Source organism: Daphnia carinata, chromosome 2, assembly GCF_022539665.2.
Source record: "Daphnia carinata strain CSIRO-1 chromosome 2, CSIRO_AGI_Dcar_HiC_V3, whole genome shotgun sequence".
NCBI lineage: Eukaryota > Metazoa > Arthropoda > Branchiopoda > Diplostraca > Daphniidae > Daphnia > Daphnia carinata.
Window position 1 is genome coordinate 2,271,608 of NC_081332.1, and position 67,039 is coordinate 2,338,646.

At 38.0% G+C, this 67,039-nt stretch overlaps 11 protein-coding genes across 15 annotated transcripts in view; 8 read left to right on the top strand and 3 right to left on the bottom strand.

Moving 5' to 3' along the window:
• Positions 1-2,324: 2,324 nt before the first annotated feature.
• On the top strand, positions 2,325-7,524 carry LOC130685938 (kinesin-like protein KIF7). The gene is made up of 18 exons (XM_057509233.2): positions 2,325-2,492; positions 2,589-2,775; positions 2,840-2,985; positions 3,039-3,161; positions 3,225-3,396; positions 3,470-3,714; positions 3,796-4,148; positions 4,214-4,497; positions 4,561-4,649; positions 4,726-5,059; positions 5,157-5,326; positions 5,393-5,688; positions 5,751-5,956; positions 6,013-6,263; positions 6,338-6,511; positions 6,571-6,699; positions 6,763-6,900; positions 6,979-7,524. The coding sequence occupies exons 1-18, from the start codon at positions 2,433-2,435 to the stop codon at positions 7,519-7,521; spliced, it is 3,900 nt and encodes a 1,299-aa protein (XP_057365216.1). The 5' UTR covers positions 2,325-2,432; the 3' UTR covers positions 7,522-7,524.
• A 4,504-nt stretch (positions 7,525-12,028) lies between these two features.
• On the top strand, positions 12,029-15,797 carry LOC130685929 (leukocyte elastase inhibitor-like). Of its 2 annotated transcripts, XM_057509219.2 has the most exons (5): positions 12,029-12,271; positions 13,775-14,601; positions 14,758-14,962; positions 15,059-15,225; positions 15,472-15,797. In XM_057509219.2, the coding sequence occupies exons 2-5, from the start codon at positions 13,775-13,777 to the stop codon at positions 15,656-15,658; spliced, it is 1,386 nt and encodes a 461-aa protein (XP_057365202.1). In that variant the 5' UTR covers positions 12,029-12,271; the 3' UTR covers positions 15,659-15,797. The 2 variants fall into 2 exon arrangements, with proteins under 2 accessions (XP_057365202.1, XP_059350077.1); XM_059494094.1 differs by lacking the exon at positions 12,029-12,271 and having other exon boundaries at positions 13,750-14,601.
• A 739-nt stretch (positions 15,798-16,536) lies between these two features.
• Positions 16,537-17,774, bottom strand: LOC130685936 (dynein light chain Tctex-type 1-like). Its single transcript, XM_057509231.2, has 4 exons — positions 17,609-17,774; positions 17,486-17,511; positions 16,886-17,025; positions 16,537-16,761 (listed from the first exon to the last, which is right to left on the bottom strand). Exons 1-4 carry the CDS (start codon positions 17,636-17,638, stop codon positions 16,613-16,615), a joined length of 345 nt encoding a protein of 114 aa, XP_057365214.1. The 5' UTR covers positions 17,639-17,774; the 3' UTR covers positions 16,537-16,612.
• Positions 17,775-17,806: 32 nt separating this feature from the next.
• Positions 17,807-33,848, top strand: LOC130685924 (E3 ubiquitin-protein ligase listerin-like). 2 transcript variants are annotated; one of them, XM_057509209.2, is made up of 12 exons: positions 17,807-17,991; positions 18,068-18,872; positions 18,947-18,981; positions 19,054-19,458; positions 19,524-20,158; positions 20,226-20,473; positions 20,539-21,266; positions 21,325-22,355; positions 22,416-22,946; positions 23,021-23,260; positions 23,336-23,360; positions 23,434-23,781. In XM_057509209.2, the coding sequence occupies exons 1-12, from the start codon at positions 17,944-17,946 to the stop codon at positions 23,659-23,661; spliced, it is 4,959 nt and encodes a 1,652-aa protein (XP_057365192.1). In that variant the 5' UTR covers positions 17,807-17,943; the 3' UTR covers positions 23,662-23,781. The 2 variants fall into 2 exon arrangements, with proteins under 2 accessions (XP_057365192.1, XP_059350076.1); XM_059494093.1 differs by lacking the exons at positions 23,021-23,260; positions 23,336-23,360; positions 23,434-23,781 and adding an exon at positions 33,833-33,848.
• Positions 24,272-26,440, top strand: LOC130685932 (trophoblast glycoprotein-like). The gene is made up of 5 exons (XM_057509225.2): positions 24,272-24,655; positions 24,716-25,287; positions 25,348-25,439; positions 25,506-25,590; positions 25,689-26,440. Exons 1-5 carry the CDS (start codon positions 24,427-24,429, stop codon positions 25,875-25,877), a joined length of 1,167 nt encoding a protein of 388 aa, XP_057365208.1. The 5' UTR covers positions 24,272-24,426; the 3' UTR covers positions 25,878-26,440.
• LOC130685935 (RWD domain-containing protein 4-like) lies at positions 26,643-27,765 on the bottom strand. Its single transcript, XM_057509230.2, has 4 exons — positions 27,558-27,765; positions 27,221-27,330; positions 26,958-27,144; positions 26,643-26,897 (listed from the first exon to the last, which is right to left on the bottom strand). The coding sequence occupies exons 1-4, from the start codon at positions 27,657-27,659 to the stop codon at positions 26,730-26,732; spliced, it is 567 nt and encodes a 188-aa protein (XP_057365213.1). The 5' UTR covers positions 27,660-27,765; the 3' UTR covers positions 26,643-26,729.
• On the top strand, positions 27,948-33,286 carry LOC130685927 (uncharacterized protein DDB_G0271670-like). Of its 3 annotated transcripts, XR_008999736.2 has the most exons (7): positions 27,948-28,091; positions 28,324-28,579; positions 28,967-29,086; positions 29,842-31,197; positions 31,638-31,674; positions 32,074-32,104; positions 32,178-32,250. XR_008999736.2 is itself a non-coding variant. In XM_057509212.2 (6 exons), the coding sequence occupies exons 2-6, from the start codon at positions 28,341-28,343 to the stop codon at positions 32,532-32,534; spliced, it is 2,103 nt and encodes a 700-aa protein (XP_057365195.1). In that variant the 5' UTR covers positions 27,948-28,091; positions 28,324-28,340; the 3' UTR covers positions 32,535-33,286. The 3 variants fall into 3 exon arrangements, 2 of the variants coding, with proteins under 2 accessions (XP_057365195.1, XP_057365196.1); XM_057509212.2 differs by lacking the exon at positions 31,638-31,674 and having other exon boundaries at positions 32,178-33,286; XM_057509213.1 differs by lacking the exons at positions 27,948-28,091; positions 28,324-28,579; positions 28,967-29,086; positions 31,638-31,674 and adding an exon at positions 29,204-29,730 and having other exon boundaries at positions 32,178-33,286.
• Positions 33,824-34,502, top strand: LOC130685937 (small integral membrane protein 14-like). Its single transcript, XM_057509232.2, has 3 exons — positions 33,824-33,996; positions 34,130-34,324; positions 34,389-34,502. Exons 1-3 carry the CDS (start codon positions 33,919-33,921, stop codon positions 34,431-34,433), a joined length of 318 nt encoding a protein of 105 aa, XP_057365215.1. The 5' UTR covers positions 33,824-33,918; the 3' UTR covers positions 34,434-34,502.
• A 1,641-nt stretch (positions 34,503-36,143) lies between these two features.
• LOC130685934 (dynein axonemal assembly factor 1-like) lies at positions 36,144-38,651 on the bottom strand. Its single transcript, XM_057509229.2, has 7 exons — positions 38,556-38,651; positions 38,393-38,484; positions 37,498-37,719; positions 36,608-36,852; positions 36,478-36,542; positions 36,331-36,416; positions 36,144-36,262 (listed from the first exon to the last, which is right to left on the bottom strand). Exons 1-7 carry the CDS (start codon positions 38,612-38,614, stop codon positions 36,153-36,155), a joined length of 879 nt encoding a protein of 292 aa, XP_057365212.1. The 5' UTR covers positions 38,615-38,651; the 3' UTR covers positions 36,144-36,152.
• A 30-nt stretch (positions 38,652-38,681) lies between these two features.
• LOC130685925 (N-terminal kinase-like protein) lies at positions 38,682-42,594 on the top strand. The gene is made up of 16 exons (XM_057509210.1): positions 38,682-38,929; positions 38,998-39,141; positions 39,201-39,335; positions 39,391-39,475; positions 39,556-39,694; positions 39,769-39,859; positions 39,943-40,178; positions 40,245-40,323; positions 40,384-40,605; positions 40,688-40,780; positions 40,854-40,989; positions 41,066-41,257; positions 41,344-41,603; positions 41,677-41,826; positions 42,028-42,106; positions 42,194-42,594. Exons 1-16 carry the CDS (start codon positions 38,816-38,818, stop codon positions 42,322-42,324), a joined length of 2,286 nt encoding a protein of 761 aa, XP_057365193.1. The 5' UTR covers positions 38,682-38,815; the 3' UTR covers positions 42,325-42,594.
• An 18,653-nt stretch (positions 42,595-61,247) lies between these two features.
• Positions 61,248-67,039, top strand: part of LOC130686176 (POU domain, class 2, transcription factor 1-like) — a 23,238-nt gene continuing 17,446 nt past the window's right edge. The window contains exons 1-2 of the mRNA XM_057509468.2: positions 61,248-61,399; positions 64,072-64,205. Of these exons, the coding sequence (XP_057365451.1) occupies positions 64,179-64,205 (27 nt within the window). The 5' untranslated portion in view covers positions 61,248-61,399; positions 64,072-64,178. The remainder of the gene's footprint in view (positions 61,400-64,071; positions 64,206-67,039) is intronic.

A 67,039-nucleotide genomic window follows, 5' to 3' on the forward strand; every position in this document is an offset into this window, starting at 1 on the left:
AAATTTTCATTATTGTTTCCTTTTTCTTTTTCTGGGCATCGCTTCACGCAAAAGCAGTGAATCGAACGCCCTCTGTTTTTGAACCTGATCGTTTCAACGGCTGTGAAGAGGACTGTGGCATTTTCATTTGTGATAAATTTTTTAAAACCTAAATGAAAACAAATATTACCTTATCGAACTTTGTGCGTTATTAGCTATATCACAATTATTTTGTAATAGGATATGTTTCCAAAATCAGATTTGTTTAGAAATATGGGGAAAAGGGGTGACTTCGTATATGTTAGCCAAGGTTCCCCCAGGTCCTCCGTAAATAACAAGCCGAAATTTGAACGAAAAATAGGCAAGCTAATTCTGAGTTCCAAGAATCTTCCAAAATGGACTCCTTGTGTGAGCAATTTTCTCGTCTTTCGCTGCAAGATGATTCGTGTTTTGAAATGGATACCTTGTGTCAACATTTTTCGCGTCTGTCGCTGCAAGATGATTCACCGTGTGGAATGGATACCTTGGGCAAACAGTTTTCGCACCTTTGGCCGCAAGATGTTTCACCTTTTGAAAGGGATTCCTTTGGCCAGCTGCGAAGAGGCATTAAGCGAAAACAATCGGAAGAGCCATCACTAAGGGACTGTAGACCGAAAAAGAGATGGAGACGTAGACACATAGCCAGATCAAACTTTAATCCGGGCCACGTCCATGCTGGCGAAATGAAATATGTTTGTCTACAGCTTTCACGATTACCTATACAAGAAGTCTGCCGTAAACGCAAACGTACGGACGGTTCCTCGTTGAATGGTTATAGGCCAAAGAAGAAAGCAAAGCGGAGAAATTTACCTCTCTCCACCATTCGCCTGAGCAGCGGCGCTTCTGGTACAAGTGGAAGAGATCGAACGGTGTTTCCTGCTATTCCAGAATCCCGCCCAGCTGAAACGAAACGCAAAAGGTCTGCCTCCGACAACGACGAATGCTCCGAGCCTGGTTCGAGCAAAAGAGTTTGCCAGAAGATTCTGATCGCAAGACGGCATTACAGAGTCCATGAACAACCTGAGCCTGCAAGAAGGACTTCTTTCTTCGACCGTTTCGAACCGAAAGTAGGGAGCACACCCGCCTTCCAGCATCATGCCAAACCGTCTCTCTTCCACCACCTACGAAAAAGACCCTCTGAACACTTTGCTCGAAAACGGCCTAACCAATGGAACCACTGGAAAAAGCCATACCATCTTGCTCCAGCATCCGGTTCCCAGTCGGCTCGTGGCAACACGGGATCGAAATACAGATGGTCCCGCAACGATGGGAGTACCTACAGTTCCTCCCAAGATCATGCCCAACCGTCAGTCTTCCACCGTGTGCAAGAAGAACCCTATCAAGACTTTGGTCGAGAACAGCCTAACCGATGGAACCACTGGAACAAGCCCTACCATCATGCTCCAGCATCCGGTTCCCAGTCGGCTCGTGGCAACACGGGATCGAAATACAGATGGTCCCGCAACGATGGGAGTACCTACAGTTCCTCCCAAGATCATGCCAAACCGTCAGTCTTCCACCGACTGCAAGAAAGACCCTACCAAGACTTTGTTCGAGAACAGCCTAACCGATGGAACCACTGGAAGAAGCCCTACCATCATGCTCCAGCTGCCGGTTCCCAGTCGGCTAGTAGCAACACGTCGTCGAAATACAGGTGGTCCCGCAACGATGGAAGTACCTACAGGAGATATTAACACGACAAACCGAGTACCTTGCAATCCCATGTAGGCTAAGTATCAAGAGCGGTGAGATGGTCACTGAAACATGTGGTCAGCTCACTACTCTGAACGGGTTGCCAATATGGGTTATTTGTTAAGTAGCTGGACAAGGAAAGGAGTCCCCTAGTGGAAATCTTGTTGTTAATAGAGGCTGAGTATCAAGAGCGGTGAGATGGTCACTGAAATATGTGGTTAACTCACTACTCTGAACGGATTGCTTCTATGGTCTCTATGGCCTATAAATAGCAAGTTTTCTTTTATCTTGTGCATGATTTGTTTTTTGGCACGTAAAACTTAAAACTTGTTTTTTTCCGGACATAAATTGGTATAATTCTGTTTATACACAAAATTTTAAAACGCTATCCAATTTGTTGTGTACAATTATTTCATGACATTTTCAGAGTATAATTACGTCTGCGTTTAAAGGCTATAATGCTTGTCGCAAGGCGTATAAGAATATCGAGACTCACGCATATATATGAGGAATATATTTATTATGGTAATCGCATAGAAAAGTATAGAGATAAAAAACAATACGACACCCGGCAACGCCGGCTTAGCCTGCAGAAAGGACCCAAACACAAGAAAAAAAAAAAAGAAAAAAAAACAGTAAAAAGGTGGTATGACCATTAATCTAAATAACAAACTGTTATCCAGCAACATATTTCCGAAAGTGACTGTTTCACGAATGTCGTGATGCTGTTCAGCGCCGGTCAAGACAGGGACTTACAAGCCCGTGTTCAACTCATAACGCGGGTAAACAAGAATGTCACCAAGGATTTTCAGCAAAAAATAAAAAAAAAATAATTAATTATTTTTGTCCAAAATTGTTTCACAATGCCTGTACATTAGGTTCGTTCGTTACAACCAACCGACCATGTTTTACCAACGCCTTACTTTCAAATGGACCCAACTCAGGGGACCATTATTTTAGGAAACAACCGGTTCTTTCATTTAGATAACATACTACCGTTTGACTGTCCACAACAGGCAATTTTCAAGGGCTATGTTGAACCAGTTGTTAATGCCTGCTTTGATGGTTTTTCATTATACTAAACTATCCTGCAAGCAACTTTTTGCTAATTGGCATTCATTTAAAACAGGTTTTAATATAACCGTTATTGCTTATGGCCAAACTGGCTCAGGAAAAACATTTACAGTATTTGGTCCTGGATTACTTTACACAATGAATGAATCTGATTTTGGAATGGTCCCACGAACTGTTCGTCATCTCTTCTACAAAGCTAAGGTAAAGTACAGTGTCATTTCATGTAAGTTTTATTTTTAACATTTTTGTTTTAGGAGTTCCCAGGCAGACAAATTTCTATACAAGCAAGTTATTTAGAAATTTATGATGAAGAAATTCATGATCTCTTGAGTGTAGAACCATTTCATGGAGAAATCACAGTCCAAGAAGATCAAAATGTATAGTGAGAAATTGTTTCAGTACCAAAATTGTTATAGCTATGTTCTATTCAAATTATTTAGGGGGAAACTATAATAACTGGTGCCACGCGCATGGAATGTCATACCATTGATGATGTCTTTAGCTGCTTAGAAACAGGTTTGGCTTTAAGACACACTGGACCAATGCTAAATCAACTTTCGAGTAAATCACATGGAATTTTTACTCTCTACATGCAGCAGGCATGGATACAAGGTTTTTTTTTTCTATTTTCTCCTTAAAAATTTTAATATTACATTTCCTCTCGTTGTTAATATTCGGACATTAGATGGATGCTTGTATGAAGTATGTTCTAAACTTCATTTTGTTGATTTGGCCGGCTCGGAGAGGCTTGGCCTAGGCGTTACGAGCAACCACGGGAACAGTGACGTACAACTCAGTGAATTCCAGGAGCCGTTCTCGATTAACTCTGGCCTTCTTGCACTAAGTAATGTCACTGCTGCATTGGGTGATCCTAGAAGAAAAGCTAGCCATGTGCCTTATTGGGATTCAAAGTTAACATACATTCTGAAAGTATGCCAATTTTTTTTTTCTTTTTCAGAACTTCATTTTTATGCGAATTTTTTTTTTTCGAACTCTTCGTGTCCATTTTAGGATTCATTGGGAGGAAACGCCTTTACGCTGATGATTGTGTGCCTTTCCCCTTCAGCCTCCCATTTAGAAGAAACGGTAAACACGTTGAAGTTTGCAACTAGAGCAGCCAACATTTGCAATCGTCCAGTGGCGAATGTTCGTCTCACTCCTATAGCCAATATACCAATGTCGATGATGGGCATAAACTATCGACAAAATTCTAGCGATATGCCAGATTTTGTCACACCCCGTATGACTCCAAAATTCCAGCAGCAAAATGGAACCCCTTTTAGCTATCAAACGAATGTTATCAATGATGTGAACGAAAGCCGGTCAGCGTTGCATGAACAAGAAGACGAAGACGAGCTTTTCAGGTAGGATATATTCAGATTTATTTAAAGCAAAATCATCAGAGTGTAAATTCTCCGATTTCAATTAGGTTACGGTTTGCAGCGAGCCAGTGGCAGTTACTGGTGGCAAATGCCGAAACTCTTTTAAACGAGTTGGCTGTCTCTGGTTTATTAGGAGATGATACAAAAAACAAAATTGAATCTTGGCTTTGTCTTAAAGAAGAATATGCAAATTGTATTGATCCCGACCTATTGGCGATTAAACCACGAACCAGAGCTCAAATAGATTACAGTGGTAGTCAGTCAGCGGATTTGCCCATAGCACCAAGTGCATTTCAAACGAGTGGGGAATCCAAAACGCTGCACGTCATTGGTAACTGAAACTCAATTTTTTGTTACACGTTTTATACATCGCTAACCACTTGTATCTCTGCAGAAGAGGTATCAGAACCTACTCCAACCCGTGAGCTATCGTCCGAACTTAGCGATAGGCATGAGCATCTATCCATTGAATCATCATCCGATGTAAGAATAACCTGTGGCACGTCTTAACCTTTTGCATAGCAGTTCCTATATAATTAAATTACTATTTTGAAATTAGGGTTCCCACTTTGCAGAGCAACTCGATATGCTGAGACAGCAATTTCGAGAAACGACTGATCGTTTAATATGTAGTATCGAGTCAATGTATGATAATGCAGCGTCTTTGGAATGGGGACCAACAAATCCAGTTGATGTTACTCCGCACTCGGAGCTTGGCCGTGATCAATCAAATAGCAATTACAAAAGTGCAAATTCAAGCCCCAAGGCTGCGAGAACTGGCAGAAGAGTTAGTATTTTCGGCCCTTCAAATGTAGTGGATCAGCAGCCATTAATAGGAGAATCTCGTGCATCAACACCGGAATCATTCGGTGGCACATCACCTACTCGTCCGAGTGAGTATATCCAACCTCATTGGATAATTTTTTAACTTTCAAAGCGGTCATTCATGCACCGCCTATCTTTATTGATCGACTAAAAGAAAATTCTCAGTTGAAGGAAGTCTGAAAGCCGAAATTGAGACTACGAACGATGACTGCCGAGAAATGCGGAATTCTGCGGAAATTTCTGAAAAGCGCCAGCTTCTAACCTGGAAAACAAACAAACAGCTTAAAAAAGCACACCAAACTCTCGAGGAGCTAAAACGAACAGTTTCGTTGAAGGTTTGTCCAACACGCAATTTTTATTAAAATTCATTTTCCATATTTTTTTTTATCTTAATGCCTTAGGAGGAATACTTAGCTAGTCGTCAAGACGGCAGAGAGAATGAACAAGTAAAAACTCAGCTCGATAAAAGTCAAACAACGTTAAAGCAAGGTACTTGTGATCAGCCGTCCGATTTGGAGGTTGCCTATCGTCAGAGAAAACAGTCAGAAACGAATAGCGACGGTAGCATAGAGGAGAGCGATAATGTGACGGATGGTGAACGAAGAATCGGTCAGCAACGAGCAGAGATTATTCGCTTTGAGCACTGCTTAAAAAATATGGCAGAGTTATTAGATCTCACTGCTCGAGCCCCACGAAAGTAATACCAACTCATTTTAAATCAGAGGTTTAACAAAATTTTTATTTGGTTTTTGCTTACAGAGTTGGTGAGCTGGAACGCAGTTTATCCATAATGAAGGACCAGCAATCTGTTCTGAAAGAGCAGCTTCGGCACGAGAATGAGAAAAAAAGGGAATTGAAGCAAGAAATAGAGAAAGATCAAATGCGCATAGTAGAACTTGAACGTCAGCTCCAAGAACAACGAGTTAGTTCGGAAATGCGTTTCTTAGAATTATGTGGTGACAAAGGTAAAATTTGAAACTACAACGTCTGAGTTTATTTATTTGAATTTTATTTTTTTAAGACGGCAGCCCAGGCGAATCTGAACTAGAACATAAGTGGCGCTGGCTAGTGGCAGAAGAGGAACGTCTGGTTGAATTGCGGACGGCCATTACGTGGCGCTCCGAAGAACTGGAGGAAAAAGAAAATAGCCTTGAAAAGAGGGAAATTGCGCTCGACAGATCGAAAAATCATAACGAAATCGATAAAATGAACACGCTTACAAGCGCGGATATGGGAACGAAGCGAAAAAAGGATACGGAATCGTGCGATAAAGTATGGCTTTCTATCAATTGTTATTAAGCCCAATGTTATCCTTTTTTTCACGGTTATTCTTTTGGTAAACTTAGACTGTTCAAACGTCAACCAGTTCGTTCAAGTGTAAATTGTACGACGTTCATTCAACGTGCGGAAGCGATAACGTGACAGACAAAGAGGCCATAAGAAAAGAAATTCGCAAAATGAGGCACACCCGCGATTCCCTGGTTCAACAGCGACAAGAACTCGATGAGAGGCAACATAGGGTAGATTCCATTACTATTTTCGTTAAATTTTATTTGTTTATTTTATTTTACTGTTGTAGGGACGTGATTTAGATGCCAGCGAAGAACGTCGCCTATTAGAGTTGGATGAGGCAATCGAAGCTGTGGATGCAGCAATCGAGTACAAGAATGAAGTCATCTGCAGTCGACATTACGAATTAAAGAGTTCAGTAAGTCTTGAGTTTATCCTTTTTAAATCAGCCAGCATCTGAAACGAGATCTATTTTTTACAGACGGAAGATGGCCTCTTGTGTAGGCTTATGAGTTTAACTCACACAGAAACACGTTCTCTCTTGTGCAAGTACTTTCAAAAAGTGATCGACTTACGGGAAGGCTCCAAAAAAATGGAACAGCAATTCGCAGAGTTGGAGGTATGCTACAACATTTATTCACTCATTTTTATTCATTTACATTTCATTATGTCTCAATTTTATGGCTTCGCAATTCAGGCTCAATTTGAAGACCAAAGTCGCTATGTCCGGAAATTGTCTGCAGCTCTGAAACACACCCAGTTGGAGATGGAGAGGCGTCAGCCGTCCTCACATCAGCGCAATTACGAGCACAAAGCCCACACGGTTCAGAGGCAACTCGACCATGATTCCAGTGCTGGTCGGGGCGATGGCGACAGAAACTTCAGTCAAGTCGATGAAGATTCCGAGTATCAAAACAGCCGCGATTTGCGAAAGCAACTTCGTGATCTGCTAAGCGTCACGCCCAGACATCGAACAGGAGGCAACCATAACGCTGTCTCGGGTGTTGTGCCGGTCGCTTCTGAGCTGGCACCAAGTGTGTGCAGCAGTCGTACTCCTAGTCTACTAGGTCTCCAGGCTGTTCAAGCGTTGCATCAGAAAATTACTGGGTTACACCGTATGCGAGGTCGCCAGACTAGGCCGGAAACGACCACTACTGTTACGCGAGAGAAGAACAAACTAATTATCAAACAGCAGACGGTGCAACCCGAAACTAGAGATACAAAACGACGACATCGGTGATTTTTTGTCGTCTTTAATTTTTTGATTTCTAACCCGTGGCAGACCTTTTTGTTTTTATTGATTCGACAGAAAACAGATGCGAGTTTTCAACTTTTACAAATGTGCATATTTTTAAAGAATAGACTCTTTAAGTCCATTCAAACAGGTGAAAATCAACCATCATCGTAAATGTGCGTTCACGCTTTCGATGTGGTGAGCTTGATGGCAATGGCTGTCACCGAGACGTTATGGGCCTTTATTTTTAAAGGTTCATTGTTCTCGGTGCCCGGAGTTTGATCAGCGCAGGTGCTTACACTGGTACACTCCCTTTTGAAAAGAGCCGTACAAATGCATCTGATGATAGAACCAACGTTAGTTCGACATTGACCAATCACGCTGCTTCTTTAGCTAATAAATCTGCAGCTGGCCACCTCTACCCGTGCGTTTAAGCACACCTGGCTTTTTGTCTTAATCTATTGGCACGTATCTCGCAAGCAGGCCCCATCAATTTCACTCTACAATTGGCACGACATACATGGGTGGGTCGGGGAAAGAAAAAGGTGACCAGTCGCGTGTTCGCTTCTCCAAACACGAGCTGATGCACGAAAAACAAAAGAACGTCTTCTTTTACATCTTTATTTTTGGGTGGTACACACTGTGACCAGAATCTTCGATAGCTCCCAGTGCCTTTTAAGGTTTCAATAAGAGACTTGCAACGGGATTGAAAATACACAATGTGTTGTTGTTTTTGCACGTCCACCTCGACCGCAAACAATTGCAAAATATCGGTTGACTGATTTTTTTAAGGGATGGTTGTGCCCATTACCTTATTAGAGTGGCCACGCGAAGAAGGCGCAGTCCCAACCGGCTGTGATGGATGCAATGCGCTAGCGTTGGAGATCCGCTTCGCAAATAGCCGAAGAATGATGACCCAATCAAGCTGATGTATCACAACGTTAGCGGCAATAGAGCTATCTTCGCTTTGCTTGTTCAAAAAAATGCAAAAAAACGGTTGAACCGTTGTAGCGTTTTGTATCAACCACCTGATGTTTTTGTTTGTACGCTTTTATTTACCAGAAGAAGGAATAGCAAAACATATGAAAAACAGCGCACAAGGTAGAAGCGACAAGGAAGAGAGTGAAGAAATTGCGGCCCTAGCTGACGCAACCGTCAACCCAAGCAAAAGCTGAATGTGTTCCAAACGGTTGGGAAGGCAAAGGGATGGTCGACTAGATCCGGGTTTTATATTCAAATCGGCTTCTTTTTTTTTTTTTTTTTTTTTTTTTTTTTGGGACGTCTTTTTGCGTCCTCTCGGCTGTCGTTGACGTCAAAGATAATGACTTAACAGAATTCGCCGCAACTGAAATAAGAAAGAATAACAGGAGGCAATGGATGTCATGCGGCTTCGTTAGAAACGATAAGAACTGAATCACATTCTAACGGAAGCAAAAAATGCAGAGTGACAGAAAGAAAAGTATTGGCAACCGCTCGGCTGTGCTTCTTTTTCGATTGTTCAGGTAAATGACCGATCTCGCCATTACGGTCCCTCATAGAATAAACGCTCAAAACCCACTTTAACTTCCACTGGAATCGCTTCGGCTATCTGATCTCGTGAGTAGCGGTTTCCCTTTGACTTTTGGCTTTCACCATTCTCATTCTTTCTTTCTTTTTTTCTACGCTTAATTTTTACGTTCATTCTTCTTTTAAAATCTTTTTTTTTTTTTTTTTTGAAGCTTTATTTCGTTCGCCGTCTGCTGGCATTTGGCAAGAGAAAGAGATGAACATCGATATTAATCGACGATAGCACTATATACATCCTTTTGCGAAAACGTATAGGCTACCACCGATAAGCACGGGCCTGCGCACACTCCAAGAAAGGGTAGCGTCAAGAGTTGAAATACACGCATTATGCAGATAAAAAAGGTAGCCTTCCTCGACATCCGGGTACGCTAACAGGGATGTTAAAGATATGTTAGTCAGTGCTTTTTTTTTTTTATTTATTTTTTTTTTTATTTAATTATCGCTTGAATAATCTAAGGACGAACCATTAACAAGACGCAGTTTGACGTTTTGTTTGTTTTTTTTTCATTTCTTTTTTTTTTTAAGTATGCTGTTGGAATGAAGAAAAATGAATCTAAATTATGTACGTTTTTCATGTGAATCTGATGCATGCAGGCACGCAATAACAATTGAAGGCATTGTTTGCTTTGTAAAAAAACAAAAAAAAAAGGAATCTGCTCGGCGAAAGATGAATTTCATATTTTCTAGTGGAAAATTTTTATTGTCCTGGTGAATATATACTCGAATGTAAAAAGGGTAATAAATCTACCGGCAACGGTAGACTTTGACGTTTTGCTCCGTTGACATTCCTATAAATGACTAGACCTTGGTTACCAACTACCGAGTGCATTAAGCCTTCCTGGTAAGCTTGTCGTAACACAAACTGTCAAGTTCTACATGCAAATAAGGGTGGGTTTTCTTTTTTCATCTGTTAGTTTTCAACGGAAATTTGTTATTTTATCTTCAAAATTACACCAATTTTCGTTTTCCAGGCTTGTTGTGTCATATTTTACTGTCGTCTGCACAGTTCGAAACAGAAACAAGAACGATACTGATTGCAATCTTCTTCTTTTTAATTTCAAAATTTGGATTTTGGATTTTTCACGACGTTGTTGGCTAACCGTATGCCATTCGTCGAAAATTAAAGTTTTTTCAATGGCTCGAAACTTTCTTGAAAATTTTGCGTCGGGGAGTCATTATTTCGTCCACTTAATTTACATTCGGCAACGTTTCGCTATCATTTTCCAAATAATCTAATTACGATGGAGAGCACCGGGTGGAACGAATCATCTCGTAATGATCCGTTTTTCTCGGAAAAAAGTGTGCTGTATCTATTTTCTTTCCTTTCTTCGTATTAGTGTTCTTATTTCTAATAAGATAGACCTTGAAAAAGAACGAAATCTGCCACAGCTGACTGAAAAGTCTGGCAATCCTTTTGAGAAAACCCTCGTATGCAATGCAGCATTTCGAGAGAATTCGTACGTTTCACGTGCAATGTTTTCTCTGTGTTTTTTTTTTCTCTCCATTCCGTGTTCAACCCTGATAACCGTAAATTGGCCCTGCTACATTGTGCTTCTCATCAGTCATGAAATTCATCGCTTCGAGTTATCAGGAAGGTGATTCTGGCGATCGGGATACTTTTCTCGAGTTTCCAGAAGAGCTTACTCATGAAAGCAATTCACAATGGTAATGGTAGTCATAGTTTTGAAACAGCAATCAGGTACCGTTCTGCGCTCAGACTGTTTTCTTTTTCTAGACTTTTAATATCTTTAGGGCTTTGTCGTCTTCCGGCCCTGAAGGGAAAGGGCGGTTTTTTAACATCATGTGGTTGTCGGTTCTCGGACATTGTTGGGTGAGCTTTCTTTAAGAGTTTTTTTTTCCTTTCGAAAATGGTAGCCAAAGTCTCAACCATATAAAAGATCGTAATAATTTCTGGTCTATAATTTTCGTTTCCCCCCCTTTCGTGTCTCACTTTCTTGAGACCTACACTCTATTTTTGACGAATGCAGCTTTTTGTTATTGAACAAGTTCAACATGTCGGTTTAGATATCAGTCGATCCGGGAAAGAGAGAAAAAGAAGCTCGATTTGAATTCATCCACGAAAATTGCCAGATACGTGATAACTAGGACACACACATAAAAAGGCACACAGGAATAGAGAGGCTGCCCTTCTTTTGTTTTTGTTACTGGAACAAAAACAACCGACTGAAAATGTGTGAGAACAAAAAAAAAAAAAAAAAAATCAAGACCTGAATACGAGTGTGTTTCAAGCAGAACGAAAGGGTGAGTAGGTACGGTGTATTTAGCAAGATATCCTACGACTTGGGTGGTGATGGCCATGGGGCGTTGGTGACCCAGCCGAAGAGGTGAAGTGCCTGGGGATGGAGGGAGATGCCTCACTGAAGAAACGTACTAAGCGACCGCGGTGGCACCACATGTAGGAGGTCCAACAGTGATTGGTGGTCACCGACCCACCACCTGGATGGACTCGAAACAGACGAAGATGGTGGGCGCAAGAGGGAAGGGGGGGGGGAGGAAAAAGGGAAGAGAGTTCGTGAGGCCCCAGCAAAACAGTAAGTAGCTTCCGAGCTGCCGGAGCTGGGCAGTATATAGCCTTAAAACTGTGCCAACGGCCATTGTACCTTACCTTTTTCTCGTCCGACTCCACTGTATGCACATCCTCACCACAATCGGTCGCGACCGATTCGTTTTTTTTTTTTTTTTATTATTATTATTATTTTTTTTATTTTTTTTATTACCATTCGGCTGCCGTGCTGCGGCTGCACACACACGCGCACACACGATACGTTTTCTTGTCCCATCAATCAACACTGGTGTCTGGATTTGTTTTCGTTTTTGCGTTGTTTTGGGGCGGGGCGGGGGGTTGGGGTGGAGGGGTTTTTCTGCTTTCTCCGCATTGGATGAATTTCGTGTGAATTTTCGGCGACAATGTGACTGCAATTTCTCGTCTCCTCAAAATTGGCTGATGACAGGAGTGCTGTTTTTTTGTTTTTGTTTTTGTACGGTTTTTGTGTAGGTTTGCGCGCAGAGACGCTCGACTGAAATCCGTCATTTAAAACCTTTCAACGAACGTGTCAAAAAGCGAAGAAAAGAACAGCTCGAGTTCATATACTTAGTGCCACCGTGTCGAGTGCAATAGTGTGTTTTGATTAGCGTGTCGCAATTCACGATATCCACTTCGGATGTGCCGGTAAGTCTCAATTTTTTTTCGTTCATTTTCCTACTATGAATTGAGAACGAGTTGTACAAATTCTCGACACGACATTTGATCATTTAAATTTATAATTCTCCATCAAAAGTTAAGGGAATTTGACACACACACACAAAAAGGGAACACATTTTGATATGATACCACAGAAACAATGTGTATTAACAATCGTATCGTACTACATTAATTTTTTTTAGTTCGCCTTTGTTTGCCATCGAGTTTTCACGAAACGTTTCACCTGTCGTCTGATTGATTATACTAATTGCGATTTTTTTTTTCTTTCCAAACGAGTTGGCTAATGAGTACGGAAAGGTAACAAAGGAGAAAAACAAGACGTGTTTATAAAAAGGCGAGCTGTTTAGCGGAACAGAAGCAGACAAGAAACTTGAATGATTCATTGACTTGCTGGCATCAAGATTTGAATGAAAAGGAAAAAGCGGCAAGCGATACCCTTAAGTCACTAGTCCCGGCAAGTTGGCGCAGACGGCGTGGCACCGTCACTCGTGGCTGGCAAGTTAAATAGTCAAGTCCTTATATAGTCAAATCGAGAGCTTTGTCTTGAGGTCAACCACACGACTGTCGATTCTTTCCATATATGCATCACGCAGTTGGACCACTCCTTTCGCTTAGACAGGCAATTATATAGAACTTACGTTTTATTTCGTTATTTTTGACATTTTTAGCCCAATCGAAATTGCTCTTTTTTTTTAAATGCTTGATTTGAAATCATTTAGATGTGTTAAGACTTTTAGATCCTTACGTTTATCTCAAACAAATTTCCGTGTCAAGTGGCGGAGCGCCTGCAATTGACCTACCATTTGCGTTCATTCTTAAAAGTAGGTCCATGTTTTTTTTTCAAGTCTTGCGACCTAACGGTGGCTGAAAAGACGTCTATAATGTTGTTTTCTTCCGAAAAGGGATGGGCTGACAGCACTTTTGTTATCAGATCCTTTTGCCCTGGCCATTCAGCGGAACGGAGCTTTTCAATTCACGGGATAACCGACACGTTTTTGTTTGTTTGTTTCAATATCAGGAACCCCCTTGTTTTTATAGTCGCTGTTCTGCTTTATGTCGGTCACTCCTTCGATAAAATAAGCTGATAAAAAAGTTCAATACCATTAAAACAAACAATCATTATATTAGATGGGAAAGTATACCTGAAGATCCGGTTTGGCAAGTATCAAGTAATCTTTGTTTTGTTTTTTTTCTTTTCCCCGAGTTTGTGTCAACTTGCATTTGAAACGGCTCACACGAACACAAAGTTTACAGTCGCAACCGGTTTGGTATTGTTTCATTTGCATGCGCAGCAGATATACGTTCGCTCGAGAGAGTGACAACGAGCTCTTAACATTGGCATATTTTTATAGTTAATCTGAGTCACACAAGGTTGCATTTCGCGTGTCACGACTTACAGCCAAACACAGTATACATCAAATTAAAAAAAAAAAAAACAAATTGCTTTTGTTTTGCTTTTTATCTTTGCAGATGGCAATCATGGAAGACTCGATGAAGTGGACGCCGTTATGCATACTCAAAGGACATTTAACTCGATACCTGCAGCAATGGAACTTACCGTGGCTGTCGATAGTGTTCGTGTTGCTTTTGATGATTGCCACCGCATGGGCCGGCCCTGTGATGCACCAGACGGCCAATTTGGATTCGGCTGCCAATGGCGGAAATGGAGTGGTAGATCTACAACGTTTCTCGCGTTCTCATTTTGCTTTCTCCTTGGACCTGTACTCGGCCCTGGCCAACCAGAACCCGGCCAATCACGAGGACGAGGCGGGCAATTTACTGTTTTCGCCTTACAGCGTATCGACAGCCCTTTCGATGATCTTTCTCGGTGCCGGATCGGGATCGACCACTTCGCTTCAGCTTCGTTCGGCCCTGCACTTGAACAATTTCAGCTTCAGCGATGTTCACGACTCTTACAAGACTGTCATCAACAAATTAACGGACCCATACTACGCCGACATACTGGTGACGATGAACGGCATCTTTCAACAGCAGGACACGTACATTTCGGAGAAATACAAGCGAGCCTTGGAAGAATTCTACAATGTTCGAATAGAACCGGTGGACTTCGTCCGGCATCCCCAGTTGGCTGTAGACAGCATTAATTCCTGGGCGAGGAATTTCACAAAGCAGACCATTGCGCATCCGCTTTATAAGCCGACAACACAACCGTCCATTAATCCACTGCTAGGAATTACTTTAGCTAACGGGCTGGCATTCCGCTCTCACTGGCTCTTTCGTTTCGATCCTGCTTCTACGTTTGACAAGGGACTCTTTTATACGACTTCGAAAAAAAGGTATTTCATTTTTTTTTTTTTGTTTTGCATAATTTAGAAAAATTTCCATGCAATGTCAAAAATAGTACAACAAAAATGTGCGCTTTTAAAATTCTTATTTTCAAATCATGAATAACTGTTCATTTTTTTTTAAATGTCGATTTTTTTTTTTTTAAGATTTGAAATCCCGATGATGGTCGGTCGTTTTAAGATACCAGTTGGTTACAGCGCCGATTTAGAGTGCCGGATAGCAGAACTGCCTTTCTCGTCTAGAAGAGTATCTTTCTTTATAATTCTACCGGATGATGTAGATCGAGGAATCACGAAACTTGAAGCTAACATGACGTCTGATAATATCAAAGCCCTGTTCTCTACATTAAAGGTAAAAGGGCCCTTTCTTTGTTTAAAATGACACGTGAACTAATTCTGAGAAAAAATCGAAAGAAATATTTTTGAATTTTAATGGTCTTTTTATTAGGACGAAACCGTCAACATCCGGCTTCCGAGGTTCCGTTTGGAGCAACAGGAAATGGAATTAACTAACATTTTGGCATCGCTTGGAATCACTGATGTATTTGACAACGAGGCAGCAGATTTAAGTGGCATTTCGAGCGAAAAGCTTCGCTTAAACCACGTGATTCACAAGTAAATCAGTACACTAAAATTCAATAGTATAATTATGCATCATTACATGTTAAAATTTGAATACCATTTGTAAATGATCAACAACTTTTCTGATCAATTTAAAATCTTATTCGAATTTTAAAGACTTTAGGATTTTTAACAAATGTATGTGGTATTTGATGCATTTTAATTTCTGAACTATAGTCTTATATGAGAGCACTACAATGCACACAATGTTTTACCTAACATTTTATTTGCAAAACACAGGACATTTTTGGAAGTGCAGGAAGATGGAATGGCCGAAGCGACAACGTCTGGGCTAAACCGGTTGGGGGCTTTTGGTGAGAAATACTTTGAAGTAGATCATCCATTCATCTTCTTTTTGTGGGATTATCACAGTGGTATCCTTTTATTTATTGGAAGAATCACAGCTCCTGAACCTTTGATTAACTAAACCTTTTTGAATAAGTTATGAGACAACAGTGACTTTTTTTTTGCATGCATCATCTTCCCTTATTTGCACACTTGTCTGTCTAGTAATCTGTAGACTGTCTGTGCATGTCTCTGTATATACATTTGTTGCAATGTTTGTTTTTATTCAGTTCTCTACTGCTGCCAGTCCGGCTACTCGTGACTGTAGACAGCAATCGAATTTTGTTGTTTGTCTGACAAGCAAGCAAATATGAGATTTCAATCTGAAAGTTGATGGAATACGCATTTCAACCTCGTGTTTACACTGTAAACAGTAAAACAAAACAAAACCTTGTGGTTTTCAAATGGGTGCGCCCTCGTTCAATACATATTTCAGCCACAAATGATTAAATCCCAACTCCGGTAAAAGTGCATCACTGGCAATTTGCAACAAACATGCCTTATGATTATAGGATGTTACGTTATTGCATTCACAGACTACTCGTTCATTTTGCACGTAAATAAACGAGTTAAGTTACGAAATAGTAACGGTGTACTGCAATGCAACCTAACAATAAAATGTTGGTTGATCAACATTCCAAAATGAAATCGTCAATGGTAAAACATGCATAGCTTATGCCAGCTCAAGAAATGTTAACCTTTCTTTTTTTTTGGCGGATTCAAGTTGCCAAACTGCACCCTAGCGAATCAGAGACGCTATTTTTTTTTATGACGAAGGTACGTAGTACTTCATGAATAACTGAAGACTACAGGAATTTTCATCACGATGATCGCATCGTATATATATATATTTAAAGACGCAAAGGCGGCACTCGACAATGTCGTATTAGCTACACATTTCCAGCAAACTGTTGGAAGTTGAAATTTAAAATATTTGTTTTTAATTTCCAAAATTTTGAATTCATGAAAGCAAAAATTATAGGACGTGTATGATCTTTCCTTTAAGCATATTATTATTATTTTTTTTATCTACGCACTAAATGGCCAAACCAAAGACAGATACGATGCAGTACATGGTTTTGTTTTCCCAGCGTACAGTGCAGCTTCCATCAGTTGAGTTGTCCCAGAAACACGAGCTGCTAGTGTGAACGCCAGCTCCATTCTTCTGTACGACCACGCATGTCACTAGAAAGCAAACCGAAGGATATGCGTGTAATTGTTTCACTCATTTGAAAAGGTCACTGGTTTTTTATAACCCAGTCAATGCTATGTCATAGATTTTCAGTTTGATTAGGTTGGAAAAGATTACCAATATATTTGAAGGGTTTTTGCAATTTGACCAAAGACTGCAAGCAAGCATCCATTATGGAAGATGACCATTGGTTGACTTTGTTATGTAAGTAGGTGTTCCCTCCAATGACAGATTCAATAGCTTCTTTGATTGCGGCACTAAATATGCAAAAGGAGAAAAAAAAATTTAGGATTAGTCAACTGGAATTTCCTTTTTTGTTATAGACACATCTACATTTCCCAAAAATTTTCTTGTATGGAAATATTCAGTTGTACATCCCAGAATGTAAAATTATGGGTGTAAATATGTCAGACTGTATGTTTTTCCCATTGGTTTTTCCCATTGTTCTTTTACCAGAAATTGCCTAATGACGTTCCTGAGGGGTATTGCTTAAACAGAAATAAGGTAATATGAAAAATGGCCCAGCATGATTGTTTTTTGCAGAAATTGTCTAATCACGCAAAGGAACCATGAAAAGAATATGACGTAAGACACTTCAACAACTGAATATTCCAAGAAAATATAACAATGTCTAGCACCAAAATATTGGAAACAGGTCTTGGTGTGTACACTGCAATAAGAAAATCATAAAGCAATGACATTAAATAACCTTCTCACCTGACATCATCAACGACGAACTGGCTCTGTACGAGATCGAATGACCAACGTGGAAACGGGAAAAACGAAATGGGTTAGAGATTTTTTTTTAAGTTTAAATAAAAATACTTCTGGGGAACCGACCTCTTCTTGCTGAGTGCTGGGATCTTCCATTTACGATTTAGTAATTGACTAACGCTTATTAACAAGAAAATATTAAACAGTTGAACACAACTGCAAACAGCTTGACGAGGAGACACTAAATTCTACAGAACCGAATTTACGTCAATGTCAGCACCATGCTTATTTTTTTTTACCTGTCAACGTTGCCATGACAAAATACTCGTCACTGGCAGTGTGGCAGACGAACCAACAAAAATCTGGACGTTGTGTTAAAACCTCGATTGAATTTAGTTTGTGTAAATGTGCATACGACTGCGCAAAATTGTCTAATTCTTTAGTTTATCTTTTCTGTAAACATGGGTGGAAAGGATAAAAAAGGACCTAGAACCAAAGGGAACACAAAGGTATACATTTACTGTTATTTCGCTTCGTAAGGCATATCAACACCGTGGAACGAAAAATATGTCTAATTTTTTTTAGCCCTCAAGCTCCGGAAGAAGTGCGGAGCTGTTAGGTAATGTCACTGAGTTCGTAGGATTCAGTGGCCTGCCTGAAGGTTCCTATGTCCCAGTTATTGGAGCAAATTCCTTGGTTGAGGATGCATCTGCAGATTCAAATATTCCAGCAGATTTCCGTCTAAGTCTGAGAAAAATGGGAAAGCGTGATTCTACAACAAAAATCAAAGCTCTTCAGGAGTTCAACGAACTGTGTGAGGAAAATTCCCTTGAAACTCTAAAAACTATTCTGCCATTCTGGCCCAGAATATTCTCACGTCTTGCAGTTGATGGAGATCGTAGAGTGAGGGAATATCTTCACAAATCTCATTTACAGTTGACAAGTCAACTGGGGAGAAATTTGGCCCCTTATTTGAAAGAAATGATGGGTGCCTGGTTCACTTCTCAAAGTGATACTTATGCCCCTGCAGCTTTTGTAGCTGCGCATTCTCTTAAAACTTGTTTCCCTGGAGATAAATTTTCTGATGCTATAGCATTTTGCCACAATGAAATAATGGATTATATTAAAGATTCAATTCTCAAGGAAAATGATTTTTCAGATGAGCAGAAAGAAAGGATAACAATCGGTGGTATTGCCGGCTATTCTCTTTTGCTTCAGCAAGTTAAATGTGATGTTCTGGAATCGGAAAAATATCTCCTCCGACACAGTGAAATGTGGAAAAACGCAAATCTGTACAAAATTGTAGAGCAAAATAAGAGTTTGCCCATTAAGCAAGCATGGTTTGGTCTCATTTACAGTGTGGTCCACTATTTACCGGAAGTAGCAAAAGGTATTTTTCATTATGATAAGGTTACAAGATCAGAATATGTTAATCTATTCGTGCTTTAACGTAAATATTTACAGAAAATTCCAAAAGGTTATTGCCTTCAATTTTTAAGGTAGGGTAAAGATTAACTTGAAATAAGTTTTAATCGCCTCCGTTTCATTGTGGTTGTAATACATTTTAATAGTTCTTGGATGATTCCGAATCAACATCCCAACCGGCATTGTGGGAAACAACTTTAAAAATACTGTTGACAGTAGAAAATGCATCAAGTTACGTCAACCTTTCCTCCCATGCGACCCCAAAATTTCTGAATCTTCTTCGAAATGCTTGTTCAGGAAATGCACGCAAAATTGGTCCTCTAATAGTACCATACGTGCGATTGTTAAGAGAACACAAAGAAAACCAAAGCCAAACAGAAGAATTCGATCGGCAAGTGATCGAGGCACTATTTCAAGGCCTCTTATGCCGCAGCATTTTTAACAGCAGTTTGGAAGCTTCCGCCCTATCGGAGTCGTTGTTTCAGTTGTTAGACTACATAGCCAAAGCCAGTGGTGATTCTCCTCACTTTAAAGAGCTTCTTCAAAGCACAGTAATTTCTTTGAGAAATTCTATTAACAATGTATAAGACTAAGATATATATTTTTTCATCGGTAGGTAATACCATCTCTTGATTTAATGGTTAAATCAAAATGCAGCGAACTGGTCGTATCCGCTGTGATACGTCAGGTGACGGTGACTCTTACTTGTTGGTTTAGAACGGATGAAAGCGTAGCCAATGTTTTCTGGGAACTCCTAGACAATTTTATCATGAGTTTAATTACTCAATCGTCGGATCCTGATGCCTCGCTATTCGAGAATGTTGCATTGATTATCTTGGTGTTGATGGACGCACATTCTAAACTTGACAATCGGACAAAGATGAATAGACGATGCATTCGCATCCGTTTTGCCGATACCACTACGGAAGACATGAGTAAAGGACAGGAGACATCACCGGCTCATGTACCAGAGATGCCTCTTCTCTTTCGAGAGAAAGTTGTGGCAATGAGCATTTTAGTCTGTAAAGATGCTTTGAAACGTCTTGAAGTATCCGATTGTGAGACATCCCTGCGTCTTTTCGCCTCTCTGATGCGCTGTGACGATATTTTGCGTGGGTTTTTGGCTGCCGAAAGTGCCAGCTCAATCGACAGCATGTTGTCTTCCATCCGGAGAATGTTGCAAAAATTACGAGATAAGAATACGTCCTTCTTGTTCTTCACAATATTGGATGTCATGGACAGTGAATTTAGGTTAGAATTTTTTAAATCTAATTTTGCATAATCTGCAACCATTAATATTTCGACTTTTTACATTCAGGTGTATTATTTTGGAAGACCTAGCCACCGACGAGCAAACGTATGAAGTCATGGTGTCCACAGCACTTGAAAGCTCAGAATTGTCTCGAAAGCAGGTGGTTTTAGAATGGCTTCGAAGCACAGATGTTGGTGATTTGCTCATTTCTACAGCTAAACGTGTCGGTGTATATTTCAACGAGGACGAAAACAACGATTTTGCATGGAGTTTACTCCGTGCAGCTCTCGCTGCCAGGCAACCCTCAAGCCAAGGTAGTACCATTGAAAATTTCAAAAAAAGAAGTTCCATTTGTATATATATTATCCATCTATTTTAGAACCATTGCTTCCAAAAGTACACATCGGTGGTATCATGGAAGCATTTATTCAAGCATTCTACGCCGAACACGCTGACGAAAATTTCATCGACACGTTTGTTCAAAAGCTTTCGAGTACGCTAAAGCCATCTAGTCAGTCGAACTTCTTCATTGATCCGTCCGGTGAATGGCTCGTCTCTCTGGTCACAGTATTGTGCTCTTCCGTGATCATCCAACCGACATCTGCCAACATCTTATTGGAGTTATGGGAAAAGGGAGCTAGTTACGCGATACACTCTCGATGCCAATCAGCTGTCGCCATAATTAAGAACAACTTAACCGCAATACCCGAGTTTAATGTGGCAGAACGCTTGGTTGACATTTTTCAACATGTTTTAGAGTTGGAATTAACGCAGGGTGATCATGAGGCATCCCACTTGTTGGCACGTCGCGTTCTGCTGTCAGATAGCGAGTGGATGAATTGGATGAAAGAGGCGAGTTGCTGTGATTTGATGACCAAAGAAATTATGAATGGCCGATATTGCCATTCTAATCCTATAACAAATAATTTCAAGACACTTCAGCTTAAGAACTGGTACGGTCTCCTGAACGCAGCATTTGTTGTCTCGTCTATTGTAGTTCGTAACCAACACATGTTTGAGCAAGATAGAAATGGTTTAATACCATATGTTTTCTATGCAACCGCCGTTGCTGATATCCTTTTGGAAATTAATAGAAAGCGCATGAAGGTAATGTCAGCAATAATTAGGCAGATTGTTTTTATAATTAATTTTTCTTCTTTTTTAGGATGACACATTAGGCGACATCGATAAAATAAGTGGCGCGTTGGAAAGCAATGCAAACAGTTTACTATCATCTTGTTCCGATCAAGAACGAACAGAGGTATTTAGAAAAACACTTCTAAATTCCCGCCAATACCGCTGGATTTGGTGCCTTGCTGCCAGGAAATTGCAATCTGTGTTGCAGCAAAGCTTAGAGGAAACCGAAATTACAGAAAACACCGTGATGATATTTTGCAACCCGAATGATGAAAATCTAAATAGGATCACCCAAACGCAGATCGCCAAACTTTCAGCCATTTCGTCTGATGATTGGGCTGAATCATTTCAACTCTTAGCCTCAATTCGTTTCCTTTTGGAGAAATTGGCGGCCAGTGCTAACGATGATACTTTGATTTCAGTTGCCGAATCGGTTAAAATTCTGCAATCGTGGCAGTTGAAACACGATGAAAGTTTTCTTTTCGGTCAAGATTTGAAAATGATTTCACGAACGGAATCGTCTGTCAAAGCAGTATGGTCAATCATCGAAGTCATTCGGCTTTTGTCCACCATTGTTGAATTTTACCCATACAAACTTGAGCATTCCTCGTGGGATTTCATCTTGTGCTCCATGACATCGTGGTGCACAACGTTCGAAGAGAGCTGGAGTGGTTTGTCCGCGCTCGGCCAACATACCAATCCAATATTGCTTTCGTTCACCGTCGCCCTCAGTCGTTTGATTCAGAACTGTGGTGCCCTCATCGCTGATGTCGATAAGAAAAAAGAAGAATCAATCTCAAGTTTACCACCTAATTTGGCTTCAGAATGGAACGACGTATTTTCTGATGCAGCGTACAACGCTATCCTGCCAATTTTTTTCATACAATCGAGATCCAACAATGTGTCACATCTTTCGTCTTTCTGTTTGATGGAAGCCATGGCCTTATCAGTTCGCCATGTGCCAGTGAAGCTTCTTCATCAACCTACTGAGATGCTGTCACCTCTTCTTTTAGCTAAACATTCGGCTATCCAATTTGCAGCCCATGGCTTAATTTCTAAGTACGTAATCATTTAAATCTTTTTATGAATAGCATTTTCCTAATGTGTTAACATTTATAGACTACTTCCCGAAATCATATCTGCTGAAGCAACCAAATGTAAAGAAGAATTAGACGGAGATCAAGAAAAAACTGAGCGATCTCCTCCTCCAGCGCTCTTGCTTCCTATAGAAAAAGCCAATCTGGAGGATCTTGACGAACTTCGTTGCGGAGATTTGCACACCGTTGAACCCTACAGCCAGGAATGCCAACAAATATTAGGTTACTTCTTGGGTTGGGACCTTATCCTTCGTCTGTGCGGAAGTTCTGATTCAGAATTGCGCTATCAATACGCATCCTATTTGACCAACTCCAAACTCATTTCGCGGCTAATGGACATCTTGTTTTGCATCATACCGCATGCCACCTTCCAACAACAAGCCAATCTGGATATGGAATTTCGACCTGACATTACGTTGACTGAAAAAATCATCCAGGATATCGCAATAATGATTTACTCTTCTGCACTGAGGCATCTTCCTGCCGTCGTTAGACGGTGGTGTAACAATGCAGATAAAAGAACGGCCAGCTTAGTTGAGAAATTCACATCTCGGTAATTTGTTCTACAGTCGATTTCTTTTTGTTGACGTCTGTCTAATGTTAATTTGTTTTTATTTTGACACAAAGGTGTGTTAGCCCGGTTCTGTGTTCATTAGATTTGCAGTTTTGCACGAAAACGTGGGATAACATGACAGTTCGTGTTCGGCCCACGGCTAGAGAAGTTATCGCCACTTACAAACTGAATGAAGAAGGCTCCATGGAACTGATAATGCAATTACCCGCCAACTATCCGTTGGGGAATATTGTGGTAGAGACTGGACGTAAAGTGGGAGTTACCGCAAACCAATGGCGGAGCTGGATATTACAGTAAACATTTTAATTTAATTGTCTTTGCTTTTTATTTGAAGAAACTTTTCTAATCTTTCTTTTCGTTTCCTTCAGATTGCAGACTTTTTTGATGCAACAGGTTTTTTACAGTTTATCTATTTTCAATTTAATTTAATTTCGTCATAACATTTTCTGGTGTTCTCCACTTCTAGAATGGATCGATATTGGATGGTCTCACCCTGTGGAAACGCAATGTTGATAAAAGATTTGAAGGCATTGAAGAGTGCTACATTTGTTATTACGTACTGCACGGTTCGAATTATCAGTTACCGAAGCTGAGCTGTCGCACATGCCGCAAGAAATTTCATGCAGATTGCCTTTACAAGTGGTTTAGCACGAGCAACAATTCAACGTGCCCGCTCTGTCGTAACTTGTTCTAAACATATTCTTTGTTTTGCTTCACTCGTTAAGCGTAAATAAGATGAGGTAATATGGGAACAAAAACTATAAAGCGGAAAAATGTATTCCTTGCAAAGTGAAAATACAAAGTTTTAAGGTTCGGGATTTAAAATGGAAGGAATACCAGATTGTTCGACTTCTATAAAATACATTACCATGGGAATGCAAGTGTTGTAAGTGAATTCCGTACCCTAAAATGGAACATCGTCTTATGCGAAATTTGGTCGGGTATAACGTTCGGACGCAAGGCACACTATCACTCATTAGAAGAAAAAAACAAAAGATACGGCAATTATCTTTGAAAGTAATTCATGGACCGTAAACATTTTGGATGGGATTTCCCAGAAAGAACGCTTTATTCTACTAATCGAAAAGTCCCGCACCAACTGATATCGTGCTTGGTATTAAAGCACCGCCTCTCATTCATTTATGTATAAGCATGATTACCAGTGAAAGGAGTCCGATAAATCTCAACGAAAACGTAACTCTTGTTATCAAATTCAAAGAAAGTTACACCACGTTTAAATTAAATTCGGGCCCGTAATATGTTAAGAATTTAGATAGTAGATGTCGTTGTAGTGCAGGAGACTTGGGTGTTTCCTTGTTATGTCAATTTAAGGCCATGCGAGCAAGTGGTATGGATGCGTAGAGAAATTAACATTCACGATATACATGTAACGTGAAAGAATCTCAAGCGAATCATTTTATCAGTTCCTCACTCCACATTAGAAAATTTGCTTTTGAAAATGAGTTCCAAGAAATTAGCCATGTATGTGTGTGTTGCCTGGATGATGGCGATCTTCGGATCTTCTTTCGCCACAACTTGCCCTCCAGATTTCGGAGGTCGCTGTATTTGCGGAAAAGCAAACTATAATGGCAGACAGAGATATTTGGTAAATTGTACCAACACTCAATTCAATGATGCTGCTATGCTTGAAAAGTTACCAGTCCAAACTGAGGTAGTAATTTTCACAGGTAAGCTTTGTTGTAGTGATTATGTTTTCTTTTGTTTAACTAACACCTTTTTATACCCAGGAAACAATGTCACTAGTATGCCTTGGAATGTATTTGGGAAAATGAATGACTACCCATATCTTGAAGTAATTGATATGACCAATAATAACATACAAGAAATCAAGGGAAAAACTTACCACCATGTCCGAAATGTGAAAACTCTGATTTTGAATCACAATCAGCTAAATATTACAGGAGACAAGACACACCCTAGAATCTTCTCAAATTTTGTGAATTTGGAATCTCTCCATTTGACTAATGCCTTTTCAGAGAGTGTTGATTCAAAGGAATATTTGGTTGCCTTGGAACAAATATTTGTTGGATCTAACCTGACAAAATTAGCTAAAGTGCATTTGGAGCAAAATGAAATCTGGTCGATAAAAAACCCAAACATCTTCTGCACTCTGCCATCATTGATGGACATTCAGCTTGGAGATAACAACATTTCCGACATCAGTTTCAATGTTGGCTGCATACATAACCTTAGATTTATTGATCTAAGAAATAATAAGATTCATAGCCTGTCCAACAATACACTTGCCATGTTTGAAGAGCTACCAGACCAAGGTCTAGGAGTCAAATTAGATTTGATGGTAAAAACCTTAAATTGCTCGTAAAAAATTCAAAATCTAAATGTTGTCTTTTGTTTTTAGGGCAACCCTTTCGTTTGCGATTGCCAAATAGCTGATCTTTTGAATTGGCTCCGGACTACTAAAGTTGATGTACTTGAAAAAGAGTCCTACATGTAAGGAAAACTAAATAATGTTTGTCAGTATTTGCCTTATTGTTATTGGTCCTTTTTGTCATTTAGATGCTATGATGGTCTTCCAGCTTCAAATGCTAATGAGCAATTGTATAATGTGCACCAAATTCAATGTGCTTTTGCCCCAAAACAGGTAAGCTCACTAGGCATCTATATTTTGCCTTAGAGTATTTCAAATAAACCGTTCTCCATGTGGTTGCACCGCTAACCGAATATATCTTCTGTTGGCAGGAATATCAAGGAACCACAGTTCTACTTGGAATACTTTTATTCTTGATGACTTCCTTGATCCTCATCATTGGTTATATGAACTTCACCAGTGTTCGTACTGGTACTATGGCTTTATGGGAAAAAGTGGTTCATAGGGGCCAGTATACCCACATTCTTAGCAAACCGGAGGAACAAGAAGTTCATGTGTAGTAAGCCATTCTTTGAAAACAGCATTCCGTTCATAATTTCCGTCCATTTTTTATATTCCTCCTATTGAAATCTTGATGCAATGACATTGGCGTTACTAGAAGCCACCCTTGCCATTGCCGTTAATTGTTGTAATGGCGGATTTTAAAAATTGCACAGCTATAGCTAGATATTTAGAGATGCCGACAACTACCGTCATACGCTACATAACTACTTTCTTATGCAATCATGTCTTATTTTCTGATTCAGCCTGTCCTCAATCTTAGCGTATGGTTCATGAAGACCGCCAATTTTAACGGTCGACGAATTACGTTCAAAGATAGTTGCCATATCTTTTTTTTTCTAACGAGTGATAGTGTGCCTTGCGTCCGAACGTTATACCCGACCAAATTTCGCATAAGATGATGTTCCATTTTAGGGTTCGGAATTCACTTACAACACTTGTATTCCCATGGTGGTGTATTTTATAAAAGTGTTCGAACAATCTGGTATTCCCTCCATTTTAAATCCCGAACCTTAGAACTTTGTATTTTCACTTTGCAAGAAATACATTTTTCCGCTTTATAGTTTTTGTTCCCTCATCTTATTTACGCTTGACGAGCGAAGCAAAATAAAGAGTATCTTTAACTTTCGCATACCAATTTCAAAGGCTTTTAAATATATCTGGTAGCCACGATATGGTTGCCAATCTGTTACAAATTAGATCAATTCTTTGCTTAGTGAATCAAAACTGTTCCCTTCCTAATAATATTTGTACTCACTCTTCCTAGCAATAAAACTTCACAATATACACTCCATGTTTCATTACATTTTACAAACAGTGTTTTTATTAGCAAACTTTGCCTCAAACAAATACTAACTAGCCTGTGCTCCTCCAGTTTGAGAAAGATGTTTTATCACATCTACCCAATCAAAACCTCTGATTTTTTCTCCTTTTCCATCCATTCTATCCCACTGCCGCCTTTTTTGAGCTTTTGTAAGTCCAGAACGGCGATCTTTATTATCTTTGGAAGAGGGCTCAACCTGTAAATAAAATTTTGGGTGTAATGGACGAAAAGCTCATATTTAAATTAAACAGTTTACCTTATCATCAATCTCTAAGTTAGCTACATGGCTTGTACATGTATCCAAGTTCAATGGCTGGTCAACTAATAATTCCTCCAAATTTTCCTTAACCCATTCAATAAGTGTGTAGGTCATGGCTGAACCAATATTAGCATCTGCTTCTTTCAATAGTTTGAAAATGATATTTTCTTTGACACTGGGTTGCCTAATATGTAAAAAATATGCAATTTAGCTCTGCAGTTGTTTTATCCTTTGGCATACTGTAAATTACTAAGTCTTACATATGTTTGTTGTAAAAAGCATCCAGGCTGATGATGGGTAAACTTTCTGGATAAGATTCAGGCCAGCTAATTTCTAACACAAAGGAATGAGGATCACCTTCAGTTCCATACTGTAAAAAAAAAACAGTTAAAAAAAAATAAAAATGAAACCAAAAATCATTAATAATAATAACAATATAACATTTTTAAGTTTCAGGTATGAAATGATGTTTTTCAATCCTGGTAGACACCAGTAGCTATGGCAGTATGTAGAAAAAGATTTCATCACAAGTTTTCTTGTACTTTCACCTGGCTACCTGTATAGTCAAATTAAAAATATGTTATAAGATAATGTTACCTTGTATTGGAACGTCTTTGCGTTCATTTCCTTAAAATTTGCATCCCCTTCATAAATTGACTTCAGAACTTCTAGTTCCTCCTCTTGGTTTTCAGAATTCATTGTCACAAAGTTAAAAAAATCATCAACTTGAACGTTTATTTATTTTGTGAAATACCACTAAGCGGTATTAAATCTAACGTGATAATGTAACCAGCTGGAGAAAAAACTAACATACGAAAAACTTTATTTTTCTGTTCTATGTCTATTTAAACTTCGAAGGCCTTTTGGCATTTTTGTTGACACTATCTAGTAGTTAGTGTCATAAACTCATAACAGGTGGCGTCTATAGACAATTTTGAAAAATAACGATGAAGGAAAAGGTCTGAAGTTGTTGGTCAAGGTGTTGGCCTGAAGTTGATAGCTGCCTGAATTGAAAGCCAAGAACTCGCGTGGATTGATCGGTTGATGACCGCCATCGAAAAACCTTTGCATTATTAGTTTATGTAATCGCTATTGGCTATCCTAAGTGATTTACAACTATCACTACTAGTGGTGAGTTTGTTTGTGCTTGTATTTCTTAAATATACCATTATTGTGTTTGTGTACTCGTACTTATAGTGTTATTGAGATGTAACCATTACGTAGGATTACCGATATAACCGTTAGTAAATTTAAAATTTGGTTATGTTCATTGAATTGGTTTGACAAAAGACATGAACTAATTTCCCCTAGCTGGCTGACACTGTTTATTGCACATAATATTCTGATGTTTGGTGATTTCCAGATAGAAATCAAACAAACATGTACAACGGTATTGGACTGCAAACTGCCCGTGGATCTGGAACAAATGGTTATGTTACCAGGAATCTAGCGTTTGTACACTCCACGAAGGATAAAGTTAAATACAAAACAGAGGAAGAGATACAAAAGCTAGATTCCATTTCACACAAAAAACCAAATCTGGAGATTTTGGACCATGAACGGAAAAGGAAACTGGAGCTGAAATGTCTTGAATTGAGAGAAGATTTAGAAGAGCAAGGGTGAGTTAATTCATTTATTACCAAAGCTGTAGAAACTGCTATTATACATAGCACTAGTTGAAATGAAATGGGTCTTTTACATGGTAAATGTATGAAAACTGATTGATCTTGTTACACTACTATTGCACCCGATTCTTAAACCAAGATGTGGGATTCCTAGAGGTAAGATATCTTTTTTTAAAGGTTATGATATACAGTTTAGTCCCATTGAAACGGTATTTGGTTTAATTTGTCAACTTGTATTCTGTTAGAATAATATAATGTGATTGTGAATAACTTTATATTCAGGTAAAAGAAAATTGGTTCATCGTTGTATAGTTCTTATTTATGGTTGGATGACTTTTGAAATTTCGTTGCATTTTATAATTATCTTTTTCATATTTTCAGGATAGACGAGGATATCATTGAATCGAAATTAGCCGAGTTCCGTGCTTCGTTGGTGCAGAAAGATGCAGAAAACGGCAAAGATACAACAACCTACGAAACAGATGAATATGGCCGGGTAGTGTAAGTACTGTGTAATTTAACAATCGATCAATGCATGTAAAGCGCGTGCGCTCTGAGAAAAATCAATCGTGCTTTGACGGCATGCGCAGTCGTTAGGGGGGGGGGGCAGAGGAGGGAGAGCAGTCTTGGCTTGGACGTACTATTAGACTAAGGATGTTTGCGATCTATCGGGACGCTTCGTATTTTCATTTAGTGATAATGGTGTAACTTCATTTTAACTTTTTTGTGACTTTCCAGTCTTCCAATTTAAGTGCTCCTTAGGCTCATTAATCTTAAATGTAAAGTCAAGGGAATCAGTCTTCCATTCTCGTAGCCTTTGGTTTAAAATTGTCTATCGTCATATCCAATCTTATTATGTCATATCCTTCATCTGAGCTTTTCCAGCGGGTTTGGCAAGAGGCAATACGCGTTGTATTGCTCCAACACCAGGTGACTGATCATTTTCATGATCCGGTTATCCACCAACCGGGAATAACGAGCAAAGGATTGGTTAATCCCATTAGTGGTTTAATAAAATGTCCCTGTCTCATGACACATGCACTTCTCTTTCCTGGCGGTTCCGTAAAAAAGCGCAAACGAAAACGACGTAAAAAACGTAGACAGATAAATTGTAACGAGAAAGTTTCGATTGTTCGTTCAGTTCGGTAATTATTTTCTACGCTAAACTCAAACCATTTGCACGAATTTTCTTATTCTTTCTTATTTTAACTATGTATGTCAATAATTAATTATATGTACCATTTTCCTTATTGCAGTGTCCGGGAAACTCACCAGATTGCTGCTGCTCAAGAAGAGAAGAACCGTAGTCTTCGCCAGGCATTTGGAATTAGCGAATATTTCGTTGAAGGAAGCAGTTTGGATCCTAACCGCAAAGTGCGCGAATCTGCCGCGAAACAAGCAGCTGAGCAAAAGACGTACACCATCGTTCGCACTCCAAGTCCAGAGCCCCAGGAAGAATCCCAGGTTACCGAAGTTGCTTCTGTTGCACCGCCTAAGTCCAAAAAAAGCAAGAAATCGAAGAGCAAAAAAAGTAAGAAGAGTAAGAAGAAAGTGGATTCAGAATCAGATGATGAAGAAGGTCAAGAAGAACCTAAAGAGAAAATCAAATCGCGAAAATCTCTTGATTCTTCTGATACCAGAAAATCCGATTCCAAACACAACGATCGCCCTGTAAGTCGTACAGAATCTTCGAAGCCATCACGCCATCGTCATGACACTCCAAGTCCTCCTCGTCGGCGCGCAGGGGACGAATCACAAAATCGTAAGCGCCGTGCAAGTTCAGAAAAGGAAGAAGAGAATCCCAGTCGAGGTAGACGGGATGAAGTTGAAAGAAAGAAAACTAGAGAAGATGCCCAGTATAATGACGAAAAAAGGGATAGTTCCAGCAGTAGGAGGGAAAGTCGTTATGCCCGTTCTTCTTACAGATCGCCGGAAAGAAGCAACAGAAATGATTCACGAAGTGATAGAGACCGCCGCGATAATTACCATTACTCCACACGTCGCGAAGATAGCAATCGACCCGATATGTCAAGGAGTGGGCACAAAGAAGTCGAAAGAAAACAAGACGAGAAAGAGAATCGTGAAGTTCAAGGACGCGCACAGTCGAAACCGTACGTCACAGAAGATCGCGGTCGTCGGGAAACTGAAAGGCCTTCCGACTTGGTAGCGAACAAAGCAATGGACGAGCCGGTGCAGTTAATTGAGAAAGTTGCAACTTCGAAACCAGAGGAACCATCCGTTGTGGAGCAAAAAAAGAAAGAGATGACTACCAGTCAACAAACGGAAAAAATGAAAGCTGATTTAGCCAAACTAGGATCATTCATCGACCAAATTGGACGATCGAAGAAGAAAAAGTCTCGACATGATTCAAGTCGATCGTCATCTTCTTCCAGTTCATCGTCAAGCTCTGACTCGTCCGACTCGGATGATACTTCTTCTTCTGACTCGGATTCTTCTTCTTCGTCCTCATCGTCGTCGTCATCCTCTTATTCATCCTCATCGTCGTCAACACCGTCAAAAAATTCTGCTCCTCGTTCCAAAGATAAACGTTCACCATCTCCCCCACGTCGATCAGGTTCGCCCAGCTGGAAGGACCGTAGGCGTATCACCAGGTACAAAGACTCGAAGCGATAAGCTTTTTTACACACCTTTCGTATTGACGGAGCCAAATTGGAATTCGAATAATTTTTTCAGTTTTTCTTGTGTCAGTTGTTTCATGCTTTAATCGATTGACGTAAATTCGTTGTATTGGATTTTTTTTTTCAACCTTTTTTCAGCTTCATTCTCCCTTCACTCCATTTGTAGACGCATGATTTTCGTCTATTGATTTTGTTCGCATCAGTTGGCAATTTATTTTTTAAATACAATTTTGTGTTTACCTCATGGTACGTTTTATTTTGTTTTCTTTTTTTCTTTTTCTTCCTAGTTTCTGTGTATGTATTTTATAATTCTTCTTTATGTTGGGGTTATGTTAAGATGGCCCAAAATAGTTCTGCTTCCCAGACAGAAACAAAGGTATACTCTTATCTATTTGCTTCCTCGATTTTCTTAGCGACTTTTAATGGGATGTGTCTCCTTAGAACGGCAAGGTAAGATAAATGTTAAAGATAAAGACAGAAGATTCGCATTCAGTTTATTCTGAAATGTGAATATGAATGCTAGATTTAAGTTCAACGCCGACTGCAATCTTTTTTCTTTCTTTTGTTTTTAATTATTATTATTATTATCATTTTCATTTGGGCCTTAATCCTTATGGACATTTAATGGGGATGTTTATCAGTGAACGGTTGACACTACTTTCACGTCGTACAGAATTAACTGAAAACGTTGAAGGTGTCCAGCTTTCACCGGCACATGTGTTGATAGATATTGTACACCTTGCGTCGTGGCAAATAACTTTAAATTAAATAATAAAAGCTCCTAGATCATGAAGTTTTATCAATGTTCAAACATGGAATGTATTATACTAACAGCTCTAAATCTTTCAGTGCCAGGAAAAAACCAGTTCCGTACCAAAGGGTAAACAACAAATGATACAACACAATAATTCAGACGTGTGCGTTTTTTAATGTAATTTTTTTTATGTTGCTAGTGTGCACCTGTGTGGAGTACGTCTAGCTCAACAGAAAGCATAGACTCTTCCTGGAGAAGCAATTCTAGTTCATCCAGTGGGCGCTTCCGGCGATCTTCAAGTCGTTCGTTCACTCGTTCAATTAGCCGTTCTTGTTCTCGTTCTCGCTCTCGTTCTAGTTCACCGAGTCAAAGACAAGAGCATTATCGTTACAGATCTCGTTCGTACTCCTCTAGCGACAGTTCTTCTCTGTTCAGTGTATCCTCCCATTCTACCGTTTTTGACCGATCTCCCAGCATTCTCAGCTGTTATTCTGTCAGCAGCACATCTAGTCATCATTCGAGTACAATCTATCGTCAGCGTTCAGTTCAAACATAGTCAACTAATCAACTCATACTACTCAATTCACGTATCTCTGAACGGAGTCTGAATCTCACACGCTTACTTAATAGTGTTGCTTTCGGTGGTCAACCATGGAAACCAAAGTCTTTCCCACTAACGTCATGCAGACAGCTACCATACTGTCTTGATATACCTTTTGTATTATTTCATTAAAACCAATGGATCTTGTTTCACATGAATTTTTATAACGAAGTGTCGGGTTGTATTCCAGGGTTGCTTATAAAGCTTCCTGGACGCTCAGCGTTCACACTATTGGATAATATGTATTTGTAGAGCGTTCACTCAGTTCATTGCAACACTATTAACAGATTGGTTGTATTGCGATGCTTGACTCTTTGCAAAAGTAAGTTTGTTGTTGCATGCTGCATAGCATTTTTGTTTTCGAGAATTTTTGTATCAATGTAATCTGTCTGGTTATGTGCGCTTTTGCATGAATCCTTTGATCTTATTGTAATTTTAGTCCCCACAACTAATGATCTCCGATTACTTTTCCAATTATTACCACATTCCTGATACTCCATCCTTACGCTTTTTCAATTATTTTGGAAGGCAATGAACATGCAATACTATGATGATCTAACCACCATTTCCACATAGGCTGTTTTTCTAACTGTCTTCACATTTAAAGTGAATTAATGCTAATTCCGTTATCGTTTGTGGCGTTCTGTTTGTGGCTTTATATGGTGTCATTGCATTTTATAGAAGGTGAATACATTAACTGAAAAATTCACGTATCACTACTTATAACAAAGTCATCATTTAAAATTATTCCACTACTTTTCTGGGGCTTCAAATGCCTTCTTGCTAGCACTTCTTTGTTTTTTTTTTCAAGGGCTTACAAACGTAAATCGCAAAGCCCTTGCGTTTAAAAAGATAAAAGCATGCTCAACATCCATACTGAAGGCATGTCAGTTTTCGCAACAAGTTGAAAAGCTTCGGAAGAGACATAGTTAAGTGTCATTTAAGAACACAAGACATTTGATGTAACGGCAATATGTCGAACTACAGCTTTTATTTGTCTACTATATAATAATCAACATCACAAGAATTACTTTTATTCCAAACATCTGTGGCAACTGAAATTGCGAAACGTGAGCACTATCGGAGCACAACACAGAAGGATGAAAACTTTATTGAGGGATTTTTCCTTAAACATGGCCAAACGCGACAAGGCAAATGGTGATTGGTCCAAATTTTTCTACACACAACACTGACACGAGACCCGTAGTACCAGGCAGGGTGAGCAGATTTCACTGTTCTACAGCTGTCTCAAGGAGTGTTAGTTGGTAGAATAACGTATTAGGTTAATTTTTTATTTAGTAGCACAAGTTTGTCAGCACAGTACGTATTTATTATCATCATGTCGGACCCTGGTGGATTTGATCCTTGTGAATGCCTGTGGAATCACGAACTGGCGATGCAACGTTTGATTTCCTTGGTATCTCAATTTTTAAACATTTGTTTTCATTTATAATGGCGTTTCTGATTGCGTGTCGGTCATAGCAAATAACACTAAGTTACAACATCAGCTTGTAAACATAATGTGTTAAAATTAAATGTTGTTATATTAGCTCAGATCATCACAGTCATACTGCACAGATAATGAATGTATTTCCGACCTTCCTGGATTGCAAGGACAGCAACAGGCTCATGAATCAAATATTCCTTTCTTAGTACTTTGTTGGGTTGTACTTGCAATGGCTTTGTTTTTTCTTCGACCAAGCTCAACAATGCGACAGGGTGATGTTAAACCAAGTGATAACCAGGTATTTCATACATATAAGAAATAAATTTTAATTGATTTGCGAATTAAGTGTTGTTTCAAACCAGGGACCTGGTCCACAGCCTCCTACTCCACCCCCAGCTGTGAATTAACTCTACAACGAAGTTCTATATACTATATATTGGAATCTTATTCTTCATATACAAATGTGAATGGCTGTATTATTTTTCAAATTTCATTCCAATTTTGGGGTATAATTTCTTACTTTAACCATTTATAAAATTATTTTCCCTGTTTTTCCCTCGGTTATACAGTACAATATTTCAGTTGGATGCTTGTTTTGTGGTTCAGGGGTATTTTTTTTTTGTTTATTTTTACCATGTAGTTAATCACTTGTACCTGAATGATTTTATTAGAGGAAGCATGTATTCCTCTTATTAATCGTTCCTTTTTAACGAAAAAGAAAGCAAAAACAAAATAAAAATACGTAAATTAAAAAAAATTTAATAAATGAAAAAAATAAAGTTTGAAAAAGATAAATAAACGACAACACAATGTTGTTTTCGATAACTATCAGCAACTCGAGGTGATAGAGATTATTCTACTATTTTTAAAAAACAACTGTTGCCTTTGGCTCCTGAGATCTCAAAATTTCTAGACAGGTATAGTATATGGTTAGCTGTTTGCAACAATGATGTTTATTCTGCTCAATGCTCCCAAAAGAGCAATGCTGTATATTTGATTGCAGAAATAGTGTGCGTAGAAAACAAGAAGGAGATTTAACGTGAGTAAAATACGATGAAAGTATGAAAATAATAGAAATAATTTCCTTAGTATTTATTTGCTGCTGAATTTTCGCTATCATTTGAAATTTATCTATGGTTATTTATGTTAATTTTTTATTGCTCAAATTCCTCCGGGTTAATAACGACAAATATGGAACATCTCCTTTTTTTTGTAGTAAATGGTATCAAGATGACACTAGCGTGCCAGCCTCGTCCATCCGTTTTTGGCGTTTATCTCCAAAACATTAAACTCAACGTGAAAAAAAACCTTAAGCCCAATGTCAAAGAAACCCAATTTTCGTGATCAGTGATCAATTTCGAATCGAAATAATGTGTGTTTAAGTAAATTTAGAATTTGCCGAAATTTGAAAAAGTGGGAAGGCTATAGCCTTCTTATTTTGACGAAAATCATAAAAAAGCGACATCTTTCAGGATTAATCAAAAATCACACAATAATCTTAAAATCGGACGCTTATACTAACTGGCGTGTTAGTTTTTCCTTTATTTATGAAGTTTTTGAATTATGCGCAATCAAAGTTGTTATAGCGCAACTACTTCAATATTTTAGATTACTCAAAAACCATAAATTCCACGCCAAATTAAATATCATTTACATTATTCTCGTTAAATTTGGAATCTAAATCGTGTATATTATTGATTATTGCGTTTTAAAAAAATTTTAAAGGAAAAGTCGGGCTTATTTTGTCGGGTTTAAAATTTCTGAAAAATTGAAAAAGTGGGAAGCCTTCCCATTTTTGCAATGTTTGGTGAAAACCCAACTTTAGATTAAAACACTTGGTTTCTGTTCGAAATTGAACGAGGAACACGGAAAACAGGTTTGTTCTGAAGTGGGATCATACATTGTGAACCAGTAGTTTTCCTGATTGAGTGATAGGAATTCCTTAATGTTTAAAAAAAAAGCTAGAAAAAATAGGCTATTGTTAAAAAATGCGGAGTCGCGCATTTCAGGATTTTTCATTGGCTTTTCCCAAATCAAAAAGCGAATGCAGGAGTTATTGAATGTGTTGAATTTACATCTGTGTCAACCGTAAATCAAATGCATCAACATTTTTTATTGTTTTCCTTTCAAGCAAGATCTAAAAAAGTTATATCGCTTATATCAATTTGTTTTTGACCCAAGGATATAGAAGAACTCAAATGTTTTTTTCCGCTGTAATCTTCATGTTTAAATTTACCTGTGACGAATGCGCTTGTATAAGGTTATGTTTTATTTAGATATGTCATATAAAATGCACTAGATTACCTATTACATATACGTGCATTTCCAAATCTTCAACGTCCTTTTGACGTATTTTTTCTTCTTTCATACCTTGCATTCCGGTTTTCATCCTATTCCGTCAAGCTAGTCATTATTCAGTTTATAGTATTTCAGCAAATAAATACTGTTTACCAGGCTTTTGCACAGAAGCGGTCGTTTTCCCGTATTGGTTTATCATCCAAAAATTTGAGATTTTTCTATCAAAATAATAGTCTTCAATTAAACAAATTTCGTGGCACTAATTTTTTAATGAAAACATTACACATTGCGTAGTTATCTCAGCACGATAGGATTCGAAATTCCTCACAAGGGGGTTTCCGTGTAAATACAGAACAGAGAGTTGACGGATCCTGATGAGTAGTCTCAACATAGTTTGAGAATCTTTTAACATATTTCGAGATAAGTCAAGTGTGCTCAAGGATGTGCATCTTGCCAGCGAATCAATGCCAGAAGTATCCGATAACTTGTTGCTTCCAACGTATAGCGTTGTTAAATTCGGTAAAACTTCTAAAACAATAAATGCCGTATTATCAGGAAGCCATCATTAATAAATTTGGTTGGAAAACGGAAATCTCAAATTTTGCTGCAGCTAACATGGTTCACCCTGGATAGATGATTCCTGACGAAACCTTACTGGATTCCATAACGATTGTGTAAAGGCCTTATTTTTGGGAGCAGCATGGCAGTGGTCAACGTAAAATACAATTACTTCTGTCCAATTTCGAATACAATTTTGAATATTTCTGGGTTTGGGTGGGTTGGATGGGCTTTTCTGGGTAAACTAGGGCGCCCCGTCGTCGTTTTTTCAAAGCAGTGGAGCGCTCCAAAGCTTCAAATTCGATATTTTATTTGAAATTCTATTAGTCCCATTATTTTTTTTATTGTATTCATTTTAAAAAAGAGCACATTTGCTTGTTTCGACAGTACTCTTCTTGCTTTTCTGCTACCACACTGTTGGAAAGAAGTGAGCGGAAACTTATCCATGAAGATCCATACCCAGCGACAACACAAAATTCTAGCCGTATTTTCGAAGTTTGGACTCTTACGCTATGTAGCTCGGCCTGTATGATAATAGGCCTCATTTTTTTTCCTTGCGTGATCAGCGTTTAGAAAATGCTGTACGTTAACTTAGAATTGTTCATAAACACCTACCTAATACATTCGTTTCCGTAAGTAAGTTATTTGAAACATCCAGGATGACTAGCTGTTCGAGGCATTCAATGCCTCGTAAATCCGTCAAACAATTATTCCGGATAAAAAGACACTTCAGATTTTTCATATTATGTAGTCCAGTAATCTTTGTTATACAATTGTGATCTAACCAAAGAGATTTTAACCCAACATAGTCCTCCAGTAATTCGATAAATTTGAATCCTAAAAGTGAAATACAAAACATGATACACATGAATTTTAAACATTTAACCATGGCCTAGTGTGGTTAGTAGGTGAATAACTAAAAACTAGCATAGGTTAGGTTTTTAATGAATCACGCATCAAATTAACCCATTTTACCCTCCCGCATTTTGCCGCCTATCGTTCACAACTGCTTTAAATTAAAGGCTGCTTAAAAAAAGCTTTAACGATTTTCGCGACGCCCGGAACTAGTTATTATTAAAAAACCTTATTACAGCTAATACAAATCACTATTAGCAAAATATATATTTATTTCCACTTAATTATAGCTTCTTTGTATTCGAATACGTAATGTTAGGAAGTAATAGAAATTGCTATTTTCGGATCCTTTTCTCGCAGTTTGCAAATTGCGAATGAAGAAGCGCTATCTTTGTGCCAAAATGGTCGTTAGCCCAGAAAACCTGAACTCTAATTGCGCTGTGTTGCAGATTCTATTTCGATTGTTCTATTACAAATTCTAGTTTTATTTGCTTTAAATCTTGACACAGTGTTATATCTTAACTTCTAGTAGTAAAAACGACCAGTTTGTGATACGAAGATGGCTAATTCGATGCTGAGCACCATTTTAAGTACAAAGTTTTCAATTTTTCTATCTTAAAGTTATAAAAGAGTTTTGTAGATATCGAGAAAATACCTTGATGCTGAAGGTACAATACTTCGTTCAGTTGGGGAGTCTGGTATAAGCCGTTTTTCCGACAGTGGTTGCGAAGCCATTTAGCTGTAATCCTGAAATTTTACGGTTTACTTTGAAAGTTATCATATCGTGCACTGCTAAAATGGTATAATTTGCTGATTACCGTGGAAATGTACTTTCGATGACTGAGGAATGCGAATCGATGCAATCCGTTTGTTCCATGACTTTTATTTACTTGATTCTTGGCTATTATTATCGACCAAACTGTTCTTCATAGGTTTCCCGTAAGGTGGCTGGCCCGTCACATTTCATGACGTGTCGCTGTCTTCGTATTTTGAATTGACGATTTGCTTTTTGACGAATTTTTTATTATTCGGTCTGCGGTACTCTAAAGTAATTATTAATATTTCGTATTTGACAGTTATGTGGTCATTTTTCAGTCGAGATCCTTCTAAAGAGTTCAATTATGAGATCCTGGAACAGGTCTCAGGGACAGAGGAATATTTGTTATGGAAACTTCACAAAGGGAAGAAAAAGGTGAGAATTACACTTTAATAGGGCAATATTGTGATTTCAATTAACACCTTTCATCTGCATTTCATCAGGGTACTGGTGAGTCTGTATCAGTATTCATCCTGGATGCAAAAACAAATGGAAGTGACACACAGATAGAGCTTGCCAAATCAGCTCTGAAAAGGCTAAAAACTCTTCGTCATCCTAACATTCTCACTTACATAGACAGCCTGGAGGTTAACAAAGCTTTTAAAAATCATATTTTGGTTTGCACTGATTTTAGTCTGCATTTCAGACAGAAAAATGTTTATATTTAGTAACTGAGTATGTAGAACCCTTGCAGTTCCATTTGAACAGTTACTCTACTGATTTTCCTAAATCAAAACAACAAAAAGAGTTATTCATAGCATGGGGACTTTTTCAAGTGGTGGTAAGGTGTTTGAATGGAAACAAAAGAAGCAATGATTTAACAGTTTTATCATTAGCGTGCTTTGAAATTTTTGAATAACGATGGGAACCTGCAACACAATTCCATTTGCCTTGGCAATATACTTGTAAACACTGCAGGAGGTGAGATACTCTATTATTATATTTTTAATGGATTGTTATTTTCTGGCTTTTAATGTTTGATCTGCTTACTTTTTGTACAGAATGGAAGCTTGGAGGTTTTGAAAATGCAACACCATCATCCCTTATGAATTCCTTACCAATCAAAATATTGCCATCCTTTGAAAAGTATGACCCACCAGAGAAAGTAGATTCATCTAAACTCAAATCTGCGACAAAATGGTATACCTCTTTTGTTGTTAATATCTCTACTCATATTGAACCTTCCACAACTTGTAATCTCCATGCCCATTAAGGTCTGCTGATATGTGGGGGTTTGGGTGCCTTATTTGGGAAGTATTCAATGGTTCACTTAAATCCTCTTCTTCATTGAAAGCAATAGGCAATGTAAGTACATCTTTAAATTCATGCATTTGTCATTATAATTTTTTGCATGCTAAGAAGCTAACTTAGTATTTTTTTGTGTGCAGATTCCAAAGCAGTTGGCATCGGTTTATTGTGAACTTGTTGGAGCAAATCCAAGTTCGCGTCCGAATCCGAGCGATGTCCTTATCATTTGTCGAAAGTCCGGAGGTTATTTTCATAATGATTTAGTTGAATGTCTTCTATTCCTGGAGGAGATACAAATTAAGGAAAACACTGAAAAAGCACAGTTTTTCAATAAGTTACCTTCACTTTTAGACAGCTTCCCAGAGAACTTATCTAGGTAAACTGTTTTCAAAAACGGAAAAAAAAATCTAAATATACAATCAACATCCTTAATTTACAACAGGCATAAAGTTTTGCCTCAACTTATCAATGCCTTTGAATTTGGTAATGCTGGGGCAGCTATCCTTACACCTCTGTTTAAGGTAACATCAGAATTTTTTTCTACCTTGTAGTGGGCTGTTTAACGATACATGTCTTTCCAGTTAGGGAGCCTTCTAAGTGAAGATGAATACCAAAAAAAAATTGTTCCGTGCGTTGTCAAGTTATTTTCGTCACCAGACAGAGCAACGCGAGTGCGATTGTTGCAGCAATTGGAACAATTTTCAACGCATCTTCTACCTGTTACTGTGAATGAACACATCTTTCCACACATTTTGAGTGGTTTCACAGATTCGAATCCAGTTATTAGGGAGCACACTGTCAAGGTATTCTATGGATCTCATATGCCCATTCTTTGTTCATAACATCAGGCTTGTTTTTGGTATTCGGACGATGGCCATCCTGTAGTCAATTATGTTTCTAGCGCCAAAGTTAAATTATAATAATTTGAATGTGGAAGTTCTTAAACACTTTGCCAGACTGCAATCGAAAGATGAACAGGTATTTTTGCTTTCCTTTTGCAACCATTATAATAAATTACCCCTTTAACAATTCCTTTTCTCATCACCTAAAGGGAGGTATTCGTACCAATACAACTGTCTGCCTTGGAAAAGTCGCTTCTTTTTTGCATCCGCAAGTAAGGCAGAAAGTTCTGGTTTCAGCCTTTACTAGGGCTCTGAGAGACCCATTTCCCCCAGCTCGAATAGGAGGTAAAATTCAACAAAAATTATCATTTAAAATTAGGCACAGTAAAACAACAAAGGAATCTCCTTTTTATTTTTTTAGGCATATTAGCATTGGCTGCCACCCAACAATATTATCTACTGAGCCAAATATCCCATCAAGTTTTGCCTGCTATGTGCGTACTGATGGGTGATCCTGAAAGAGAAGTGCGCGATCAAGCCTTTAAAGTCATTAAAGGCTTTATTTCGAAATTGGAAAAAGTATCTGAAGATCCGTCTCTGCGGGAGTGCATGGGTACAGCTCTTGATAGATACATATATTTTTCTTTCCGTTTTCCTAACATCGTTGGTCAATTATAATTCTGCCGTTGGTTATGATAGAGGCGGATGTCAATGCAAACGCCAGCCCAAATGTAACAGATATGGCGTCTACGTGGGCTGGATGGGCCGTCAGCGCAGTCACATCAAAATTCTATAAATCCCAAGGCAGCCAGTTACCTGATCAAGGATCTTCATTGCCAGCCGGCAGTCAAACAACAACGGGTGCGCGGAATCCATCTGCAGTTGAAACTACTGTTGAAACAAGAAAACGCCCTGATTCTGAATCTAATGAGGATTCTGTACAATGGGGAAACATCAATGTGCGTACATGCAATTTTAAGAGTTAATGTTTTTTGTTTTTTTTTACATCGTTTAACTATTTTTCTTTTGTAGGAACTTTCCTTAACCAGCAATACCGTGGATGATAAGGAAGACGGCGACGGATGGGATATTCAAGAAGATTGGGCTCCAATAGAAAATTTCGAACAAGAATCTTTTGCGACAAAGGCCACCAACATACGTGAGAAAGCTTCGGTACCCATGGTAAAAACATTTCTGTTCTGTTTTCGGTGTAGTATCGTCCACAAAAAAAAATCCATTTGGGTATTCAATTGATTTCAAGATTCGTTTTCACCGAATGGGATTAAGGGAGATCTGTAATAATCAATTCAAAATGCGGTTGGCGATCCTTTGGACGAATTCTCCTTGGCAAAACACGTTAATGAAGTATTTCTTTTTCAATAGAATACAAACCCAGAGAATGATGAAGGTGCTTGGGAAAGTACGTGGAACACCAACAACTGGTCTACTTCAGAAGGCAATGGTACGCAATTTCATTTACAATGTTAAGATTTTAGTCTGTTATTTAACGACTCGCGACTCACTTTTCGTTCGTAATCGTGTTCTTTAGATAAAGACGAGTCTCGAAAGAAACGCGAAGAAAAGCGCATTCTAAGGCAAAAAGAAATTGAAGCCAAACGTAGTGCACGCCAAGGAGCTAGCAGTGGAGGAGCATTAAAATTAGGTGGCAAAAGAATGTAAAACATCTGACCGATTCCAACTTACTATTTTTCATCTGGACGTTGTGCGTTTAAAAGTGAATGTATAATTATAAAAGCTGTGGGAAATTGACTAATGCTTTGTCCAAATTCCGGGAGTCAAACTCCCGGATTGAGGGAAGTGGCGTTCGCAAACCGAGCAACTCAAATTGCTTGTTATGACCATCGTGTTGCTTTCCCCTTCCTGGAATTTAGCTTAATGCACACGAAGTGTAATGTGTGTGCTGTATAGTACATGTGAATTCTTTTCAAACTTTTCTAAACACTAACTTTAATCGTCAAATGCCATCAATTCAGCATGTAGAAGTCTCATCATTTTTCCTTTTCTACCACTGCTTAACTTGCTATTTTTCCTGCACAGTTATAGCGAGAAACAACATAGATTATGTATGAGTGTCCTTTGCTCTGCGAATCTGAAAATAGTTGTCTTCGATGTACGCAATACGCAAGGCCAGGTTTTTTTCAGGTAAATTGAGTTATTTTCCACTCCGAGTCTGAGTGTCCTATATATACTCCATAGTGCCTTTGTATCCGTATTCAAGCTTGTTCGTTCTACGAAAGCAATAGGAATTGTTTAATAAAAATCGTTTTAGCCGTACACCCTGGAAACGCCAATTCAAACATACAATTTGATATTCAAATTAGAACATCGGTATACTTAGGCTACATACTGAAGAGATTCAAAGTTCTATGCACGTTTACGAAAAGCTTAGGCCAAATACAAAATAAAAATTCACAAGCTTAGCAGTGGAGTCTCGTTGTTCTTTAGTTATTCCCATCTAATGTAACTGCATACATTTTAATGGATTAAATGCTAAGAAAATCTGACGGCTTTGATATAAAATGTTGTGAAAGCAGATTGATGTTCTTTACACGATGCTAGCAGACGACCCCAGAGTCAAGTTGTGCATGCAAAAGAACTCATTTTCTCACGAGGAACGAGCAACCCAACGGTCAGTTTTAGCGAGACGTCGGGAAATGAAAGGCGTGCAACGTGACTTGATTCATGTATGTAATCAAAGGAAAAAGCAGACTTTAGAATAAACCCAACATGATTCTCATTCTTTCTCGACCCAGTTCCTCTCGGGCTTCACTGCTATTGAGCTATTCATTGGTCGCCATTTTCAGCCCGTGCTGGTGAACAAGTACGCAACCGTAGAGCGATGGTGAAATTCCCATTATTATTTTTTTTTTAAGAGCACATCATGTGACATGTTCACCCCACTCACGTATGCGTGAAATGGGTTTACGAAGATATGATTATGATGGAACTGTAACGCCGGAAGCTATACTATCCGCCATCAGCAGCACACCGTCTCAAGTAGATTTATAAAAATCAAGGATAACGAATTGACCATCTGCTATAAAAACAATTTTCGTAAAAAAAGAAAAAATAAATTGAACCAGATGCAAAACGAAAATTATTGATGACGTTGATTTTCACGCTGGCGTTCTTTTCTCAACTTTTTAGGGGGGACGATGAGTGCTGGATAAAGGGATTTCATTTTATTCTGTTTTTCTTATGAGCAGGGGAGGAAGGGGGGGGGTGACGCTAAGGGTGCCACATCATTTGACGAAAGGGCAGTGTGATCTTTTAGCCGCGTTGTGTAAGGGATGAAGGAAATGATGAAGGCGAAAGAGCCGAAAGGGAGGGGTCCGGTAGGTTGTGTCCAGTATAGCCGATCAATACCCCACACACTCTGTACTCTTATCTACTCTAAATCTTCATTTTAGAATTGGTTCTACGTTTCTATCGTCTATTCCCAGTTCTTTTCGATTTGTCGCCTTACATTTCTTACATTTTCGGCTATCGTTTTGCATTGCACCAGCGTTGCGTTTTATGGACCGTGTTCCATTATTTGAGATACCGGCCATGACGTCACATCCGTATCACCAAACCGGCTAGATTTGTAGTTGTTGTTTTTTTTTTTTTTAAATAGTTGCACAGAAATCGGAGAATGGACAGTTCGTTATTTATCTTGTTAAAAAAGAAACGAAAATTTTCATTTTGTAACGCGTACAGGAATACGAGTGATATGCGTGATTACCCAACATATAGAATTTTGTTTTTCGTTTGTTATCAGCTACACGTGGAGAGACTGATAATGTTAAGCACGTAGCGTATTGTAATTCTGATTTGGCGTGCCATGTGAATCGCCGCTTTCGATAGTTCAACGGGGTTTTAGTTCTTAATATTTTTTTGTTCTTGATGTGCATGGGTATGCCTCCTGAATATCTATAGTACATCATCTGTTGTTGAACGTTCGGTCAGTTGCTTCGATTAGCGGCAGAGCGAGAATGAATCAGCGAGAACGACAACACATTTGATGTTAAACAATTATGGACTAACTCGTGAATAGTTTCGTCTTCATTGAATTGATGTCTGGACTCCGATTTTGGTGAGTCCATTTTTTTTTCAGAATTATTTCCAAAAACGCCGAGATTTTTTTTTGAATGTCCCAACAAAATGTCGCATTCTATAGCTAAGCCGAACTGCACAAAATCACGATGTTAGATTGTATTCAGTTATGTTGCGTAATCATCAGCAATCAAATATGTATATTATTTCAGCGTTTTTGATCTACGCATTGTCCTCATCACGTAGACGTGTATCAAATGTGGACTCAGAGATCGCCGAGTTTTCTAACGCATAAAGGCAAATCATTGTACAACACACAATGTGTATTCAAAACACGCCTTTTGCCTACCCATTGGAGTTGCTTACATTTCGAAAAAGAGCCGACAAAAGTCTACATTTAAGCTTATTTTTTTTACGTTCAATTTGAGATTCTTACGTATATATGTTGAAAAAAGATGTCACCTATATAATTTAACCCGGCTGACCAAGAGACTGCACCCAGCATATATATTTGGTCAACAACTTATTTAATTCTGTTCAACCTCCCCGCTAACCCATCACGATTGTTGTCCTTTTTTTTTCTTTTCTTTTCGAAGAACATACGGAAGGGACGAAATGTCATCAAATCAACCACTTTTGCTGACTTGACTCTTCTAGTCTATACTTTGGGTCCGGGATGGTGATTGTGCCTGTATTTTTTTTTTTTTTTTTATTTTATCGGACTTCCCCATGCGCGAGGCTTCTTCATTGTTTGCGTTTTAATTCGATCGGGGAATTCGATCTCCCCCCCTTCTTTTTGCTCCGTGCCCGACTTCCCTTTTAGTTTTCTCGTTGTTCTTCCCCTCTCCTGGTTCCAACGACTGTTGACTTATCTGTCGCAACCAGGCGCCTATATAATTTTCTTTTTCCTTTTTACTACAGATGGTAAAAGTCAAGACCAAAAAAACAAAAAAAAAAAAAGTCTTGGTGAGCTAGTCGATATATATATGTTCATTCTTTTTTTTTCTCCCCCAAACGTAATAGACCTAGTTTGGCTTACATAAACCTCATCATTTATCTTTCTTTCTTTCCCATTTTATTTTATTTATTAACGCATTTATTTATTTTTCTTTTTGGCTTCTTAAAAATGAATTTTTATAGCCTTTATAGTCATAACTCCACGTTCCATATTGCGATCGCATAAGCAGTGCATCTAACTGGTAGGCCTAATCGATTCGAAGAAAACACAATTTTTCACGGGGACGGTAGCAGATCTGAGCAATAAAAACTTACTCAAATAATTAAGACAAAAGAGCACTTCTAAAAGGGAGGGGAGAAAAAAATTAGGAAGCGATCACGGTGGATGTCGTGTACCGAGTGTTGATCAATTGCAAAACCACCAATTGATGGTATTAGGGCAGCTGCGTGAACGACTTAAAGGAGATGAGATAAAAGAAAAACAAAAAGAGGCAAAAAAACAAGCGTTGTTATACACTGTATTTATTAATTGGTGTAGCATATATAGGAATGGAGCGTCCTTAATTTCCTGTTTGGGCTAACAAACAAAAAAAAAAATTCTCATCTCTTTCCATTTGTTTAGCCAGTCCTCTCTCTCTCTCTCTCTCTCTCTCTCTCTCTTTTTTTTTTTTTTGTTTTTTTTTGCTTGGATGCGGATAATTCCAAATCGGTTTTCCGGTTGCTCGTTAAAGGTCTTTGTCGTTGGTCTTGTTAAACCCCTATCCACCCGAAGAAAAACAAAAAGAAAAAAACTTGTTCGGACAATGTCTTATAACTGCGTCACGAGTGCTTTTCTGTAACTATAATTGATCACTCAATCAACGATATATATATATATAAGCTTGTTGCGTTTATTTGTCGGATTAAGGCTTAACCATTCAAATCTTTTGAATACAGTATATATACGTGTATTTATGTGACCTGTTGAAAACAGGCCGAAAAGAAATGCCTTTGGTAATTCGTTTCAGTTTGTATTTAAAATTTTAAGAATTCGAATTTTCCTCGTGCGCTTCGCACGAATTATGATATATATGATGCGTCGCTGTTTTGGGTTCACAAGTTCACATTGTTGATCGACCGAAGGTTATTAAAAAATTTTTTTTTGTGTGTGTTTGTGATGATCGAAGTCTTAATAAAAATGCCGTGCAACATGGCCAGATCATCTGCTGCATTTCCCTCCGATGAAAATTTGATGCATTACATTTTTGATCGCCGATGCGCATCGCCGTTGCTAAATGTATTAATGTCTCTGATTATTGATGTATATTTATTGAAGTTATTTAGATTTATAGTCATTGATCTTGATATATACATTTGTGCGTCCTCATAATCGATGGTTGCCGAGAGCAAACGAGAAAGGGCCTCAACGTGACTCGTTTTTGTTTTGTTTTTCTCATCTCAATTGCAAGACACACACACGAATTTGTAGGTTTTACCGGTAATTGCTCAGTAAATCATCCAACTATAAATCAAAATGATACGCGGCAAGCCAGCAGTGTTTGATATTTTCCCCGCAATAGCGAAACCTAAAATTCTTTATATTCGATGTGAAAAAAAGAAACACACAGAAACAAACACGTTGAACAAATGTGTTTCTGGCTGCAACCACAAGCGATAAAAAAATGAAAATTCTGGCTGGATTAGAGTATTATTAGAACTCTACCGTGATCGATGTATTTTTTCATTTTTTTTATTTTTTTTTTTTTTTATTTTATTTTCTTAAATAATAGATCAACATACCTTATACCCTCGCTAAAATGTAGAGGCATATACAATATTACAGCGCACGTATATAAACCTCGTTTTGTGGTGCGATATACAACGAGGATGATTTGCAACTCATTTAGCAACATTTCGCTGTATTTTCGTCCGGGCATAAACAAACGCCCTTATACGTACGTGTTATGTTTACCTTTTATAGAAAAAAAAAACAAAACAAACGAACAGATGCTGTTTCTTAGATAGCCAAACATTTCGGTTGGCATAATGCAAAATAATGAATATCATATCACGAACTGCAGTCAGATTTTTTTTTTCACGTTGCTCTTGTGATCGGACGCGTATATAAATAAAGCCCAAAGAAATCCACGCGATTCACGTCGGAAATATTTCTGCGTTTACATCAGTAAATACCCCATTCGCTTTCGCCTGAAAAAGGAAGGCCCTTATACGATAATGCTTTTAAGTCAATAAAAACGTATTGCGTGTGTGTGTGTGTGCGTCCATCGAGTACATACGAAGGTGTACGGAAAGTCGGATTCGTTTATTGATGGAACTCCCCCCCCCCCCCTTCTTTTTTTGTGCCTCGATTGCTATTTTTCTTTACATATACGCGCGTATGTACATGGGGGGATAATATGACATGCAGTGTTCACAAAAATCGTGCATAGCGTGTTTGCTTTAGTGGGTCGACCCGCTGCGAAAGACCAGATTTTGTTTTGAATTTTTGTTTTGTATTTTTTTATCCGCCCGATTACCATGTAGAAGACGTTGCTGAGGCTCCGTTTTGAATTAGGTTGCACCTACTGGAATATAATCATCCGAGCCTGCGTAACACTTGCTTTTATTTTGCGCTCTCTCGTCGATGAGAGTGTATTTGGTAACGTTATGCTCTTCCAAGTATAAATAACGTAAAATCAACGGATGTTGTACAGAGCAAATACATTCGATGCTGGACTTGTTTTCTGCGATAAAAGAATACGGCCAACCTATACGCATTTTGTTGTTTGATTTTTTTCCCCCCTCTGTTTTAGGTTCAGAGATTTGATATTTTTTGAACGATAAACTCAAGAGTTTCAACGGCGTTCGTTATTGTCTTGATTTTTACATAATAATCGATTGCATTTTATTTTTGTACACCTTTTCGCATAGGATTATCACAGTTTTTAAGAGTTTGGCCGAAAACAACAGCGTCCAGATAACGTAGACACTCATTTCTTTTGAGCGCGAGATTCATTGATCAATTGTGGCCGCATTATATACAAAGACATGCGAAGGAAAGTGAGAGGGGTCAAGAACTTTCTTATTTCGGGATAATGTACATGTTGTCTTATTATTAGCTTATACGTCTTATTATTACCAGCTTTCTATACGTTATATGCCACACGCAGCACTGTTTGGCGTATACAGCTAACTTCTTCTTTTGCCTTTACCCATTTTTCGGAGCAATCTTAATTTAATGAGTTTGTCTTGTCGACCTCTAGATATCTACTCGTATATTAATTCCCATTGGTTATACGTTTAGGGAAAACCAACTGTACACGACAACCCTCTTACGGACTCGGTCCTACAGATGACCAAGTTTCTATTTCCCGGCTAGTTGGGGGGGATAAGTTATCATTTTTAAATCATCGAGTAGCTATACGTAACAATCTTAGTACACTAACAATCAGAATTTTCTATTGGATTTTCTATAGCAAATGCATTTCTTTTTGAAAAACGTCGTTTCATTTTTGGGCAAATTCCATCACCGAATTTCAGGCTTTTTATCTTTTTTTTTTACCGTTTACAATAACGAATAGATTTAACATCTTAGTCTCTCTTTTTTTTTAATAAGAAAAGAAATGTTTAACTACTATAGACTGTGAATGATTTTCATGTCTTTTCAGCCGTTTATATACCATCGACTTTGCTTCAACGGGTCGTTCTCTCAAAAAGACGGAAGCCGAGATCGAAATGGAGCCGGGCCCAATATTTCTCTCTACTTCCTCCCGATTCCAATTTAATTTTAATTTTTTTTTTTTTATTTTTGCCCCGCTTTTTTTATAGTTAAAAGACAGCGGACTTCCATAGTGGAAGGATGTCCCCACACACGTAAAGAAAAAAAGAACTGGCTCTCCACTAGATTTCTTTTTTCTAAGGCATCGTTATTATATACTAACGATAGAACGCCTTCGAACTCAGCTTCATTTTGCTTCACTTCACCTTTTTTATTTTATTTTATTTGAAAGGCAAACATGTAAGACGCCTACACGCGTTGCTTCACGCGCACAAGTGATGACTCGAAAACGAACATTTTCAAAGTTGAGCGAAGTTGGAAAGCGGCGTTCTTTTGTCCGTATGAAAGAATGAATTGTCGGTGCAGACGTTCGAGATTCAGTGAGCATTTTCATAGTTAACACAAAACTAAATGACGGTCTTGAAATGTCTTTAAATGTTACGTTTCTCATCACTTCCAAAGACGAATGCAATCACGAAAAATAGCGTCGCCATTTTTCGTTATAATTACAATAAGCAAAGAATTTCGTTTCTTATCGAAAATATTTAATGAAAACACTTTTTTTTTCAGATTTAATCATTGATATACAACTTATTATTTAGAGCCGTGTACACTTATCACGTACTAAGTGGGGTCGAATGATTTTTTCCTTTTTTTTTTAGGAGGGTGTTATAAAGGGCATTAAGCCGCCATGCCATTAGGTAGCCAAGGTCTATATAACCGTCTCAACAAATTCTTTTCACTTTTTTGTTTATGGTAAGTTGATAAGACAGAAAGAGAATAGAAAACATATAAAGAAAAAAAAAAGAAGGAAACCGAAGGGGTATATATAATCAAGACCCACCAAAAAAAAAATCGAGTTGTCAGTTTCGAACACAATGGCAACGGAACAGTTTGAAAAAAAAAGAAAAGAAATTGGGGTAAAAACCTATGAATTTACCCCCTTTTTTCGTTTCCACGAAGTACACCTTTTTTTATTTATTTTTTTTTTTTTTTTATTCCGTGTAACCCCCCTGTCTCATGCGTGAGAGCGTCTTTCTCGTCTTTTATCCTGTTTTACGGCAAGTAAGAATATCGTGAGATATTACCCTCTTTAGGAACCAAAAATAGGGCAAAAACGGCATGTGTTCACTAGATTCATACAAATCGAACATAAAAGAATTCGTTTTTTTTTTCCTTCAGATATTTCCTTTTTTTATGAATCACATAACACGTAAACGGGTACCAGACGAAGAACAAAAAAAAAAGGGGTTATAATAGATTTTTTTTTTTTTTACCCTAAAAACAAAAATTGGGTAACTTGGTGGAAGTTTCACGATGTTTTCCAGGATGGAAAAAAAAATCTATTTTTTTTTATAACAAGACAATTTTGAAAAAGAACGTCTATCAACTTGTTAGAGGATGGGGGGTTATAACAATGCATATCGAACTTGATATAGCGGTTACCGAAAACACGTAAGCATCCAGTTCAATTCGATCAAACCAAAACATTTCTGTGCACTGTGTGTTTCATTAGCGCTGCTAAGCATGAACTGCACATTAGAGAAAAAAGAATGTGAGTTCATTTGAGATATGGCCATTTCGATAACAGCGTAAACCATGAGCACGTTACGTGCATACTCTTAAAGTGGGGCACTTCAAATGAGATTGTATTTTTCATTTTAGGCAACGACGAAGGTCTTCTAATTGATAAACGATTAACCAACTGATAATGAAGCAGTTTGTGCTCATCTATACGTGACCTACCATTAAAATGGTGTTATATAGTTGTTTTTTTTTCTTCTTACGTTACCTGTGAAAAAAAAATAATAATAAATAAGAATGAATAGCAAATGCGATGAGTGGAACCATTCTCTCCTACTTTATTATTCTATTGCCTGTGAAAGGAGAAACGAAAGAAAAAAAAAACACAGTTTTCCAGAAGGATATGGAGTTGTTAAAAATTTGGGGAAATCTTGGTCCAAATTCTCATAGATAAAAGAAGGAAGAGCAAAAAAAAAAAAAAAAAAAGAAAAATTTTTGGAAAAAAAAAAAGGGGGTTTCAGTAAAAAAGAGGGAAATACTCCCCAAAAAAAAGTGAATGGCTCACTTTTTTTGATCCACCCCTTATTCATTGCCGAGGAGTCTATAGAATTGCATTGCTTGTTATATAATCCTTTTTTCCTTTTCCGTTTTGAGGAAAAAAAAAAAAAAAAGATAGAAAGAAGCGTGTGAATATTCCGTCCTGCTATAGGCAGATAATCGACTCGTTTTTTTTTCTGGGGGGGGGGGGGGCCTTTAGGTGTTCTCACCAACTAAATAAATTACCTCTCCTTCTTGCCCTTAAAAAAAGAAAAAAAAAGGACGCTTTAAACACTTTAATTATTGGCTCGAATTCACTATGCGAATTCGCAACGGGTTTAATAGAGCACCATAAAAAAAAAAAAGATAATGATAAATGTTTCGGTTAAACAACACACTCTTCGTTCGCTTGCGTTTTCGCTCGTTAGTTCAAAATGGAACATCGAATCGATATCTTATCATTGAAACATCGAAGCATTTGCTTTGCTGTTTATGTTACTTAGCATTGCGGTTAACATTTTCTACAATCAAAGATAAGAACGCGATTTAACTCTCTACTCACTTCCCATTTATTTTCAAAAATAGGGGGAAAAAAATAGGTTAAGACAGCGGAGAATAAAAAATAAAATTTAATATTTATACTCCGCGCAACTGGCAAAAAAAAAAACCTTTATCATGAAAATATTTTTTTTTTCCAGTTTCGGGGTAAAAAAAAATAAAGAAGAGGTTTAAAAAAAAATGCGTTTTCCCTATCAAAGGCCTATATACTCGTTGTGTATGTGTGTGTCTATCCCTCTCTCTTCACGTTTTTCTAAAATGCTTTTTGCATAACAAATGGTGGTTTTTCAGGAAACTTCCTTGCACAATACTTTGAATAACAGCCGTTTTTTTTCCAAAGATTTTTGTCACCCTATCTCTCTATACTCTCCCAAAATGTTCCCATCGACCCAACGAAAAAAAAAAATAAATGTATAAAAAAAAGGATGAAATTTCCCACGCTGGAATTCCGTATTGTGCACTACCGTTTCCTTATTTTCGGATTTTTTTTTTTTCTCTCTCGCTTTCTTTTGTGCAATGAATTCGAGCTGGTTTTTTCTTTTTTATTTGGAGAGATATACCTGCATTTGAACGCATTAGCATTCACCTAAAAAAAAAAAAAAAAAAAAGAAGGGGGGGGTGGATGTTTCGATAGCAAAGGATTGAATTGCCTAACACATCCTTTTATTTTGCTGAAAAATAGTTTTTTTCTCCTTTTTTTTTTGTATGTGTGTGTAGATTACATAAAAATTGTATTTAGAAAAAAAAAAGGATATTGGAATTCAAAACTGAACCGGTAACTGCCAAATGTTCGGTATACGACTTGTGTGTAAGAACTTCCGAGTGAGTTTTGAAAGGCTACGCAGAGGAAAACAATGTCAAAATTACAATGGCAGATGGTATAACAATCTAAAAGCACATTCTTTTTTTTTGAAACTATAAAAAATAAAGTTCTGGGAAAAAAAAGCAAAAAAAAATAATAATTTATTCGTTTATTATACCCTGAGACCCGTTCTCAGGTTGCACCAGTTTCCTCTTCGAAATATCGCAAATTTGGCAATGGTGTGTACGGGGAAATTTCAAATGTCTACCTTAATTCAAAGGAAACACGGTGTATGTACATACTAGAAATACTTCTAGTCATTTAAAATGATAGTTTATTACTTTCTCAGCTCGTTTAGACGTTGCCTTGTGCAAACACATATCCCCCCCCTTCCTTTTTATTTGCCATGCCGCCATCTGCATATGCTGCTCCGGAAGCCACTGTTGCTTACTCATGCAGAAACGATTGATAGAGGCAAAAAGGGATACTCTTGAAAGCTTTCGATTAGAATGCAAATCATGGGGCGTTGTATAGATTCCACGTTTCATCATCAAAAAAAGAAAAAGCAGAATTAAGGAGGGGGGGAGATCTCCAACTCCCCCCCCCCACCCCACCCTGTTCTATAAAATCTCTTCACGGTTCGAATGCGAGACGAACATTTTGAGCTCAAAAAATGCATTTTCAGGGAAAGAAAAGGAAATTCAAAGGGGAAGCTACAAATGAGACACACGCGGGGAGGGAGAACCGTGAGGGGTGATGATCGAAATTTAAGTCCCCCCCCCCTTCTTTTATTTTTAGGGGATTCTATCTCCATCCCGTAGTACGTACAGGACTATTCATTATACTGGACAGGGCAAAAAGTTTACGCATATTTAAAAAAAATCGGTATTCTTGCATAATGCAAGCCAAAAAGATCGATAGAAGATGGACATTCATTTCTGAGTCCAATTTCATAAAACTAAGGGGGGTTGAAATTAGAAAGGATGGGAAAGAGATTTTTTTTTTTTTAGTTTCCCTCCTTTAATTAGAGGCACGCACCACGGCTCATTTAAACAATGAAAGACCAAGTGTCGAAAAGAGGGCCGGCAACTCGTGGAGATAGGTGGCCGTTCTCCCCTCCCTTCCACCCTTATACGGAGATTCAACTGACCTCCTTCCGGAAGAAGGAAAAGGAGGAGGCAGGAGGAGGAGGGCGAACGACGGACGGGAGTATATGCAGTAAAAGATAAATGGCATATAGGGGGCAACCCGAGACGAACTGTGAGGGTGAAAGAAACAGGAGAACAGGCCTGAGATATATCTAGAATGATTGTCGATAACAACGAATTGCCAACTCAAACGGCTAAACAGATTCATAGTGGGATCAAGGCTCACATCAATTGTTTTTTTTTTCAATTGAATTTTTTTTTGTAGAAAATCTAAATAAAATGTTTGCATTAATCCGAAAATTTCGAAGAAATCAAAACGTAATTTTTTTTAAAGTTTTCTTGAAAGAAAAAAAAATTTGGAATTATTGGCTACTGCTTCGGATATCGTCCAGGTTGACTCAGCAGGTCTCTCACGAATAAAACAAAAGAAACAGAAGATTATTCAAACATGAGCTGGTCATACAGAGAATCATGTGCATACAACTTTGGTTGATTATTTCAACCATATGCAAATGAGGGGAGAGCAAAAAGAAAAAAAGGGGGGAGCTCCTACCATTGTAGATCACGTTCCGTTTCGCAGCGTGACGCAAGTACAATATTGGGACTGTCGAGGTTTATATACCATTCTTTTTCCTGATGTATTCAAAAATGTTGGCCCCTTTTCTTTTCTTTTTACTGGCTCGGTGTATGATGTTTGGTCAGCTGAGTTTTTGGATGTTGTTGTATCTACCTGCGGAAAGAAGTGGCGATATGCCATTAGCATTTCAAATCTCTCGAATATGACGTATATATGAACGACGCTCTTCGTCAGCTCCTTGTTTGTTAAAAAAAAAAACGTGACTTTGATGTTAACGAAATGTGACATTTGCATGCTGCATTTCAACACGCGTTTCCTCGATTTCTCAATGGATTGATTGCGTCAATGAAATCAAACCCTTTCGTGTCCTCTCACGCTGTTTTCTAATTGAAAACAAATGCCGTTTGATGACAACCAATTCTTTTGAATTGTTAAGCATCACTACGTTCAACTCTATTTGATATATCTATTTTTAAAAAACCGTATATATCTACGTTAAAACGCGATGTTTCGAACAGAAGTGAAACAAAAGGTGTTCTAAAGTGGGCGGATAGAAACGGCCCTATACCTTTTTTTCTTCCCCCTTTCTTAAAAGACAATGTGTGAACCCCCCCAAATACGTTTTTGTGCGGGCCTCGTATTTTGTTCGGTGCGTATTTCCGATCGTAAAACAAAACCAAAAAAAAAAAAAAAAAAATCGAGATGTTATGTATAGAAAGTAATTCGAACCTTTGCCTGAATTGCATCTGTAACCTTCAACGAACTGCGGTCAAGTGCTCTATGTGTGGCAATAAGAAAAACTGTATAGATATATAGAAGAGGCAACCAGAAGGATTTATTAGGCATTCCTAATTTCCTTCTTTTTTTTTTTCTTTTTCGGAAATATATGTAAACCATAGTTAAGAAGGAGCAGAAGGAGGAATGGAGTTTAAAGTAGGCGGTACGCCTCTGTTATATGTAGGTAGACCATCAGGGTCCGCTTCTCACCTAGTTCAATTAAACCGTCGAGTTTCCCTCCCGATTTTTCTTTTGGCATCAACGTCGATATGTACACCGCCTTCAAATGGGGGTTCCACCTCCATCCCACCTCCTATCCTCCCACTCGAACCTCCCCCGTGAAAACAAAAGAAAAACCAAAAGACAGATGGACGGAGTAGTTAAGAACAAAAAAAAAAAGAAAGAAAATTTGCTTTTAAAAAGCGCATAAAATAAATAAATAAAAAGAATTGGGTCTTACGACAAATTGTTAACGACTCCATCGAAAAATGTTTCTTGGTTCTACTTTAATTGCTTCAGAAAAAAAAATAATAATAATAACTTGTACATATCTAGTCCACCCAATCAGTTAAAACATGAAATCGCTTGCAGCCCCTATCCAATTTGTTGGCATTTCATTTTAAAAAGAACTAACTGAAGGAGCACCAATAAATAGATAACAATAGACGAGGCGATTGTCCCTTTTATTCTATTTCGCCAAAGAAAATTTCAACATTTTTTTCAAAAAAAAAAAAACTTTGGGAAAGAAGAAGTTCCATTTGATATAATAACGGTCTTGTTGAATCGCAGGCTGTGAACATTTCAACTCATACGTCTATACGTCTATTTAAAAACCCTTTTTACAAAAAAAAAAAAAAAAGAAACAAAACAAGGGAATTAAATGATGTCCTCAAAGCAAAAAAAAAGTAGCACAGAGGCCAAAAAAAAAACATAACAGACCATATTTATATATATAATATATATTTTTTTAAAGTTTATATGAAACAAGTCGAGACGGAGGCGCGGGAAAAAAAAAACACATACACGATTGAATTATGTGTAGTGAAACTATATCTAAGCTACTTATACACATTTATATAGACGCCGGGGAGAATTTAGTTTTTTTTTTTTTTTTTTTTTTCTTTCGTCATGCAAAATTCGATCTACTCACGCGTCCCAACAGCGGGCGGTCTTCATATTTTTTGTTTTCAAGATTTCACGCTGCCGTGTGTTGGCCATAACGCCTGGCTGAACAAACAATCATAAGAAAAAAAAAGGGGGGGATAGGATAGCTGCTGCAACCTAAATATATTTCGATAAAAAGTATATATATACTATTATATATTTGATAGACGTAAAAAAAAAAAAGGCTTGGGTGTAGAGAAAAATGAAAAAAAAAAAAACTGTCTCATTTTCAAAAGAGTGATGATCCCGCGTTCCGTATAGATTTCTTTTTTTTTTTTTTTCTTTTTTGCTCAAACGCATAACACCCCCGTTATTTGATTTATTCCATCGTGTGTAATATCGTTCGCAATAACAATGGCGACGCCTGCTCCCCCGTGTGAGGTCCCACACATACGAACAGACAAAAAGAAATGGAAGCCTAAAAAAATCCGAGAAAGAAAACCAACGGTAAATTTCAAATGATTAAAATTTGAAACGATGTAATTGCATTTGCCAAGATTGTATATATCGGGCACAGCAAAGCGTGGTGTATATATATATATATATATATACAGTATATATTCGTATATAATCCGATTTTCTTCGTATTTCAATGTTTTTTCGCTGCGGCTATTGTTGAATTATTCAAAGGTGGATGTTTGCTTTATTGATTATGGCCGAGTGGTAGAGAGAGAGAGAAAGGGCCATCGAAAAGTCTTTTATTGATGCCCACTAAAGGCACTATGACTGATTCGAATTCCCATTTTACAGAGTGCTGGCCGCTGCTGGCTGCTGCCGGTGCTGCTGCTCTCTTTATATAGTTGTATGGATGTTTGCCCTCTTGTGAAAAGCTAACGTCTTTCCTAATATATACCTATTCGTTGAATACATATTGTCAAATTTAGTCCAGTATCCCCCCCCCCACAAACACGCTATATAGACTTGGAAGAAAAACTTCAAACACACACGAGTTTTTGAGCTTGAAGATGCTGAAATAGAAGAGCGTCTGTGAGAGCTTCGTTGCACAGCACCAGAAGCCCGTTGCGCTTTTTATTGATTTGCTCAGCTGTATTACGTAGCTCTTCTTCTTCTTCTTTTTTTTTCTTTATTTCTACGATGATATTCCAACGCAGTTGACATCCAACGTGGCGAAAAAAAAAAAAAATAAAAGAGGTCGATGTCGAATGGCAAATGAGGCAGAATAATCAAAAGCTAAAATGAACAAGTGACGCCCTAAAAAAAAAATATATACAGTATATAAAAAGAACAGCAATCAATTGAGAACGAACGAAAAACACATAGCGGGAGCATATATTAACGATATCCATTAAGCGGGTGCGCAGTTTAAACGCGGAGCTTTTAAACAATGATGTATCGTTAAGAATGGACGTCATGCCCGATTGCTTATTACGCAATCAATAACGCACACGTTCTTTCTAGGATGCACCCAATAGACTCGCATGTATAGCTATTTTCGGCACAGTTTTTATTCGATTATTAAATGTTTTGAATAGTTAAAACGCGATGATGAAATGAATAGGCTCATATTTTCCTTCATTAACGGATCACGATTATAATTAAGCATTAATGCGCAACGGCTACTGTATAAATAGCGCGTTCTTATTTTCTATTAACAATTCGAAATTCCGCGTTTAGTCCGAGATAAACGGAAAAAATGTTATCCAGTTAAATAAGTAAATAAATAAATAAAAGCTGTGCCATATTGACTTGCACTGTTGCAAGAAGCGGGAGAAAAATATGATCGTGAGAGAGAGGCGCGATGCGGACGATAGGATAACCTTTGTTGATTGGTCATTGTTTGCTTTCGACTTTTCCGACTGGAACACACACATACACGCACAGAGAGAGAGAGAGAAATTCCAGTCCTTTCTAGTCCTTGTTCGATGAATCGTTTCTCTTTAATTTCGCTTGTGTGTTTGACGTTTAGCGGCCAACACGCAGCCATTTGTTCAAGACTCTTTTTGAAGACGTTAATTAAAAATAACAGCCGCAACGCTAGCACTAGAATACCCACGTTGTGTTTTACACTGATTGAACACCTTATTCTTACCTCTTTAATTCAAAGCTGCATTCGAACATGTTCCATAACAAAGAACAAGCAACATACTGAAAGCTTTTGTTTTTTTGTTTTTTTCGGGCTAGTACCACCGTCTATATTTTCAGAAGATGATGTCACATGAGCTAGACAGATTACCGTCCTCCATTGCGACTATCCACACATTATTTATATATAATAACATATATATATATATATATAATATATAAACAGCCTTTTTTGGCTTTCTTATTTTTCCTATACGAAAATAAAAAAGCAGCTGAGAATATAATATAAAACGCAGGGGATTGTGGGGATCGCTTACACCAACACGCCGACGCGTGTCTTGCTTAGAAATAGCATTTTTGATGTAACACACAAACTTTTCTTTTTTTTTTTCTCCTCTCTCTGGCCTTTTTTTTTTATGTGGGAGGGTAAGGCGCACACACAGCGATGTGGTACTGGGAGGGTGTTTGGTTGATGACATCATTGGAATGCACGGGAGCAACAATGCAAAAGTGAGCGCTCTCTAATTGTCCGATCAAGATACAGAAGCCAGAATTGATGTATGACTATATATATATATATATATGTATAGGGTTGGAAAGGAGGAGGTTTATAACTAACAAATCCAAAAGCCAGTGGCAATAAAAAAAAATGGACGCAGAGGCGGGAGGGACAATGGAAAGAGGGCAATCAAGAAACATGATTGCGATCATTTTCGGGGGTATAATATATGAAACGTTAAGTCTACAAGGAATCAGCGCCTTCCACGTTGCCTGCTCGTGTCGTGAATGTTTAACTCGAGACACACATTTTTTGTTCTTTTCGCTTCTATGAACGTCCTGCAAAACGATGAAAAAAAAAAGGGAAATTAGAAAGGAGAAGTCTCACCCATTTGATGTTGTAAGATCATTAGAAATTTGAGCCCGCAATCGATTTATAAACGTGTCTGGGACCATCCCAGATCTATCGATATCTTTTCAAAACGTTAATTACAAGATTTACGATGACTTTGTCGATGAATCGAACGGCGAACGAAGAAGAAGATAAAAACCTATTTCAAAAAATAGTTGAATGCGGGACGCGTTTTTACAATAATCAGCTCTACCCGAATTATTTATTTATGATTAATTTTCTCTCGAGACAACGTTCTATTTTTTTTTTTTGTTCCATAATAATACAGAACTGGTATAATTCTTCTACGCTCCACGTTCTTCATCTGAGGAAGCCAGAAAGTTTAGTTTTTTTTCTCGGCAGGTGGGCGAACAATGCATCCAAGGTGGCGGGAAAAACGAAACGAAACAAAAAAAAAAAAATCTTGGGATGGATGTGTGTAGATAGTTAGAGAAGAGAGTCAGGTAGCTTAAAAGTATAACGCGCGTCGGGGGTGTATATATATATAGTCACACCTGAGTTGGGCTTAATGACTTGTTATGCACATCCTTGCTGCCATATTACGAAAGACCCAGGTGGTCCTCTCTCTCTTTTCTATTCCAAACGAGTCATTACCGGTATATAAAAAAAAAAATAAGAATAAAAAGAAAGATATAGTATAAGAATCTCTTCACGGATCCGTTAGCCTTTCTTTTGGTGGCGCATTCACGGACGTTGGATCACGTTACATTATAGCTCCGTCTTGAACGCGAGAAAGGCCCCCACACACATACACACAAACGGGAAAATTATAAATTGCTCCTCTTCATAAATATCAATTTCAAAATGTTTCAAAAAAAAAATTCAGAAGCTGCGAAAGAGAAAAATCAGTTGAATAATTTTTTGTTGTTTTTTGGATCGAATCAATAAATATTGGGACAGGGGTAAAAAAAAAAATGAAAAGGATGGCGGTGAAAATGAGATCGAGAATTATCGTAAATCTAAATCAACTCGAAAAGGAAGAAAAAACCATTGCAGATGACAACTGCTGTATAGAAAAACAAAATATATGTATATATATATATCGATTTTATTTCATTAAGTCAAGAGGCTGTTGGGACCATACGCGACCTACAGCGTCACTCGTTTCATGATCGGTTAACACCATAAAAAAAGAAAAGAAAAAAAGGGCCATCCAGTTATACAGCTCGCGGTCGGGTTGCTTTAATGTTTATACATGTCTGCTGGCTGCTATGGGATGCCCACTTATATTCCCAATGACTACAGCGAGTTCCAGTCGGCTGCATATGATGACGATTGTCTTTTCTTTTTTTTTTTCTTATATATTGTTACACTATGTATGCTAGAATTCGTTTTTGCGGTCCCAACCTGCCAATAACACTATACATTTTCATTCTATTTTTTGTTCAAAATATATAAATATACATAAATATTTTTACATGAAAAAAGAATTGAATTCGATATTGCGAAAAGGTCGTTATTTCTATACTAACGCCCGATGATGCGTTAACATTTTTCTTTCTTTTTCTAATGAATTTAATTCTTATTTAATGTTGGAAGACGAGCGAGATCATTTCGATATGACACCAATCTTTTATTTTGCGCTTGACATGCGAGGAATGTATGGAATTTTTTTTTTTCATTCTTTAAAACATCAAATTATTTCATGTGTGTGTGTGAAGGATATTAGTGTCTACATGGTTAGTCGATTACAAAAGAAAAATGGCAGATTCTTTAAACTTGAAAGTCCAGAATTGGATAGTCGCGAAGACATTTCGAGTCCAGTGATTGCTTGTGCATTTCGCTGAGCTTGTGCGTTCGTTGAAGACTGTCATTAGCCATCAGCTTTGGGAACCCGTGTGCAAGCTTGCTTGACCTTCAACGTGAGTCCACACACACACGGTGTGAATGCAAAAAAATGCAACCAAGCGCAACTGTTGAATCGTTGGACCACGTCAGCTCACAGGTAACGAGCATTTCTCGACCCCCTACCGACAGCCCCCATAGGCTTTTTTTTTTCTTGTTCCAAAAACTCTTGCCTTTTTGAATTGCTCGAGAAATCATCATGGCTGTGCTTCTTTTTTTTTAAAAATCTAATCATGAAATTCGATTAAAATTGCTAAAAGGAAATTGACAGTCTTTTAAAGTATAGATATCCCAAATAACCAATTCCCTTCTTTTTTTTTCTTAACGTATCCGATTTCCATTAAACCCTGGAACGTTAGTGCTGTAAAACAAGAAAAAAAAACCATGTCTGATGGAACATTTTGGAACACAAGAAAAAAAAATCAAAGAAAAAAAAAGCTGATCAGGTAAGCAGAAAACGGGAAGTTGGAAATAAACCTTCATCCCTCTCCATCAACCCCCTGAAAAAAAAAGATAAACTTTTAGTGGGATGAACAAGTCAAAGAACAGACCGCCCTCGCTTCGCACCTTTGAATGTTTTTTTTTTTGTTTTACCTTGTCCTCCCCTCCCCCTTCTCAAAAGGAAGAAGAGGAGGAGGATATGCGGTTCAACACCTGCTATAGCAAAAAACGTACATATGTACGGTTAAGTTATTAGAGACAAAAAAAAAATAAAATAGAGCAACTTGTAACGGAGACCATTAACCATTAATCAAGCTGAACCCAGCTGGCGTTTTTTTGTTTTTTATGCATCGAAGAGAAATAAAAAAAAACCGCGACCGCAACAAATCACTCGGCAAAAGTTCTAATACTTATTTTTTTTTTCACCTTAACTTGATTGAACTCACAGATGAAAGACCTTTCTTGTTTTCAAAAAAAAAAGGTTCTAACTTATTATACAAATGATTTTTTTCGAATTCGTTCGTCACGGTTTAAACCCCCATTTTTTTCAAATGTTTATAGCGAATTCTTTCAAATGATGTATTTAATTATTATAAACCTTTATCTTTTTTAAAAACGAAAACGTTCTCTTGCAAAAAAACGAAGAAAGCCTAATTTTTGTATTTAAAAGATGCCGGAACATGTCCTTCCGGTTGAGAGGATTCAAAAGACCGGAGCTTTTAATTTACGGTTGGCCCTTTACGTGTAATTTAGTAAAAAGAATTTATTTATTATTATTTTTTTTCAACTGGGATTTTTAATCAGACAATCGTTACGTTTCTTTAACAAAAAAAAAAAAAGAAAAATGTTCGGCAAAACCCAAACACAACATACGGACATAAGTAAATGTAATCACATAAAGGTGTGCATGACAGCGGACAGTAACCATAATTTTCCATCAAGCGAACGGGCTTGTGTAAAGCTGTTGCCACAAGCTTTTTGTGTGGTCAACTATTTAAGCAAGTGTATCGATATATATATATATATATAGATGAACTGCTCATTACACACGAAGCAGAGAGAGAGAGACCCGGTTGGCCGTACGAGCAGAAAACTGGGGGGACCCCGTGTTTTGTGGTTTCGTTTCACATATCCCACCGTGAAAAGAAAAAAAAATATGTCCCATGAATTCAAGCGCTTCCTGTCTCTTCGTCGTATTCGTTAAGAGCTCGTGTGTGTGTGTGTACATTATTTCGGTCACTTGCCATTGACGATTGAAGAAAAATCTTGCGGCCGTGAGCGCGGCCATTCGTTTCGTTCTTGAAACAAAAGATAACGTTCATGTTTAGGCAATCAGCTGTTCTTTTTTTTTTTAAAGAACAAAAATAAAATGAATTAGACCGAGTTTTTTTTTATATCGGTAATTTACTTTAATGTTTAATGGATATTCATTTTTTTTTTGTGAGTTGACAGCCAGCCGGAAATGCTGTCCCTAAAAGAATCCGATTAACTCGACACTTGGAAAAGAAGAAGAAGATTCCTTCATGAAAATTGTATATGAAACAGGGAGAAAGGAAGTGAAAAAAATGGAACAAACAAATCAACGAGAAAAAGGCGGACATTTCGTGTCAGCCCCTTTTTAAATTCAGTTTGCCGTTCCATGCATTTTAGTGTTACGAGAACTAATACGAGGGGTTGTGTATGTGTGTGTCTCGTATTTGTTAAGTCTTATAATGACTTATTTTTTGGCTACCTGTGTTTCTTCGTCTTTCAAAATACAAGACGTTAGATGTACAAAAAACAAACGCGGCCATTATTATCAAGAAAACCATTTTCTTCTCCTTTTTTTTTTATTGATTTTCTCTTCTTGCTTTCTACAATTGCCTATTTGACTTTCATTTCGTGTGTGTCTTCAGGGGATTTGAGCCAATCAGCTCGTCATTAACCCTCCCCCCTTTTTTTTTTCTTCAAGTAGCCGCCATGAAAAATAAGGCGATTTTTATTTTATTTTGTTCAAAAAATCGTTGAATGTTAGAGAAAGGCCTACCTTTTTATCTTAACTTCCGCTTTGTAATGATGTAGGCCTTGCGGGCATACAACGTGGGATGCTGCAAACGACGCAATGCCTCCTCCTTACATAAACACACGTCACAAGCAATTATAATTGTATGGTTACAACTCGAGCCTTCCGTGTTTCTCAACATCTTTCAATGAACAATGAGTATATACAAGTCGTTTAAATTTATGCATACACACCTGTTTTGAATGATGGTATATGCACACAAAGACATGAACGCATTACAAATTGAATATTTGTAATTTTTATTCTTACGTATTAATTATACGTGGCAGGAGGACGTTAATGGTAGAGACTATACGCATCATCATTAAGCGCATCTCCTTGCGATCGTTTGACTCTGATTAAAAAGATGGCCCTCTACAGCACCCGCTGACAACTAATGAGCCAAACGGAAGAAAAAAGAGGGGTGAGCTAATGATATCTCCTTTTCTTTTCTTTTTTTTTCCTTTTCTATATGTTCTAGATATTTATGTACATGAACCAACCTTCCAAATTGTGCTGGTCAAAAGGCCCCTTCGGTTTTTTTGTGTGTGTGCCGTGTCGAACGTGATACGCTTCGGGGGTCGGGCCGTTTATTACTCATAAACAGATCGGTGGCACATGCACGCAACCAGCCAATGGATCAAACCTAATTACAGCTCACACGGCCGATGTATAATGTTGCATAAGCTTTGTACATTGCATATGGAAGCAATTGAATGTCATTCTATTATAGTTTTGCATTTTTTTTTGTTTTGTTTTGTTTGGTCATTAGAAATCAATCGTGAAATTGAGTGATTTTCATTTCTGTTTAGTGGACTCTTCTTTTTTTTTCAACCTGACCGTGGGATTGTTTTTTTGAAAAAAAAGAAGAAAAAGAAAAAAAAAACCAATAATGAGGGGGGAAGAATTGATTAGGAAAGAAAATTACTGCTCTGCACCTGATTTGCCTGGCCTTTTCTTTAATTTTCGGAATGATAACGAGTCTATATAGTTCTTTATTGCATCTCCATATACCGCGCTAATCCGGTATATTTAAGAATCATCACTAGAATCATCCGTCAGGGCAACCAGTTTCTATATCATAAGTATAGAATAGATATATTAAACAACTTGTATTATCTATATATTTTTCTATTTACAATTCCAGGCAGGGAAATGATGTGACCTGCCTGTTTTATACACACACAAGCATTATTTGACAAAGAACAAAAAACAATCCGAGTTCATTGGCTCTTACCGTCAGCCTCATTTCATCCGGTCTCGCAAATGATGATGGCCTCATTATGCATCATCTCCTTCATTATAAATATACGCATGTCCAGGAGATGAGACACACACATTTTCGAGTCTATCCTGGATCGAACCAGATTGTTGTTCTATTCGTTTGTCGTATATAATCACGCCACTGTAACACACAGTTGATGAGTGCCCCCTTTTTTTACTTTTATCTTCGGACGTCATCACGTGGTCAATCCAACATATTAATTGAATGAAGCTCATGCATTTTTAATGCGATGCAAATAAGGAAAAAAAAAAGGAAGAAGAAGCAAAAATAACGACCGTTGTCCGCTTCATAACGAAGCACGTAACAAGAAATCATATTCCAACTGAAAATCATAGAGAGAAAGAAGGAAGCTATCTGGGCATTTAATTAGGAAAAAGAATATGTACATTATGTACGGGCTACTGGTTTACAGCCACGATCATCTGAAAGGAACCGGATCTTATCATCAGCAAGCTCTAATGGGATTATTGACTAACAAAATATCACAACAAGAAAAATCAAAAGAAACAAAAAAAGTGGTGGTGTGTTACACACACGTAGATGATTGAAATCGATATTTAAGAACGATACATTTAATCAACGCCCCAAAGATTTTTGTGACTTTCGATGTCACGCACTATTTTCATACGCATATGTAGAAAGGACGCGTGCGCCAACCAGTTCAATAAATCTGGCTCTTGAATTCATACGTGGGGAGGGGCGTCGTTGGCGTCGGTCTTTTTTTTTTTTTGCTATTTTTTATATATCGATTTTCAGAGCAAGTCGGCGGCCAATAGAATATTCCAACTCTCTCCTCTCAATCTCTTCTATGTTTTTTTTCAACGTCCTGAATTTCAAAGAGTCTGCATCCGACGACGACACGGGGTTGGTCGGCATGCATAAAAAGGGTGGCGTATGTAGATCGGGACCGTATAGAAAGGGGTACGGACCCCGCCCTTCCCTCCATTTCATTTTTTTTTTTTGCATTTATGATGTTCAACCCCTTTCGCTCCCTTTTTCAATCGTCTCTTTTTTTCTATCCTGCTGGATCCAATCCAAATTCAGCATTGGATCGCTCTTTTATAAAAGAAAAGATAAAAAAAAAAACAGGTCAATGATGATTTAATTTTTGGATTGAAAATGGATTAAATTGGCATGATCGGCAATGCTGTCTAAATATGAAAAATGATTTCGAGCGTATCGTACTTTTAAACAATCAAGTCTAGATAGATTACTGATTACGAAAAAAACAAAAATCCCGTTTCTTTTTTCGAGTTCTTGGCGTTTTCTATTTCTTTTTTCTTTGGTGGTGTGGGTACAGTGTGTAAGAACAGGAAACCGCCTCTTTTGTTTTGTATATTTTTATGGCTGTGGCTTCCACTAAATAATAACAACACGTGCACCCCACGCTGTGTTGCTTCGTCTAGAAATGCACCTCTTTTTTTTTTATCTTCTTCTTCTTCTTTTTCTTAGCTCTCTCTCTCTTTCTGTGTGTATAGTGTGTTCCATTTGGTTCTTTTTTTTTTTCGTTGTGGCAGCAACAGTAGCCAATGACGACCGGACGGAAATACACAGTATATCCAACGGGTCTTTGGCGTTCCACGTTAACGAAGAAAGAAAAGATTTTTTTTCTTTTTCCAAGATGTTAGTTCTCGTCAAAGAATAGGACAATTGGTCACGCCATCATTTTCAATTACAATGCGTAATCACGTATGTAAATTTGTTGTTTGATTTCGCCCTATTTTTCTTCTTCTTCCCCAATTACGGTGGGGGGGGGAGAGAAATGGAAATTCGGCCGGAAGCATTGTGTAACTAGAAAGGGGGGTGGGGGATGCATCCAGCAACGGTCAGTACTTGACGATGAAGTAAAAATAAAAGGAAGGGTGGGGAGAGACCCGAGTATATTTATTTTATAACTAAGAAGAAGAAAAAAGAGTATAGTGAACGCCCTGGCAAGATTGAATCACTCACGGTCATTGGTCAGTCGCCTACGG

Coding starts and splice junctions, on each gene's coding strand:
- LOC130685938 (XM_057509233.2), top strand. CDS start 2,433: ATGCTGTTCAGCGCCGGTCAAGACAGGGACTTACAAGCCCGTGTTCAA. Junction 5,957..6,012: donor AGAATTATGTGGTGACAAAG/GTAAAATTTGAA, acceptor TATTTTTTTAAG/ACGGCAGCCCAGGCGAATCT. Junction 6,901..6,978: donor AGCAATTCGCAGAGTTGGAG/GTATGCTACAAC, acceptor TTCGCAATTCAG/GCTCAATTTGAAGACCAAAG.
- LOC130685929 (XM_057509219.2), top strand. CDS start 13,775: ATGGCAATCATGGAAGACTCGATGAAGTGGACGCCGTTATGCATACTC. Junction 14,602..14,757: donor TATACGACTTCGAAAAAAAG/GTATTTCATTTT, acceptor TTTTTTTTTAAG/ATTTGAAATCCCGATGATGG. Junction 15,226..15,471: donor TTAAACCACGTGATTCACAA/GTAAATCAGTAC, acceptor TGCAAAACACAG/GACATTTTTGGAAGTGCAGG.
- LOC130685936 (XM_057509231.2), bottom strand. CDS start 17,638: ATGGAAGATCCCAGCACTCAGCAAGAAGAG. Junction 17,026..17,485: donor TTCGTCGTTGATGATGTCAG/GTGAGAAGGTTA, acceptor TTGCATATTTAG/TGCCGCAATCAAAGAAGCTA. Junction 16,762..16,885: donor AAAACCCTTCAAATATATTG/GTAATCTTTTCC, acceptor TTTGCTTTCTAG/TGACATGCGTGGTCGTACAG.
- LOC130685924 (XM_057509209.2), top strand. CDS start 17,944: ATGGGTGGAAAGGATAAAAAAGGACCTAGAACCAAAGGGAACACAAAG. Junction 18,873..18,946: donor TTTACCGGAAGTAGCAAAAG/GTATTTTTCATT, acceptor AAATATTTACAG/AAAATTCCAAAAGGTTATTG. Junction 23,261..23,335: donor TGGCGGAGCTGGATATTACA/GTAAACATTTTA, acceptor CGTTTCCTTCAG/ATTGCAGACTTTTTTGATGC.
- LOC130685932 (XM_057509225.2), top strand. CDS start 24,427: ATGAGTTCCAAGAAATTAGCCATGTATGTGTGTGTTGCCTGGATGATG. Junction 25,288..25,347: donor GAGTCAAATTAGATTTGATG/GTAAAAACCTTA, acceptor TTTTGTTTTTAG/GGCAACCCTTTCGTTTGCGA. Junction 25,440..25,505: donor CTTGAAAAAGAGTCCTACAT/GTAAGGAAAACT, acceptor TTTGTCATTTAG/ATGCTATGATGGTCTTCCAG.
- LOC130685935 (XM_057509230.2), bottom strand. CDS start 27,659: ATGAATTCTGAAAACCAAGAGGAGGAACTAGAAGTTCTGAAGTCAATT. Junction 27,331..27,557: donor CAAAGACGTTCCAATACAAG/GTAACATTATCT, acceptor TTTTTTTTACAG/TATGGAACTGAAGGTGATCC. Junction 27,145..27,220: donor GCTTTTTACAACAAACATAT/GTAAGACTTAGT, acceptor TTTACATATTAG/GCAACCCAGTGTCAAAGAAA.
- LOC130685927 (XM_057509212.2), top strand. CDS start 28,341: ATGTACAACGGTATTGGACTGCAAACTGCCCGTGGATCTGGAACAAAT. Junction 28,580..28,966: donor GAAGATTTAGAAGAGCAAGG/GTGAGTTAATTC, acceptor TCATATTTTCAG/GATAGACGAGGATATCATTG. Junction 31,198..32,073: donor GACCGTAGGCGTATCACCAG/GTACAAAGACTC, acceptor TAAATCTTTCAG/TGCCAGGAAAAAACCAGTTC.
- LOC130685937 (XM_057509232.2), top strand. CDS start 33,919: ATGTCGGACCCTGGTGGATTTGATCCTTGTGAATGCCTGTGGAATCAC. Junction 33,997..34,129: donor TGCAACGTTTGATTTCCTTG/GTATCTCAATTT, acceptor TTGTTATATTAG/CTCAGATCATCACAGTCATA. Junction 34,325..34,388: donor TTAAACCAAGTGATAACCAG/GTATTTCATACA, acceptor GTTTCAAACCAG/GGACCTGGTCCACAGCCTCC.
- LOC130685934 (XM_057509229.2), bottom strand. CDS start 38,614: ATGGAACAAACGGATTGCATCGATTCGCATTCCTCAGTCATCGAAAGT. Junction 38,485..38,555: donor ATCGAAAGTACATTTCCACG/GTAATCAGCAAA, acceptor GTAAAATTTCAG/GATTACAGCTAAATGGCTTC. Junction 36,417..36,477: donor CGCTTCTGTGCAAAAGCCTG/GTAAACAGTATT, acceptor TTGACGGAATAG/GATGAAAACCGGAATGCAAG.
- LOC130685925 (XM_057509210.1), top strand. CDS start 38,816: ATGTGGTCATTTTTCAGTCGAGATCCTTCTAAAGAGTTCAATTATGAG. Junction 40,606..40,687: donor TTAGGGAGCACACTGTCAAG/GTATTCTATGGA, acceptor GCCATCCTGTAG/TCAATTATGTTTCTAGCGCC. Junction 40,990..41,065: donor TCCCCCAGCTCGAATAGGAG/GTAAAATTCAAC, acceptor TTATTTTTTTAG/GCATATTAGCATTGGCTGCC.